We start from the raw sequence: 72,089 nt of genomic DNA, 5'->3' as shown, positions 1-72,089 counted from the left end.
TTTATCCAAAGCAGTTTCGGGAGAACTGTGTCAAATTTATTTCAAGGAATTTAACTTTCTAGACTATTTCTGTTATACTATAGTATGGACTATACCAACCTGTTAGGATCCTAGTAGAGCGACTTTGAATTCTATTGTCATGGCTTCTCCATAAGGAGTCTAAACACTCGAAAAATACTCTATAATTACTAGATTTGTTACCGGTAGGTTCGAGAAACACTCAAGTATCACGGAGATGCTTCGGGGACTCAGGTGGAAATTCCTGAAGCGAACGCTATTGAGGAAACTTAGAGAATCGGAGTTTGAGGTTGACCGCAAAGATATTCTACTGCCACCAACATACAATTCGGTTAAGATCCATTAAGATTAGATACTTGAAATCAGGGCTCATACGGAGAATAGTTTTTCCCTCATTGTCTCTGTGAAAGGAAATGTCTAGTAGCCGCCGTACGGTGGCTTGAAAAGTATTTATGTACATGTAGATGTAGAATTCGTCACACTAGCTGCATGCAGTTTCCTTTGCAGATGCACTGTACTTTTCCCAGATCCCGCCAACAAATCTAAATGTTTCACTCTCCTTCGCTATTGTAGATTTTACGTGATTTTCAAAAAAAATGGTTCAAATGGCTCTGAGCACTATGGGACTTAACTTCTAAGGTCATCAGTCCCCTAGAACTTAGAACTAATTAAACCTAACTAACCTAAGGACATCACACACATCCATGCCCGAGGCAGGATTCGCACCTGCGACCGTAGCGGTCGCGCGGTTCCAGACTGTAGCGCCTAGAACCGCTCGGCCACCCCGTCCGGCACGTGATTTTCCCATTTACTATAGCTTCTTAGTGTTATCACCACATATTTATACAATATGATGTTGACAAGATTTTCACCACTGCTATTGTACTCAGATTTCTCTTACTTATAGGCATTGTCTTGCATTTATTCACAGGAATTTGAGTTTGAGCTTACAATATGCTCTAGGATCCTGCAACGCAGGGACGATAGCGATGGTCTGTAATTGGCTTCACCTGGTTACTACCATTCTCGTAAACAGGAGTGTTTGAAGGCTTTTCCCACACACGTGACAATTCGTAGCACAAGCAATTCTCACTAAACTTCTCGTCGTATTCAATGAAAAATCTAACTGAAATTCCATCAGGGCATGATACGTTGTTCGCTTGAAATAAACTTTGTTATTTTTCAAGATAGGGGTGCTAATATCAGTAAACACAGTTGAACCGGGGCGCTCGATGCGAAGTTAGGTGGTCCGATACTGTGCTTGAAAAAATGTTCATCGCCAGGATTTGGGTAGCAAGGGGAGGTAGTCCGGGTTGAGTTGACGGTATGTGGCACAGCTGTTGGTGACTGGCCGTCCGATGGGGACGATAAGCTCGACGGTTCCTTTCTTGCTATTCGATAGGAGTCGAGTACGTAATGGCACCCTCTCCCTATCATCATCATGGCATCGCCATCATCAACAATAAAATCATACAATGAGGTGATAAAAGTCATGGGATAACGATATTCAAATATACAGGTCACGCTAGTATCGCGTACACAGGTTCCTACTTTTTTATGGCCACACGACGGGAATTAACAGAGTTTGAACGCGGAGTGGCAGTTGGAGCTAGACGTATGGGACATTAGATTAGATTAGATTAGATTAGTTTTTCGTTCCATAGATCCGTGCTGAAGAGATCCTCCTGGATGTGGAACATGTCAATTTTTTTTAAGCTGAAATAACAATACTAATAGTATGAGTAAACACAATACATCATTTGTTTCTATTAAAAAATTCGTCCATGGAGTAGAAGGAGTTGGCCGCTAGAAAGTCTTTCAGGCTCCTTTTAAACTGATCTTTATTTGTAACTAAATTTTTTATGTTTGCTAGCAAATTATTGAAGATGAGTTCCTGAGTAGTGGACCCCTTTTTGAACTAAAATAAGTGCTTTTAAGTCCTTGTACAGATCATTTTTGTTCCTGGTATTGTATCTATGAACTGAGCTGTTTGTTGGAAAAAAGAGATATATTATTTAGGACAGATTTCATTAAGGAGTAAATATACTGAGAGGCAGTAGTTAGTATACCCAGTCCTTTGAAGAGGTTTCTACAGGACGTCCGTGAATTTACTCCACAAATAATACGTATTACACGCTTTTGGACTCTGAAAACTTTTGTTTGACTTGAAGAGCTACCCCAAAATATTATACCATATGACATTATGGAAAGAAAGTAGGCACAGTATGCAAACTTTTTCATTTTTATGTCGCCTACGTCTGCTAACACTCGAATTGCAAATGCAGATTTGTTAAGGCGTTTCTGCAGTTCTGTGGTGTGCTCGTCCCAACTGAATTTATTGTTGTTGTTGTTGTTGTTGTCTTCAGTCCTGAGACTGGTTTGATGCAGCTCTCCATGCTACTCTATCCTGTGCAAGCTTCTTCATCTCCCAGTACTTACTGCGACCTACATCCTTCTGAATCTGCTTAGTGTATTCATGTCTTGGTCTCCCTCTACGATTTTTACCCTCCACGCTGCCCTCCAATGCTAAATTTGTGATCCCTTCATGCCTCAGAACATGTCCTAGCAGCCGGTCCCTTCTTCTTGTCAAGTTGTGCCACAAACTCCTCTTTTCCCCAATTCTATTCAAAACCTCCTCATTAGTTGTGTGATCTACCCATCTAATCTTCAACATTCTTCTGTAGCACCACATATCGAAAGCTTCTATTCTCTTCTTGTCTGAACTATTTATCGTCCACGTTTCACTTCCATACAAGGCTACACTCCGTACAAATACTTTCAGAAACGACTTCCTGACACTTAAATCTATACTCGATGTTAACAAATTTCTCTTCTTCAGAAACGCTTTCCTTGCCATTGCCAGTCTACATTTTATATCCTCTCTACTCCGACCATCATCAGTTATTTTGCTCCAGAAATAGCAAAACTCCTTTACCACTTTAAGTGTCTCATTTCCTAATCTAATTCCCTCAGCATCACCCGACTTAATTCGACTACCTGAATTTATTATCAAGTTGTAATCCCACGAATTTAAGACTGCAACCTCTTCTATCTGCTCTTCTTCATACTTTATGCATATGCTGGGTGGAAACCTCTTACAGGTTCTGAATTGCATATAGTGAGTCTTTTCGAGGTTTAATGTCAGTGAGTTGGCTTTAAACCATTTATTAATATCCATGAAAATCTCATTAGCAGAACTTTCTAGAACTACACTCGACGTACTATTTATTGCAATACTTGTGTCATCTGCAAACAAAACTAACTCTGCTTCTGGCAGTGTAACTGATGAGAGATCATTAATTTCATAAATCTTTAGGGAATTCAGTATTTCGAGATCCACAATGTCAAGAGTGCGCCGAGAATACCACATTTCAAGCATTACTTCTCACCACTGACAACGCTGGAGCTGACGGCTTTCACTTAACTACCGAGAGCGGCTGCGCATGTGTGGAGTTGTCAGTGCTAAAGAACAAGCAACACTGCGTGAAACAACCGCAGGATTTACTGTGGGATGTCCGGCGAACGTATCCTTTAGGACAGCACGGCGAAATTTGGTGTTCATGGGATATGGCGGAAGACGTCTGACGCCAGTGCCTTTGCTAACAGAACGACATCGTCTACCGTATCTTCCTTCGCCGTCGGCGTCGTCGTTGTTACCGTGAGACACCGTTATACCAAAAGGAAAGGCGCGTCGATCTTAGAGCATGAGATATGATGACCTTAAGCCATTGACAACACACAACGGTCACGGTAGCACCTGATTCCAGAATAGCTGCAGTAGTTAAGATCTACGAACTATCCCTTGTTGACCAGGTCCCCAAAACTTAACTCGTAACGAGATCCGTTTGAAAGCAAATTGTCATAACGATCGTCTATAAAGGCTTCGTACAACGAGAAGAAATGTTACGGTTGATGGAATAATAACAGATACGACCAAACTGTCTTGTCTCTTCTGCTTTATTTAATATAACTTCGTTCACAGTTTCATTTCGCATTCACCACTCATTCACCGAAACCCTTTGATGAACAGTTTTGGTTGCTTAACACCAACAGTCAATGATAATGATACAGCTTTTCTCCTTTTTATAAATTGAAGCCCGCTCTCCGTGATATAATAAGAAAAAAAACCGGTCTCAATACCGCGTGCCTCGTGAGATGCGAATAGACTTATCCCGCAATTGACCGCCCTGTAGGTGTACTCAATTTAATGACCACACTTCGCTGTCCGCTATTTCGCGTAACTGAATGTCCATTTGTTGGTCTCATTATACACTGTAGCTATTTAAAATTCGCCCCTATATTTTTCACAACGCACAATTAGCACTTCGTTACTTTTTTTTTTTTCTAAGAGTAAACGGAAAAAAAGACGCCGTATCATGGGCTTAGTCGACATAAAGCAAAACACCTTAATATGCCCCATTTCACCTCTTCTTATAGGATCGGCTACCTTACTCATTAATTTACTACATAATGTTTCCAATAACACTAAACAGGTATCGCCGTTATATTTTAATTGTATTCAAAAGCATGTTACTACTATTATGACCCACCAAATCGTCACAAATCGCGCGGCGTGCGTTTTTAATGATAACTTTACGCTATTCAATTAAATCGCGCGGCGTGCGTTTTTAATGATAACTTTACGCTATTCAATTTCCGTTACAGCTATCTTGACTCGTAATGTTACAATCGCCTGCAGCGTCTGTCCTGGGCTCGTGACCACATCGATTGGATCCTAGACTAGTGGAAAACCTTGGCCTGGTCAGTTGAGTCGCGATTTCGATTGGTAAGATCTGATGGTGGGGTTGCAGTGTGGCGCAGACCCCACGAAGCCATGAGGCTACGTCGTCAACAAGTCATTGTGCGAGCTGGTAGTGTCTTTATAATGATGTGATGTTGTGTGAACCGATCACTGGTCTGGAAATAGTTGTGTTCGGCAACTCGGTGGCCATTTGCAGCCATTCATGGACATCATGCTCCCGAACAATAATCAAATTTTTATAGATGAAAATGCGGCATGTCATTGGACCACAATTGTTCGAGATTAGTTTGAAACATTCTAGTCCAGGGGCGGGCAGGAATTCTGCACGTGTGCGGTGCACATGCACGTGTGCAGTTAACAGGTGTTCTGCGTGCACACAGGGGCAAGCTGGCCACCCGCTTCTCACCCCTCCCCACCATACCGTCTCTCCGCTTCTTCCCCCTGTAATGCGTTTTGTTTCCTGGCCTGCTTTATTAAGTGAAGGAATAAGGTTAGTAGGAGTGTTTGAAAGTAATCATGGTTTGAAAGAGTACCTATTACCTACGATACGTTTTGTTTAATTATCACAGGTGGAGTTTACAATACGTTTAATGTCTGGAACAAAATTTCTACATACACACAAACGCAAACCGTTACGTAAATTTTCATTACTGATGTTTGCTCTTAACCGAGAGTTATTAATTTTCCTAACAGAAAAAAATCTCTCACAAAAGTATATCGAGCCCAACATTGACTATCTTCATGGCTTCACGATGGAGACGAGGAAACTCTAGCTGTGGAAAGTCGTGATAAAGATCTATTACACGTCTTGCCAAAAGGAACTTGTCTCTCATACGAGAATTACACTGTAGATCTATTAAATGCTTTTGCAAACTGAGATGAATATCATCTACAGAAACCAGATTCTCTCGAGAACTATTCAAAACCTTGGGATAAGTAAGATATATCCCCAAATCGCTTGAGATATTCCTCTTTTATTGCACTAAGAACGGCAACATACTGAATTTTATTATAATGGCATTCAATATTAAACTTCCGCTCACCAGCGAGAATACTGTCACATTTCCAATTTTCACGTTTTTCCACAGAGAACAAATGATTCTCCCATTCCTATTTAAAAGATAGCAAATCTCCAATTCTCCGTTTCCTTGGTTCACTCTGCATTTTCTGGTTATTGAAATACAACGTTCACTACGTAGTGGTCGCTTCGCTTCAACGTCCGCAGCTTAGCCTGGTACTACACTGCCGCAACCTGCAGGCTGTCGGCACTGTCCCGTTCGACGATTGCACGCATACAGCACACGTGCAGCGCTGTGTGCTCATGAGCCGCGTGCAACGTTTGCCCGCACCTGTTCTAGTCAGTTCGGGCGAATGATTTGGTCAGCCAGACCACCCGACATGAACCCTATCGACCATTTTGGGACGTAATCCTGAGGTCAGTTCGTACACAAAATCGAGTACCGGCAACACTGTCGCAGTTATGGACGTTTATACAGGTAGCTTGGCTCAATACTTACGCAGGGGATTTCCAACGGCTTCTTGAGTCCATGCCGCGTCGAGTTGCTGCAGAACACTGAGAAAAAGGAGGTCCGATGTGATATTAGGAGGTATTCCACGACTTTCATCACCTCAGTGTAATAATGTTGTTGTTGTTGTTGTCTTCAGTCCTGAGACTGGTTTGATGCAGCTCTCCATGCTACTCTATCCTGTGCAAGCTTCTTCATCTCCCAGTACCTACTGCAACCTACATCCTTCTGAATCTGCTTAGTGTATTCATCTCTTGGTCTCCCCCTACGATTTTTACCCTCCACGCTGTTTTCCAATACTAAATTGGTGATCCCTTGATGCCTCAGAACATGTCCTACCAACCGATCCCTTCTTCTGGTCAAGTTGTGCCACAAACTTCTCTTCTCCCCAATCCTATTCAATACTTCCTCGTTAGTTATGTGATCTACCCATCTAATCTTCAGCATTCTTCTGTAGCACCACATTTCGAAAGCTTCTATTCTCTTCTTGTCCAAACTATTTACCGTCCATGTTTCACTTCCATACATGGCTACACTCCATACAAATACTTTCAGAAATGACTTCCTGACACTTAAATCTATACTCGATGTTAACAAATTTCTATTCTTCAGAAACGCTTTCCTTGCCATTGACAGTCTACATTTTATATCCTCTCTACTTCGACCATCATCAGTTATTTTGCTCCCCAAATAGCAAAACTCCTTTACTACTTTCAGTGTCTCATTTCCTAATCTAATACCCTCAGCATCATCCGACTTAATTCGACTACATTCCATTATCCTCGTTTTGCTTTTGTTGATGTTCATCTTATATCCTCCCTTCAAGATACCATCCATTCCGTTCAACTGCTCTTCCAAGTCCTTTGCTGTCTCTGACAGAATAACAATGTCATCGGCGAACCTCAAAGTTTTTATTTCTTCTCCATGGAATTTAATACCTACTCCCAATTTTTCTTTTGTTTCCTTTACTGCTTGCTCAATATACAGATTGAATAACATTGGGGAGAGGCTACAACCCTGTCTTACTCCCTTCCCAACCGCTGCTTCCCTCTCATGCCCCTCGACTCTTATAACTGCCATCTGGTTTCTGTACAAATTGTAAATAGCCTTTCGCTCCCTGTATTTTACCCCTGCCACCTTTAGAATTTGAAAGAGAGTATTCCAGTCAACATTGTCAAAAGCTTTCTCTAAGTCTACAAATGCTAGAAACGTAGGTTTGCCTTTCCTTAATCTTTCTTGTGTAATAATACACTGTACAAACACTCATTACTATCACCTGCCCAGCAGACTTAACACTCAGGTGGATGCGCCTATGTATACAGTACGCCAATCACAAATAAAATTGTTTTACACCATTCTACTGTTGATTCACAATTGCGAGCTCGTAAATATTTCTTCATTAATGCTTCAGATAACGCAGTAATAAATTGTGTTGTCATACATCCAAGTGAGCAGCACTAATATAAAATAAACAGCTACCTAGGTGAGAAAAAAAATGTAGGTACCATGCAAGAGAATGATCCAGATTACGTGCTAGCAGCTCACTCTCAAAGTGAGGGAGTTGTCTACGACATAATAGTAATGGAATAAGGGGTTGTCTGGGATCTAATGCAACTGCGCTGTTTGATGCTTCGAGTGGTTCATTACTGTTCAAAATGTTCAAATGTGTGTGAAATCTTATGGGACTTAACTACTAAGGGCATCACTCCCTAAGCTTACATACTACTTAACCTAAATTATCGTAAGGACAAACACACACAGCCATGGCCGAGGGAGGACTCGAACCTCCGCCGAGACTAGCCGCACTGTCCGCGACTGCAGCGCCCTAGACCGCTCGGCTAATCCCGCGCGGTTTCATTACTGTGGGGTAACACTTGTCCGTGGCAACAGAATAATATAATGAAAGTTTATTTTATTATTGTTTAATTGAACAGTGCTTTAACTTATATGATATAAGTTTAGTTTATCATTGTTTCACTAAACTGAGATTAAAGTGTGATTTTGCTCACACATATTTACCTTGGTACCATAAAGACAGCTAGCTATTCTTTACATGTATACTAAGTACGCCGCGCAACCCCTACTGCTCTGAAAGAGGGTTTGCCTTCTCTAGAGTTAACACACCTGACATGAAAGCCCCCCCCCCCCCCCCCCCCAAGTAACGCCAAATAGAAATTCTCTGACATTTAGTTCGCACCGTTTCAGTATGGGCTATGGATGACTGTGTTTTGTATTCACCTGGTAGAACACGTTCGCGAATTACCAGAAGTCGATCTGCGTTTCTTCTGTTGACTTATTCAGGCAGAAAATACTCCTTTGAAGTTGAAGCATTTGCCTGACCTCGTATTCAAAAAAATGGCTCTGAGCACTATGCGACTTAACTTCTGAGGTCATCAGTCGCCTATAACTTAGAACTAATTAAACCTAACTAACCTAAGGACATCACACACATCCATGCCTGAAGCAGGATTCGAACCTGCGACCATAGCGGTCACGCGGTTCCAGACTGAAGCGCCTTTAACCGCACGGCCACACCAGCCGGCCCTCGTATTCCTAGTCTGAAGTTACAGTAAACATTTTCATACAAATTTGGTCACACAGTCTGGTTTAGCACGTAGCTTGGCTCCAGTAGTTAATTAATTTTTAGGTACAAAAATGTCTCGGAGGTGAATGACACACGAAGCTGCAGAAAAAAGATTACGAACAAGATACGATTTTGACAACAATGACACAGTGTTTACGACGGGACAACATGATGTATCAGCTAACTTGGTCGGACGAACAAACTCAACTGCGACGTTCAAAATGTGTCAATCTCATGTGAGAAAAGCACGACCTAAAACTTTAGCACGGTTCGCTGAAGTCAGTAGCGGGTGACAGTGCTCTGTCGCTTTAAAGATGAAATCCTAACATAGTAAAGACATAATTATCGATATAAAATGTATAATAAATAAATCATTTGAGTAATAAGAAATATTTAATTAAAATTCGTTATGGCATTATTCTAAACCAGACTGTTTAATGCTCAATGCAAATGTTTATTTCAAATATGTCTATGAATATATGAAAGGTTTCACTACAAAGAGAAAATTTATAAATCAGTTGAAAACATTTAAATCAGTGGTGCAAGTGAAATTCCTCAGTGGAGGCAGAGCATTTGGAGATATCAGTATGCGGGAAACAAGTACAAGGGGCAGTCAAATGAAAACAAGATACATGGAAGGAAAGCAAGCAAACTGTTTATTGTTTCTAAAGTAATAGTCATAACTGTTAATACAATTATGCCAGTGTGAGACAAGATGGTTAATGCCTTCGTGGAAAATTGTTTGCGGTTGCCTATGGAACTATGATTATACCAAGGCTTGCACCACTTCGTCCGAAGCAAATCGACGGCCATGAATATTGTTTCTAGGGGTTCCGTATATACGGAAATCCCATGGAGAGAGGTTGGGACTGTGTGGAGGTTGTGCGAAACTTCTGCAGTGTAGTGAAAACAACCCTGGCAAGATGTGGGCGGGTGTATATGTTGCTAAAGTTGTTACGACTACGTCGCAGAATTCATACCTGCATTATTCCTGTGACTGGTAGAGAGTTTAAGAAGACGAGTCTTGCTCACGAAGCTTCAACGTAGCTTACAGTTTTCAGGATTGTCCTCAGAGCGGCTCGTGGCCTCTGGTTCTGGCCGAGGGGAAGGACTGAAACAGAGACTCCGAAGGTTCTGTGGCAAGCTAGCCTGAGACCTGTTGGACCTGTGCTTCACACACATCACAGGCTGCTACACAGGTAGGTGACGGTGTGTGTGAACCACACACTTTCTTTTTCTTTTCTTTTAGTTTAGGCAACTCTCCATCCTGAACATGTATTGCGAATACATAGAAAGAAGGATCCTTTATTGTATGATTATATGATAGCAGTACAAACACTGGTAGCAGTTACTTCTGTAAAATGTCTGGGAGTATGCGTGCGGAACGATTTGAAGTGGAATGATCATATAAAATTAATTGTTGGTAAGGCGGGTACCAGGTTGAGATTCATTGGGAGAGTCCTTAGAAAATGTAGTCCATCAACAAAGGAGGTGGCTTACAAAACACTCGTTCGACCTATACTTGAGTATTGCGCATCAGTGTGGGATCCGTACCAGATCGGGTTGACGGAGGAGATAGAGAAGATCCAAAGAAGAGCGGCGCGTTTCGTCACAGGGTTATTTGGTAACCGTGATAGCGTTACGGAGATGTTTAACAAACTCAAGTGGCAGACTCTGCAAGAGAGGCGTTCGGCATCGCGGTGTAGCTTGCTCGCCAGGTTTCGAGAGGGTGCGTTTCTGGATGAGGTATCGAATATATTGCTTCCCCCTACTTATACCTCCCGAGAAGATCACGAATGTAAAATTAGAGAGATTCGAGCGCGCACGGAGGCTTTCCGACAGTCGTTCTTCCCGCGAACCATACGCGACTGGAACAGGAAAGGGAGGTAATGACAGTGGCACGTAAAGTGCCCTCCGCCACACACCGCTGGATGGCTTGCGGAGTATAAATGTAGATGTAGATGTAGAACATATAACGATAGCTGTAGAAGGCCTGGAAGCTCCAGTGTAGAAATAACTCCTTCAGTTGGGAGTATTAAAATCCTAGTAATTAACTGCCGGACCATTCGAAGCAAAGTGCCAGAGTTTGAAGCGCTCCTAAAAACAAAAACAGTTAAGTCCACGTAATACTAGCAGCAAACAGCTGGTTAAAACCCGAAATCAATTGCAGTGGCATTTTTTGGGGGAAAATCTAAATGTACATCGGTAGGATAAGCTAACAGTAAATGGAGGTTGTGTATTTGTAGCAGCTGACTAGGAACTCAAATTCACCGAAACAAAAATTGAAACTGCATACATAAATTAGTTTGGCAAGGCTCAGTATCAGAGCTGCGTATAAACTTATAATCGTTTCCTTCTGTCGGCCACTACACTCACCTCCTAATGTAACCGAAAATATTAGAGAAAACGTCAGGGCAAAACTACGAAAGAGCCTCAATAATACAATCTCCATCGGAGGAGACTTCAATCACCCGACAATCTGTTGGAAAAATTAAAGTTTTGTAAGTGGTGAGCGTGACAAAATGTCCTGCGCAATGTTGCTAAATGGCTTCTGTGAGAAGTGATTGGTCGAAAAGACACTCATGCCAGAAATATATTGGATGGAATAGCAACAAACAGATCTGACGTTTTTCAGGATTTCCACATTGACACAGGTATCGGTGACCAAGAGTAACAGTGAAACTTCCTGGCAGATTAAAACTGTGTGCCCGACCGAGACTCGAACTCGGGACCTTTGCCTTTCGCGGGCAAGTGCTCTACCAGCTGAGCTACCGAAGCACGACTCACGCCCGGTACTCACAGCTTTACTTCTGCCAGTATCTCGTCTCCTACCTTCCAAACTTTACAGAAGCTCTCCTGCGAACCAGGAGAGCTTCTGTAAAGTTTGGAAGGTAGGAGACGAGATACTGGCAGAAAAAAAGCTGTGAGTACCGGGCGTGAGTCGTGCTTCGGTAGCTCAGCGGCAGTCAGCCTTCGGCGGCGCAGCGGTTCGGACGGTGTTTACGTCCCTGCCGCACGTCTGCGCGAGAGGTGTTTACGTTACGTGTGTAGCGGTGTGTGGTGGTATACATAGAACGAATCATGGCCTTGTCGTTCCGCAAATCGACACTGAAATTTAGTTTTGCTAACGAATATGCTCGACCGAAGGCTTATGAGATCGAACGTTATTTACGGGACGAGGTGAAAATCGAACCTGACGTTCTAGTTGGAATACATTTATCTATAGTCAGCAGCGTGGTCTATGTCAAGCTCATAAATGAAGCGGCATGTGACGAACTACTACTTCGACACCGACAAGGACTTCGTTTCTGTCATTCGGACGGGAATGTGGGAGCGGTAACAGTTGAACACGCCGGCATGGGCCTCCGCACGATCCGCGTCTTTGAGCTTCCATTCGAAGTGCCAGAAGAATTGGTGACAGACGCCCTGCGTCCTTACGGAACGGTCCTCTCCCACGTGGCTGCAAAATGGGCGAGTTTCAAGACGTATCCTGTCCTCAATGGCGTCAGACAAATACGGATCGAACTCCGAAAACACGTCCCGTCATACTTGTACATCGCCGGTTGTCGAGCGATTGTCATTTATGACGGGCAACCAAGGACGTGCTCTGGATGTGGGAAGGAGGGACACATACGTTCTGAGTGTGCTCAACGACGGTTATTACAGCTGCCACGGGATGATCCACCCCTCACGCCGCATCCGACTGTGCTCCCCATGACTTACGTCGCCGCATTACGCGATGACGTGGGCCGCGAGACAGACGCCTACCTGAACACACAGACAACGGCGGATCGTGGCGAGCCACAGAAAGACGACGTTGCGGTGGACCACCTGCAGCAGTCACAGGACGCCCTCTCTTCGGTTCCGCTTGCGGCCCCTTCAGATAACGCACTTGGAGAAGTCGATCATACGACGGCGCATGATTCCGACGTCCCCCACGAACAACTGGAGACCATGCTGACCTCTGATTCCGAGGCCCGGCAACGTAAACAGCGATCACCAAAACGCCGGAAGAAGCGCCGCCTCACGGTGGAGAACGACCACTCTGATCTAGCAGACAATTCTGAGAAGTTTACGGGTACAGAACAGACGACCATGGATACTGAAGAACTGCCTAGCGTGGATGCAACGGTGGCCAGCGGGACGGCGGCACGACCTACCGCTGACGATGCTCCAGACACAGCGAAGGCGCTCGATCGACGGCAACAGGCTACTGAGGAGGCTACGGCACCTGCACCGCACGACAACGATGGGACACTAGGGGACTGGTCCGAAGACCCACCCACGTGGGGAACAGATGATGCCGGAGGAACTGCTTCCACGCACCCTCCCGGTGTACGACCGGCAGAGTGCACGGAATAACGGCAGACCATATGAGAGGACGGCGGGGGACGTTAGTACGACAGCAGCCTATGTACGGAAGAATTAGCGACCGTACGGTGCCCTATCTACGTTGACAGCCATGCAACAAGCTTATCGGATAGGGTCTGTTAACATCAATAGCATTGGGACGCCGGTAAAAATCAAGATGCTCAGTGACATGATAAAGGCTGCGGATTTAGACATAGCACTATTACAAGAAGTTCGAATACTTCCCCCCTCGGACTTTTACGGTTACGACATTTACTGTTCCCCGTGTGACGAGAGGGGCGTTGGCACAGCTATACTATTAAAGGAAGGGATACGTGCAGACGAAGTAGAATATTTGCCTTCTGCCCGTGGTACGGCCGTGACCATAGGTGGAATACGTTTGATCAACATATACGCACCGTCAGGCTCGGATAAGAGAAGGGACAGGGCAGATTTTTACGCCCATGAGGTTATGCCGTTGTTCCAGGGACGATACGATGGTTGCATACTCGGCGGAGATTTTAATTGTGTGCTCGATAGAAAAGACCAACAACCTAACTATACTACTAGCCAAGAACTTAGGGAGCTGGTCAACGGGATGGAATTAGTCGATACATGGGACCTGAAGTATCGCAACCAACCAGGATATACATTTTTTACTAGCCACTCCGCGGGCCGTTTGGACCGGATCTACGTTTCAAGGGCGTTAGCAATGTCGACGGTGGACGCAGAAATATGGCCGACGGCGTTTACAGACCACGAGGCATATATTTGTACGGTTAACCTTAATAGACAGCAGGTGTGGAGACGGAGGAGTAATTGGAAGATGAACGTCTCCCACCTGCGAGATGCAGAATGCCGACGCATGGTGGAGGACGCGTGGCGTGGCTGCCTCCGTCGACGAAATTCTTTCGGTTCTGTCCTGCAGTGGTGGATCGAGTGCGCGAAGCCAGCTTTACGGAGGACGTTAATAGGTTACGGGAAGGAGGTTTCTCAATGGCAGCGCACGACCACTGAGTTTTACTTTACGGCTCTCCGGGAACTGTTAGCTCAACCACCTACACCAGAACGCCAGACGGCCGTCCACCGAGTTAAGGCGAAGCTGGTACAACTTGCGACGCAGAGGATGGCAGGTACGATGATACGCGCGAGGTCGCAGGATTTCCTGCCCAACGAGGTTCCCTCGATGCATTATGTGATAAAGGAAAGACGAAGAAGACGCAGGAATTTAATACATGAGATCGATCTCGGCGATGGCCGTCGTTTTACAACACAGAGGGGCATAGCACAGGCGTTCACGGATCATTTTAGCAGATTCTATGCGAGCAACGGGGAGGGTCAGAGGGAGCTGGGGAACGTCCTGGAAGAGATCCCCGACGCGACGAGTGTGAACGGGGAAGCGGACGGGTTATCTGAAATTACGTGTGAAGAGCTGGAGGAAGCGATTACACGAGGTGCTTGCAACAAGTCCCCAGGTCCAGACGGATTCCCGTTGGAATTTTACCGTGCCTTTGTGACCATTATGACACCGATGTGGCTATGTATGTTTAATGAGCTTCTGCGGCAAGAAGTACAGGTTCACATTCAGTTCACGGAAGGGCTCATGATACCAATACCGAAGCCCCGTGGTGGGAAACGGCCTTGTGATTATCGCCCCTTGACCCTCCTTAATAGTGACTACAAGATCTTCATGCGCATCCTGGGAAGTCGTATCAAGAAGTCGCTGGAGAATCGAATACATGCCGATCAGACTTGTCTTGGCGGCATCAGTAATATCCACACAGCCTTGGGAGACTATCGTGACGTCGTCGCCCTCGCGGCTGCATGCCGCCTCCGGGGGGCGATGGTTGCAGTAGATTTCGATCACGCTTTTGATCGCGTGGATCATGTGTACCTCGCGGCGGTGATGAACAGGATGGGTGTCTCGCCATTATTGACCAATGCTGTGATGCGGTTGTTGCACGGCGCCAGATCAGCGATGGTGGTCAACGGAGGGAGAACTGAGTATTTTAAGATCTTAAGATCAGTGAGACAGGGTTGCCCCGCGTCGATCCTCCTTTATGCGATCGCCTTAGAACCGTGCCTCGCAGGCCTTCGCCGCCGTCTTACCGGGATCTCCCTACGGCAATTATCATTCAAATGCAGAGCATACGCGGATGATATTGTGTTCCTCGTACGGAATGAGAGGGAGACTCAAACAGCACTGGATTGGCTACAGACGTATGGGATGGCAGCTGGAAGTGTGGTCAACTACCGAAAATCACAATTCATGCATGTGGGGCGTGGACTAAAACCAGGAACGGAAGGACCCTTACCTGCGGTGGAAACCCTCCGCTGTTTAGGTATCACCTTTCATAAAGAGACAGCGAGAACGGCTGCGGACAACTACCGAAAGCTGTTACTCAGAGTCCGCACGGCAGTGCGACTAAACGCCCTACGGTCGATGGATATGCTGCAGCGAGTGTTACTCGTCAACCTTTATCTCGCGCCTATGATGTGCCACCTGACACACCTTCTTCCCTTGACGCGCACGATGGCTATGAGGATTCAGGCGGCTTTTGGGTACTATGTGTGCCTGGGACAACTCTTTAAGGTACAGTACAACACGCTTACCCTCCCAGCGCGAGAGGGGGGCGTTGGTTTAGTGAACGTGCACGAGAAGGCGCGTGCCATGTATATTAATACTATGCTCAAACGATGGCGCAACAGGAATCGCTCGCTTACGGGGACGATCATCGAAGAACTCGTACCCACATCGCATCTTCCTCCGGTCAGTGTCGGCCATATATCACCCCCTTTAACGTATGTGCGCACGTTCCTCGTGGAACACAGTTATGTTCGAGAGCGTTTACCGACGACCCGACAGTCGACATCGAAGGACGTGTACCATCTGCTTCTTCGACAGATCGCCCGGAATACGGTGGAACGCAAACGTCCAGCTGTTAATTGGCACGTGGTGTGGCGCACGGTCCACCACCCCCACCTACCTACATCAGTCAGGTCAACATGGTACATTGTCGTCAACCGAAAATACCCTACAAATGAGAAAAAGTACGCAATACATTTGGCGGATTCGCCCTTGTGTCAACGATGCGGCGTGCTGGATACGGACGACCATCGGCTGGTCTGCGGCGAGGCATTGGCTGTCTGGACTCTCGCAAGAAAAATAATAGCGTTCATGCGGCGAACTATCTATACAGCAGTCTGTTCTGACATAGTATTTTTTCCAGAAGAAACGTATTTCCCGCGTCATAAGACGAACGCAGTGGCGTGGATCACAGGTATGACGGTCCATTACATCTATAGAGACACACGTACGAACTTACTGAACGTCCTGGATTACTGGCAATACTTGCAAGATGGACACACAAAACTATTACGGCTACAAAAGTACAAGGATTGGTATGCCAATTTCCTGGTAACGGTTTTTGCGGACCCGCCATATCCTTGGGGAGTGCCGGGTGCGCAAAGATGAGCGGCGGTGCTTTCGTTGTGAAACCGACCAAATAATGTGATCGACTAAGAACACTAAGCGAGTATGCGACCTACGAAAAACTCACGCTTGAACAGTTAGCAAATGGATGTACTTCAAATTTTGTTTTCATATCCATAAATACTTTTCTTTAGGGTGCCGGAGGTGGTCCCATTTTGATTTTGTTGTTATTTCATGCTGCATGGTAGGACGGCAGCGAGGTTCCTTCCAGAACAGTTATCATGTGTCAGGACGTACTATGTTTATTTTGTGAATAAAAAAAAAAAAAAAAAAAAAAAAAAGGTGGTAGAGCACGTGCCCGCGAAAGGCAAAGGTCCCGAGTTCGAGTCTCGGTCGGGCACACAGTTTTAATCTGCCAGGAAGTTTCATATCAGCGCACACTCCGCTGCAGAGTGAAAATCTCATTCAAGAGTAACAGTGATTACCGAAGTACAAAGTGTAACTAAAACAAGAAGATGAATTTATTTTTTCAACAAACTAGATAAAGAGTCATTGGTATCGCTTATTTCTGGAGAAGAGCATGCAGAACGTGTAGAACTGTGGCGTGGTTTTTAGAAAAACAGCTGACTAATATATATAGTTGAACAGTTCGTAGTGGGAGGGACACTCCACCGTGTGCGGTCACTGTAAATAGACTTCTAAAGAAACATACACTACTGCATAATAGGTGTAAAACAAAGCGTAGGAGTTTTAGATAGGTAGATGCTGAATGAAACACAATTGGCTGTCAAAGGAGCAATGCTTAAAGCCTTCTATGTGTACTATCGAAGAACCTCCCACAAAACCAAAGAAATTCTGGTCGTATATGAAGACTGTTATTGGTACCACAGTTAGTGTTTAGACACTCGCGAACGAGATAGGAACCGAAATTGATGGTAGCAAAGCAAAAGTAGAAATGCTGGACTTCGTTTCCAAATATTCCTTTGCAAAGGAAAATCCAAGAGTAATCTCTCAATTTAATTTTAGCAGCAGTGATATCGAGCTTAGTGTAAGAGCCGGAAAAAAATGCTACGTACTCAAGGACTGTCTTCAGTGGCACTAGAGTGTAATATGTGCATACTGAGGGGTTGTAGTGTCGGGTATTCATTTGTCACGGTCGTCGGCGATCAGATGGCGCTTTGGAGGTCTGTCCGTGCACCCTCTGTTTTCACTTTGCAGTCAATAACTGTGCTGAGTTTAGAGGTAAACAGCGTTTGTTATATTAATTCTAGAGTACAACCATGCCGCACCTAGGAGTTTTCACTCTTACTGAAAAGCTTCAGCCATTTGAACTGTGTCACATTGTGGGCCTGTGGGAAGCTGAATGGAGGTATCGGCGCATTGCTGCATATGTTGGACATGATGTATCGGTGGTATGTCGCTGATTTCAACAGTGATCTGTGGAACATCCCCACACATGCAGATCGGGTTCTGGACGTCCGCATAGTATTGCACGAGTGGCATTGGTCGACCAAATACACTCCTGGAAATAGAAAAAAGAACACATTGACACCGGTGTGTCAGACCCACCATACTTGCTCCGGACACTGCGAGAGGGCTGTACAAGCAATGATCACACGCACGGCACAGCGGACACATCAGGAACCGCGGTGTTGGCCGTCGAATGGCGCTAGCTGCGCAGCATTTGTGCACCGCCGCCGTCAGTGTCAGCCAGTTTGCCGTGGCATACGGAGCTCCATCGCAGTCTTTAACACTGGTAGCATGCCGCGACAGCGTGGACGTGAACCGTATGCGCAGTTGACGGACATTGAGCGAGGGCGTATAGTGGGCATGCGGGAGGCCGGGTGGACGTACCGCCGAATTGCTCAACACGTGGGGCGTGAGGTCTCCACAGTACATCGATGTTGTCGCCAGTGGTCGGCGGAAGGTGCACGTGCCCGTCGACCTGGGACCGGACCGCAGCGACGCACGGATGCACGCCAAGACCGTAGGATCCTACGCAGTGCCGTAGGGGACCGCACCGCCACTTCCCAGCAAATTAGGGACACTGTTGCTCTGGGGTATCGGCGAGGACCATTCGCAACCGTCTCCATGAAGCTGGCCTACGGTCCCGCACACCGTTAGGCCGTCTTCCGCTCACGCCCCAACATCGTGCAGCCCGCCTCCAGTGGTGTCGCGACAGGCGTGAATGGAGGGACGAATGGAGACGTGTCGTCTTCAGCGATGAGAGTCGCTTCTGCCTTGGTGCCAATGATGGTCGTATGCGTGTTTGGCGCCGTGCAGGTGAGCGCCACAATCAGGACTGCATACGACCGCGGCACACAGGGCCAACACCCGGCATCATGGTGTGGGGAGCGATCTCCTACACTGGCCGTACACCACTGGAGATCGTCGAGGGGACACTGAATAGTGCACGGTACATCCAAACCGTCATCGAACCCATCGTTCTACCATTCCTAGACCGGCAAGGGAACTTGCTGTTCCAACAGGACAATGCACGTCCGCATGTATCCCGTGCCACCCAACGTGCTCTAGAAGGTGTAAGTCAACTACCCTGGCCAGCAAGATCTCCGGATCTGTCCCCCATTGAGCATGTTTGGGACTGGATGAAGCGTCGTCTCACGCGGTCTGCACGTCCAGCACGAACGCTGGTCCAACTAAGGCGCCAGGTGGAAATGGCATGGCAAGCCGTTCCACAGGACTACATCCAGCATCTCTACGATCGTCTCCATGGGGGAATAGCAGCCTGCATTGCTGCGAAAGGTGGATATACACTGTGCTTGTGCCGACATTGTGCATGCTCTGTTGCCTGTGTCTATGTGCCTGTGGTTCTGTCAGTGTGATCATGTGATGTATCTGACCCCAGGAATGTGTCAATAAAGTTTCCCCTTCCTGGGACAATGAATTCACGGTGTTATTATTTCAATTTCCAGGAGTGTATAATCCAGCTACGAAATCCGCTCACATGGTGCGTTAACGGGGACCATTGGGAACCGTCTGCTTGTAGTAGTATTAAAATCACATGTATCTCTGGGCAGGCTACCACTGACACAACGACACCGCCATGCATGGCTACTCAGGTGTTGTGAAAGAGCTGACTGCAGGGTAGAAGTGATAAGAGTAGGTTCTGTCTGTGTGCGAGTGATGGACACGTGGATGACATCGACCTGGTGAATGGCCTATTCCCGAATGTTTTCGCCCGACACATAGGTCTCATTTCAGGTTTCGTGGTTTAGGAAGCCACCAGCTACAACTCGCGGTCACATTTGGTGCAAAGACTTGTTATCCCCTTATTCCTGCCATTTCTGCGACAGGGACCTGATCCACTTCTCAGCAGAACAACACAGTCCACATACGAGGGCTGCAACACAGCGTGTAAAACAACTGCACTGGGCAGCATGGTCACCTGATCTGTCGCAAACTGAGCACGTGTGGCACATGATGAAACGGGAACGTAGTGGTTCTCTAGAGCCTGAAAGAACTATTGCCGAACTGCAACAAAAGGCGCAATATGGTTGGGAAAATATATCGTAGGAATCCATTCACCACGTTTATTATCGTCTGCATGCTGGAATACACTTCTGCGCTGCCGCCAGAGGGCGCCTACACTGTACTGATGAAAGTGTTTGGGTATCATCTGCTGTGACATGTGTGTCCACTTTGGTCTTAATTTCTTATCATATTCTCCTACACTGCACCAATCTTTAAACATGGAAACAGAAAAGATTGTAACAACTACAGAGGTATCTCTTTAATCGGCGTTGTTGGTAAAATCTTCTCAGCTATTGTTGAAAGGAAAGTGCGAGTATTAGTTGAGGACCAACTGGATGAAAATCAGTGTGGGTTTAGGCCTCTTAGAGATTGTCAGGACCAGATCTTTAGCTTACGGCAAATAATGGAGAAATGTTATGAGTGGAACAGGGAATTTTATCTATGCTTTATAGATCTAGAAAAGGCATATGACCGGGTTCCTAGGAGGAAGTTATTGTCTGTTCTACGAGATTATGGAATAGGAGGCAAACTTTTGCAAGCAATTAAAGGTTTTACATGGATAGTCAGGCAGCAGTTAGAGTTGACGGTAAATTGAGTTGATGGTTCAGAGTAGTTTCAGGGGTAAGACCAGGCTGCAACCTGTCTCCACTGTTGTTCATATTATTTATGGATCATATGTTGAAAACAATAGACTGGCTGGGTGGGATTAAGATATGTGAACACAAATTAAGCAGTCTTGCATATGCGGATAACTTAGTTGTGATGGCAGATTCGATTGAAAGCTTGCAAAGTAATATTTCATAGATAGATCACAAATGTAAGGACTATGGTATGAAGATTAGCATCTCCAAAACGAAAGTAATGTCAGTGGGAAAGAAATATAAACGGATTGAGTGCCAAATAGGAGGAACAAAGTTAGAACAGGTGGACGGTTTCAAGTACTTAGGATGCATATTCTCACAGGATGGTAACATAGTGAAAGAACTGGAAGCGAGGTGTAGCAAATCTAATGCAGTGAGCGCTCAGCTACGATCTACTCTCTTCTGCAAGAAGGAAGTCAGTACCAAGACTAAGTTATCTGTGCACCGTTCAATCTTTCGACCAACTTTGTTGTATGGGAGCGAAAGCTGGGTGGATTCCGGTTACCTTATCAACAAGGTTGAGGTTACGGTTATGAAAGTAGCCAGGATGATTGCAGGTACTAGTAGATGGGAACAATGGCAGGAGGGTGTCCACATTGAGGAAATCAAAGAAAAACTGGGAATGAACTCTATAGATGTAGCAGTCAGGGCGAACAGGCTTAGATGGTGGGGTCATGTTACACGCATGGGAGAAGCAAAGTTACCCAAGAGACTCATGGGTTCAGCAGTAGAGGGTAGGAGGAGTCGGGGCAGACCAAGGAGAAGGTACCTTGGTTCGGTTAAGAATGATTTTGAAGTAATAGGTTTCACATCAGAAGAGGTACCAATGTTAGCACTGAATAGGGGACCATGGAGGAATTTTATAAGGGGGCTATGCTCCAGGCTGAACGCTGAAAGGCATAATCAGTCTTAAATGATGATGATGATGATGATGATGTTGATGATTCTCCTACAGTGATGAACTAACTGTCACCTTACGTCATTGTTGTTGAGGTTGTTAAGTTTTTGTTTCTGGCAGTGTAGCAGTCTATGACTCTTTGAAGATGATGCAGTTATTGTGCACTCGGATAATGAATAATTGTCAACCGGATCTCGAAAAGATTTCAAAACGGTGCGAAGATTCGCAACTTGCTTTAAATGTTCAGAACTGTAAAACTGTGCACTTCACAAAATATGACTATGACTCCGACATCAACGAGTCACTGTTGAATCCGTCAACTCGTAGGAATTTCTGGGTTATAACAGTCTATAGGGATAGAAATGGAACAATCACATCGGCTCCGTCTTAGGTAAAGCAGCTGGCAGACCTCGGTTCATTGGTAGAATACTACGGAAATGCAATCAGTCTACAAAAGAGATTTCGTACAAAACAGTGGAGAGCCCCTCATAGAATATTGCTCAAGTGTATGGTACCTGTTCTAAATAGGAGGTTGTTAAGTCTTCACTTGAATATAAACATTCTGGTCTTACAGTTATGGTATGATTATTATTATTATTATTCTTTCTTTCTTTCTTTTCTCAGACGTTATGTCTGGTCAAAAATGGAAAGTGACGCGGACCTTGATCAAGCGTGATTTCCTTTTAACTGTACAGTATATGTTATATTGCAATTAGGAACTTTCGGGTGATTGAACATGTATCAATAATTACGGATTTCTGTAGTTGTACACTCCTGGAAATGGAAAAAAGAACACATTGACACCGGTGTGTCAGACCCACCATACTTGCTCCGGACACTGCGAGAGGGCTGTACAAGCAATGATCACACGCACGGCACAGCGGACACACCAGGAACCGCGGTGTTGGCCGTCGAATGGCGCTAGCTGCGCAGCATTTGTGCACCGCCGCCGTCAGTGTCAGCCAGTTTGCCGTGGCATACGGAGCTCCATCGCAGTCTTTAACACTGGTAGCATGCCGCGACAGCGTGGACGTGAACCGTATGTGCAGTTGACGGACTTTGAGCGAGGGCGTATAGTGGGCATGCGGGAGGCCGGGTGGACGTACCGCCGAATTGCTCAACACGTGGGGCGTGAGGTCTCCACAGTACATCGATGTTGTCGCCAGTGGTCGGCGGAAGGTGCACGTGCCCGTCGACCTGGGACCGGACCGCAGCGACGCACGGATGCACGCCAAGACCGTAGGATCCTACGCAGTGCCGTAGGGGACCGCACCGCCACTTCCCAGCAAATTAGGGACACTGTTGCTCCTGGGGTATCGGCGAGGACCAATCGCAACCGTCTCCATGAAGCTGGCCTACGGTCCCGCACACCGTTAGGCCGTCTTCCGCTCACGCCCCAACATCGTGCAGCCCGCCTCCAGTGGTGTCGCGACAGGCGTGAATGGAGGGACGAATGGAGACGTGTCGTCTTCAGCGATGAGAGTCGCTTCTGCCTTGGTGCCAATGATGGTCGTATGCGTGTTTGGCGCCGTGCAGGTGAGCACCACAATCAGGACTGCATACGACCGAGGCACACAGGGCCAACACCCGGCATCATGGAGTGGGGAGCGATCTCCTACACTGGCCGTACACCACTGGTGATCGTCAAGGGGACACTGAATAGTGCACGGTACATCCAAACCGTCATCGAACCCATCGTTCTACCATTCCGAGACCGGCAAGGGAACTTGCTGTTCCAACAGGACAATGCACGTCCGCATGTATCCCGTGCCACCCAACGTGCTCTAGAAGGTGTAAGTCAACTACCCTGGCCAGCAAGATCTCCGGATCTGTCCCCCATTGAGCATGTTTGAGACTGGATGAAGCGTCGTCTCACGCGGTCTGCACGTCCAGCACGAACGCTGGTCCAACTGAGGCGCCAGGTGGAAATGGCATGGCAAGCCGTTCCACAGGACTACATCCAGCATCTCTACGATCGTCTCCATGGGACAATAGCAGCCTGCATTGCTGCGAAAGGTGGATATACACTGTACTAGTGCCGACATTGTGCATGCTCTGTTGCCTGTGTCTATGTGCCTGTGGTTCTGTCAGTGTGATCATGTGATGTATCTGACCCCAGGAATGTGTCAATAAAGTTTCCCCTTCCTGGGACAATGAATTCACGGTGTTATTATTTCAATTTCCAGGAGTGTATACACTCCTGGAAATTGAAATAAGAACACCGTGATTTCATTGTCCCAGAAAGGGGAAACTTTATTGACACATTCCTAGGGTCAGATACATCACATGATCACACTGACAGAACCACAGGCACATAGACACAGGCAACAGAGCATGCACAATGTCAGCACTAGTACAGTGTATATCCACCTTTCGCAGCAATGCAGGCTGCTATTCTCCCATGGAGACGATCGTAGAGATGCTGGATGTAGTCCTGTGGAACGGCTTGCCATGCCATTTCCACCTGGCGCCTCAGTTGGACCAGCGTTCGTGCTGGACGTGCAGACCGCGTGAGACGACGCTTCATCCAGTCCCAAACATGCTCAATGGGGGACAGATCCGGAGATCTTGCTGGCCAGGGTAGTTGACTTACACCTTCTAGAGCACGTTGGGTGGCACGGGATACATGCGGACGTGCATTGTCCTGTTGGAACAGCAAGTTCCCTTGCCGGTCTAGGAATGGTAGAACGATGGGTTCGATGACGGTTTGGAGGTACTGTGCACTATTCAGTGTTCCCTCGACGATCACCAGTGGTGTACAGCCAGTGTAGGAGATCGCTCCCCACACCATGATGCCGGGTGTTGGCCCTGTGTGCCTCGGTCGTATGCAGTCCTGATTGTGGCGCTCACCTGCACGGCGCCAAACACGCATACGACCATCATTGGCACCAAGGCAGAAGCGACTCTCATCGCTGAAGACGACACGTCTCCATTCGTCCCTCCATTCACGCCTGTCGTGACACCACTGGAGGCGGGCTGCACGATGTTGGGGCGTGAGCGGAAGACGGCCTAACGGTGTGCGGAACTGTAGCCCAGCTTCATGGAGACGGTTGCGAATGGTCCTCGCCGATACCCCAGGAGCAACAGTGTCCCTAATTTGCTGGGAAGTGGCGGTGCGGTCCCCTACGGCACTGCGTAGGATCCTACGGTCTTGGCGTGCATCCGTGCGTCGCTGCGGTCCGGTCCCAGGTCGACGGGCACGTGCACCTTCCGCCGACCACTGGCGACAACATCGATGTACTGTGGAGACCTCACGCCCCACGTGTTGAGCAATTCGGCGGTACGTCCACCCGGCCTCCCGCATGCCCACTATACGCCCTCGCTCAAAGTCCGTCAACTGCACATACGGTTCACGTCCACGCTGTCGCGGCATGCTACCAGTGTTAAAGACTGCGATGGAGCTCCGTATGCCACGGCAAACTCGCTGACACTGACGGCGGCGGTGCACAAATGCTGCGCAGCTAGCGCCATTTGACGGCCAACACCGCGGTTCCTGGTGTGTCCGCTGTGCCGTGCGTGTGATCATTGCTTGTACAGCCCTCTCGCAGTGTCCGGAGCAAGTATGGTGGGTCTGACGCACCGGTGTCAATGTGTTCTTTTTTCCATTTCCAGGAGTGTATATAAGTTTGGATGTAGCTGTATTGCATTGATGTACTGGTGGATATTGTGTGGTATGACTCCTGTAGTTGATAGTATAATTGGTATAATGTCAACTTTATCCTGATGCCACATGTCCTTGACTTCCTCAGCCAGTTGGATGTATTTTTCAATTTTTTCTCCTGTTTTCTTTTGTATATTTATTGTATTGGGTATGGATATTTTGATTAGTTGTGTTAATTTCTTCTTTTTATTAGTGAGTATGATGTCAGGTTTGTTATGTGGTGTTGTATTATCTGTTATAATGGTTCTGTTCCAGTATAATTTGTATTCATCATCCTCCAGTACATTTTGTGGTGCATAATAGTATGTGGGAACGTGTTGTTTTATAAGTTTATGTTGTAAGGCAAGCTGTTGATGTATTATTTTTGTTACATTGTCATGTCTTCTGGGGTATTCTGTATTTGCTAGTATTGTACATCCGCTTGTGATGTGAACTACTGTTTCTATTTGTTGTTTGCAAAGTCTGCATTTATCTGTTGTGGTATTGGGATCTTTAATAATATGCTTGCTGTAATATCTGGTGTTTATTGTTTGATCCTGTATTTCAATCATGAATCCTTTCGTCTCACTGTATATATTGCCTTTTCTTAGCCATGTGTTGGATGCGTCTTGATCGATGTGTGGCTGTGTTAGATGATACGGGTGCTTGCCATGTAGTGTTTTCTTTTTCCAATTTACTTTCTTCGTATCTGTTGATGTTATGTGATCTAGAGGGTTGTAGAAGTGGTTATGAAATTGCAGTGGTGTAGCCGATGTATTTATATGAGTGATTGCTTTGTGTATTTTGCTAGTTTCTGCTCGTTCTAGAAAGAATTTTCTTAAATTGTCTACCTGTCCATAATGTAGGTTTTTTTATGTCGATAAATCCCCTTCCTCCTTCCTTTCTGCTTAATGTGAATCTTTCTGTTGCTGAATGTATATGATGTATTCTATATTTGTGGCATTGTGATCGTGTAAGTGTATTGAGTGCTTCTAGGTCTGTGTTACTCCATTTCACTACTCCAAATGAGTAGGTCAATATTGGTATAGCATAAGTATTTATAGCTTTTGTCTTGTTTCTTGCTGTCAATTCTGTTTTCAGTATTTTTGTTAGTCTTTGTCTATATTTTTCTCTTAGTTCTTCTTTAATATTTGTATTATCTATTCCTATTTTTTGTCTGTATCCTAGATATTTATAGGCACCTGTTTTTTCCATCGCTTCTATGCAGTCGCTGTGGTTATCCAATATGTAATCTTCTTGTTTAGTGTGTTTTCCCTTGACAATGCTATTTTTCTTACATTTATCTGTTCAAAAAGCCATATTTATATAATTGCTGAATACTTCTGTTATCTTTAGTAATTGGTTGAGTTGTTGATTTGTTGCTGCCAGTAGTTTTAGATCATCCATGTATAGCAAATGTGTGATTTTGTGTTGGTATGTTCTAGTAATATTGTATCCATAATTTGTATTATTTAGCATGTTGGATAGTGGGTTCAGAGCAAGGCAGAACCAAAAAGGACTTAATGAGTCTCCTTGGTATATTCCACGCTTAATCTGTATTGGCTGTGATGTGATATTATTTGAATTTGTTTGTATATTAAGTGTGGTTTTCCAATTTTTCATTACTATGTTTAGGAAATGTATCAATTTAGGATCTACTTTGTATATTTCCAATATTTGTAGTAACCATGAGTGGGGTACACTATCAAAAGCTTTTTGGTAATCAATGTATGCGTAGTGTAGCGACCTTTGTTTAGTTTTAGCTTGATATGTCACCTCTGCATCTATTATCAGTTGCTCTTTACATCCTCGTGCTCCTTTGCAACAGCCTTTTTGTTCTTCATTTATAATTTTGTTCTGTGTTGTATGTGTTACTAATTTCTGTGTAATGACTGAAGTTAATATTTTGTATATTGTTGGTAGGCATGTTATGGGGCGATATTTAGCTGGGTTTGCTGTGTCTGCTTGATCTTTAGGTTTCAGATAAGTTATTCCATGTGTAAGTGTATCAGGGAATGTGTATGGGTCTGCAATGTAACTGTTAAATAATTTAGTTAGATGTGAATGTGTTAAGGTGAACTTCTTTAGCCAGAAATTTGGTATTTTATCTTTTCCAGGGACTTTCCAATTGTGAGTAGAATTAATTGCTTGGGTGACTTCATGTTGCATAATTATCACTTCAAGCATCCGCGGTATCATCTTGTATGTGTCTGTTTCTGCTTGTATCCACCGTGCATGCCTGTTATGTTGTACCGGGTTTGACCATATATTGCTATTGTTATTATTATTATTATTATTATTAGTATAGGGCTTGGTAGAGCAATTGAACGGAATGGACAGTGTCTTTCATTAGAGATTTAAGATGATCATCAACAAAAGCAAAACAAGGATAATGGAATGTAGTCGAATTAAATCAGATAATCCTAAGGGAATTAGATTAGGGAATGAGACACTTAAACTGGTAGATGAGTTTTACTATTTGGGCAGCAAAATAAAAAAATGATGGCTGAAGTAGGGAGGACATAAAATGTAGACTGGCAATGGCACGAAAATTATTGCTAAAGAGAGAAATTTATTAACACTGAATATAAATTTAAGGGTTAGGAAGTCTTTTCTGAAAGTATTTGTCTGGAGTGTTGACACGAATGGAAGTGAAACATGGACGATGAACAGCTTAGATAAAAATAAAACAGAAACTTTCGAAATACGGTGTTAGAGAAGAATGCCGAAAATTAGATGGATCGATCACGTAACTAATGAGGAGGTACGGAATAGAACAGGGGAGACAAGGAATTTGTGGCACAACTTGAGCAAAGAAGGGATCGGTTGATAAGACACATTCTGAGACATCAAGGGGTCACCAATTTAGAAGTGGAGGGAAGTAAATTCATAGAGGGAGTCCAAGAGATGAATAGATTAAGCAGACTCAGAAGGATATAGGTTGCAGTAGTTATTCGGAGATTAAGAGGCTCACGCAAGATAGAGTAGCGTCGAGAGCAGCATCAAACCAATCTTTGGACTGAAACCACAACAACAACATCTCGTTATATGTGAGAGACGAAATGTAAGCTCTAATTTGGCCACGTAAATAAACGCATGAATAAATAAGTTCATTTTAATGACTGTATCGCGGTTGGTTAGTCGGGATAACTGGTAAGTTAAATAAAGATAGCGGGTAAATAAAGAATAAAGTCGATTATTCGAGGGTTAATGTTTTGGTTTTCGAAAACGTGAAGCGCTACTGGAGTGGAGAGAAGACAACGTGGGAATACCTGCCGCAGTCAACTGACGTCATTAAGACATATTTCGGGAACTAATTATCTCACTAGCGGGAGAGCGAACTAGCGCTGTGAATACCCGAAGATTCGAGTTTCAGGCCGCGAACCTGAAAACACTATCGGGCGGAGAATTTTCGGCCGCCGCTTGTAAGTCACAACTTGCGTATAATTGCTCGAGAACGCGCTGGAAACTTCATAAAGTTTTCATTTAGGCGTCCCTAATGAAAGAGGCGCTGCTCTCATATTGGGCGGCGAGGCGCCAGTTTTCGCAAGGCAATCAAATATCCGAGTCGTCGCGCCCCTTGATTAATCGTAAAAGCTACGCCGCCGACTTCGCTAAACAGTAATCTTCAGCCAATTACTGACAGATAATTACAGGTAATTTCTCATATTTTGCGCAAACTGTGCGTCGCTCGTGCCGAAACGTGATATCACAGGTAACTCTGCTTTGCTTGGTCACTTACAGCGGCGCGAGGACTGTCTAAATGTGGTATCAGCTCAACGGGTCATCGATTTTGTGATGAAGGGAGCACTAAAGCCCTCTGAACAAAGAGTATTGCCTGTACGTTGAAAATGTCTAAGATACTATCTAAACACTTGGGCAGACCTAACGATTTAGACAAAATTTGTGTTGGTGCAATGAACGGTAGCGAGTTTTAAAGGTGGATTCATCTAAGTTAATGCGAACTGTTAGGATAAATAATCCCATAATGTTTGTTAATGGTATGCTGCTTGACATAGTCACGTAACTTCGAAACAAGAAATGGAACGAACATGTAGGTTCAGTTGTAGAGAAAGCCAATGGAAGTCTGCGGATTATTGGAAGAATTATGGATACCGCATCTATAAGGAGACCGCGTACAGGACCCTTGCACAAGCCATTCTTGAGTATCGCTCGAGTGGTTGGGGTCCACACCAGGTCGGTTTAAGAGAAGACATCGAATTATTTACAGATGTGTTGCTAGGTTTGTTGGCAATCGGTTCGATCAGAACGAGAATTGAAGAAGTTTAAAGAACCAGCATCTGCGACAGACTGCGGAATGATTCTAGTGTCTCAAACGTCCAGCTCGCGTAAGTACCGCACAGACAAAACAGAGCAGAATGGGGCTTGCACAGAGGCATACGGGAAGATATTTTTCCTACGTTGCATCCGCATGTGGACCAGGAAAGGGAATGTAGATGTAGATGTAACTGTACATAGTTCTAAAAATATGTCAACTAAATGTGCGTCACTGATTTTCTTCTTTTCTTTGCACTGAATGTCAGTGACGTGTCACAAAGAGGACTGATATGAGGAGAAAAGGTCTAAATTCCATACATCTGCGATATTCTATAAGAAGGTTGTTCAGAAATCAGAAATAGTTACCTTAAATTAATTAATAGTAATAATATTGCCAAACTCATAAAGGAGTGTAATATGCGTTTACAAAGTTGTTTAGGGTATTGTAAAATGTGTGACATGCACCAGCGTGAGTTTAGCGTGTGGGGTGCCGTCCCGAACTTCAGAAAGCCGGCGTTCTATCCCATTCCCACCATCACAGTGACGGATAACGGTCGAATCATTGTCATCATATCGGCAGATCACACAGACAGTTGGCTGTAGTGATGTAACTGTAAAACGAGTGGTGACGGTGTAGACTCAGGACAAAAGTGTCTCAAGAAGCGTAAGTGCGTGACATTCCACAACAAATACAAGAGTGTATTCGTGCTCGTGTGGACCATACTTCATACTGATGTTGATGAAGGACATCAGTTTCGAATGGAATAAGAGTTTAATCATTTAGTAACCTGTATGTTATGTATATCTCTACAAATTTTGATACATATCAGGTTTGTGCTTCGTGGTGCAACTCTTTCCAATTCCATCAGCTTAATTTTAGAAATTTAATGTTTTCCCAAACTCTATTAATTAATTCCGGGATTCTTCCCATGTTTTCCATCCTTCCTCAGTTCTAAATTGTTCTGTGAATAGAATGTCCTCCAATTCGACGGCACGTTAAACTCTAATCTCCTTTTCTTAATTTTTAAAGAACTTAATTTTAAATCTATGCTGGTATTGTATTTTCTGGACAACTCCTTCGGTTCCATAGACGAATTTTAATTAATCCGTTGTAACATGCGTGTTATAACAGATAAATGTGTCCACTTTTGGTGTGAGATTTAATTTTATTCCTGTAGTTAAATGTTTAACATAGAAGACTATGTTTTTAATATTTTAATGGCTAATTTTAATTGGTCTAGTAACAGCATGTGTAAAGCTAATGAGTAATAAGTTCTCTTTTTCTGTTACGGTACAGATCTTCCGAAATTTAGGGAATTCTGCGGGATTATATAGATGTAGCAGTAATATTATTATTATTCATCCATGTTTCACTTTCACGATGATACTGGACATTTAATGCGACCATCCTGACTGCCGAGCGCTATTGGCCAGTAGGGTGCATTCAGCTCTTGTGGGGAAAACTGAGGAGCTACTTGTTTGAGAAGTAGCGGCCCTGGTCTCGGAAACTGACATACGGTCGGGAGAGCGGTGTGCTGACCACATGACCCTCCATATCCGCATCCGGTGACTCCTATGGACTGAGGAAGATGCGGCGGCCGGTCGGTACCGTTGGGCCTGTTTGGGCGGAGTTAGTTAGTCACTGGACATATTATAATGATACGAGAGTTTAAAATTTAAAAAAAAAATCGTCTAAGCAATTATTCACAAGCTTTCCGTCTAGTTTGAAAAGAATGAAACAGGCAGTCGCCAGTGGTTTTACACAGTCTAAAAGAAAAAAAAGCATCACAGAATAATAACCCGAATGGGACGGAAATCGGTACATGTGACGTACATGTATAGGAAAACAAATGATAACAGTTTCACAAAAAATGGATGATTTATTCAAGAGAAAGAGCTAATTAAATTGAGCAAGGCAATAATGCATTGGGCCACATAAGGCGTTATTCAAGCAGTTATTCAGCTTAGCATTGATTGACAGAGTTGTTTTATCTTCTCCTGAGGGCTATCATGTCACATTCTATCCAATTCGAATATTAGATCGTCAAAATCCGGTGCTGGTTGGAGGTTGTAATGGTTCTTTATTTACGTGACCATTACGACACTCCAACCCAAGTTCTCGATACCAGTAATATCATACTACTTTTCTGCGAAGTAACAGACATATTTTTGTGACAATATTCACATTTGGTTTTATTAATGTATAGGTACTCCGATGTATCGATATATTACAGTGATATGGTTCTTGTGTGTACTCATTTCTGTGAGATTGTCATAATCTTTGATTTACTTGTAACCGTTTTGGCACGAATGCGCACAGAGCAGTCTTTGTTTCACTTTGCAGAAGTTAAGTTGTTATTTCGCTTTGTAAAAGAACAGGCAAGTCTTGTGTTTGGTTGAAGTGGAAATTAAATATATGAAGATTAATACAAAACTGTTTTCTTGATGGTTTGACAATTAAGAAGTATATGTGAATTTACAAGAAGTTTAATAAAAATGTGGATCGTGAACACCAAGTCAAAAATTATTTCTACCATACCATTGTTCTGATCTGGGATTGTTTGATCATTAAGAATTTCCCGAAAAACGCATTTGTTAGGTCTTCAAATATTGCTAAAATACAGATCTGGACCTTCTAGCAGTCAAAGTGGAATCACCCCAGAATCAACAAGATGAGCCATAACAACGTCGACGAAATCTACGTGGGAATCCATTCAAGATAACTGCCAAAATTGATGACTTTTTTAGAGTAACTTCATTATTTACATTCTGACGATACCATCCACAGTCAATAAATTTGTTTTTGCCCGATAAAGCGAACATATGCTGCGTGAGCGACATTATTAATCTGATTTCTAACCGACTTTGCTAGTGGTGGTATTGTTAGAAGGTCCCTCCCCGTAATGCTCCAAACGTTCTCAGTTGGGGAGACATCCGGCTGCCTTGCTGCCAAGGTAACGTCTAACAAGCACGACGGCAAGGAGTAGCAAAACTACCGTGTGCGGGCAGGTATTATCTTGCTGAAATGTAAGCCAAGGAAACATTGGCATGAAGGGCAACAAAATGGGTCGTAGAATGTCGTCAACGTACCGCTGTGCTGCAGGCAGCCCAGACCATCGCTTCTGGCAGTTGGGCTATATGGCGGCTGACAGTCAGCTTGGTTTCCCACCACTGTCTCCAGACACTTCTTCGCTGGTTATCGGGCCTCATTTCGAAGCGAGTCTCGTCACTAAAAACAGTTTTACTCCAGTCAATGAGATTCCATGTCCCTCCCCTATGACCAGTAAAGATATGTCGGAGACGCCCCTGACCAACACCGACTGAAAGGAAGGCGTCGACGCTTGTTCGTGACGTCACGTCAGCTAGGCACGGCGAACGCCAGGTCTGTTGCAGGCATACTCATAATGGTGGTGTCTCCCTCTCTGACACAGGAAAATGTGAAACTATTGGCGGTAGTTGACCAACACACATCGTTCTGAGAGATTTCTGCGATCAATTAATTGTGCAATTAATTGCACTTCTTAACAAATAGTGTACTGCTGAACTTATATTTCCACCTGTTTTCAGGATTGACATACAAAAACAACTTCATGGTCCAGCAGCAACAGAATTCGTGCTTCTTTACCTTATTTGTAAATCTGAGGAAGTTACGTTTGTACTGGATTGCTTTTACAAGAAACTGTGAACATATTGGTGCTTTTCTTTAGGTATCTTGGTTGACTATGGGGTGAGGAGCACTGAATGTTAATGAAATATCTTACGATTGTACACGTTAGGGGAGGGGGTGGGGGACAGAAGAAGAGGCAAAAGAGAGATACTCATTTTATCAAATAAATTTTTTTTTTATCTTATAAAGTTTCTCCTTTCAGTTGCAAGAGGGGACTATTTATCTTTCCTAATGTGCGTGTTTAAAAAAGTTTAAGCTCAGCAGTATTTTCGCTGTATGAAGCTATTTTGTTTCCTGTTTAGAATTCCTTTCGTTGAAAACGACTGTAATCTAATGACTGGCAACAGTTGGACATTTACACATGTAAATTAGTTCACATTTCCAGTGACGATGTCAAACGAAAACGAATAAATAAATAAAAGAAACGAGTTAATTGTAAGGGGTTGGGGTAAGTTTCGATAACAAAATGGATCAAGTAAATGTAGTTACTTGAATGTAAAATTTCCGAAGCTTGCAATGGGGCAAAGCATCTTCTCATATTGATCTACGTTTGTTTCGACAGGATTCAGTAATACAGGACTATGATCTTCATTTGTGGTTTTACGATAGTAAGAAAATCTTTCATCTAAATAAAACTGCAGAATCCAAACCAATACCAAACATTTTGTCCAAAAATAAGACATTTATAGTGATAAGCACGCCCAGGCGTTTCTGCCTGCCGTGCCTAGCTGACGTGACGTCACCAACAAGCACCGAGGCCTTCCTTTGAGTCGGTGTTGCCTGGACAGCGGTGGGGTACTAACCAGTGTGTCAGTTGCCACCCGGCCCGACAACCACGAGTGATGGTGCCAGTTCATTTGACAGCAGGACGCCTTCGGTTGTCACCCGCGGTACCCCTTACAGCACAGAGGTATTGCACCCGCTTCATGGTCAGCCATCCCGGGCTTACATTCCAGCCAGATAATGCCCGCCCGCACACGGAGAGAGTTTCCACTGCTCGTTTTCGTGCTTGCCAAACCATAATTTCCCCAGAAAGTTTGCCGGATCTCTTCCCAATTGAGAACATTTGGAGTATCGTGGGCAGAGTCCTCCAACCAGTTCGGGATTTTGACGGTCTTACGCGCTAATTGGGCAGAATTTCGCACAATATCACTCAGGATGATATCCAACAACACTGTTTTTCAATGCGGAGGCAAATAACTGGTTGCATACACACCAGATGTGGACCAATGCGTTATTGACTTGCTCAGTTTGTGAAGCTCTTTCTCCTGAATAAGTCATCTGAATCATCAAATTTTTCAGGAAATGTAATCATTTGTTTCTCTGTACATTGCATCACATTTATCGATTTCCGTCCCATACAGATATTTTATTCCTTTTAGTGCAGTAGGGAGTGACTGTTTCGACAATTCGTGAAGAAATTGAGAAAAGCTAACGTCAATTTAAATAATTAATTTTTCTTTCTAGATGTCGAAGGAAAAACTTGTAGCTAATGTGAAGACTAGTCTTCGAGAGACTTACGGGTTTAAACTTTCGCTTAATTATTTCTTCTGATGCCGAAGATGATATACTGTGAAATGCGGAGTGCATCCGCCATTCAAAATGGAAATGCTGTGTGGCTAGGGCCTCCCGTCGTATAGACCGTTCCTCTGGTGCAAGTCTTTCGAGTTGACGACACTTCGGCGACTTGCGTGAGGATGGGGATGAAATGATGATGATAAGGACAAAACACAACACCCAGACCCTGAGCGGAGAAAATCTCCGACCCAGCCGGGAATCGAACCCGGGCCGTTAGGCATGACATTTCGTCGCGCTGACCACTCAGCTACCAGGGGCGGACATTCGCCATTGGTGTCACGTTTAAAATAGAAGCTATGGAATTAACTATAATTTACGCACCTTAACAAGAATTACATCAAAAATAAAATGGCTCAAGTGCTAAAATCAAAGAACCGCTCGGTAGAAGCTTCAGGTCTCCAACGGCTATGAGTCAAACCATCGTTCAAGCTCGTGGCCTTGGAAGCCCCGTTACCAGCCACTTGGGTTTCCTGGCAGTTGTACACTATCTCATCAAAAGTATCCGGATACATATTAGTGGACATTAATACGGAGTGTATCCACCTTCGCCTTTAAGGTGTTTCGTGGGGTTAAGGTCGCAACTCCAAGCTTGCAAGTCGGTTTCAGGTATTATATTGTCCACAAACCATTGCCTAACAGCCGCTGCTGTATGACGCGATGCATTGCCATGTTGATACAAACAATCAATGTCTCCGAACTTTTCCTCACAGTACACAATGTTGCAAAATGCATTCATATTCGTCCACAGTTGCCGTTTTCTTAAGCACAATAAGGGGATCATAAGGTAACCGCGAAAAATACTCCGATACTGTAACACTTCCTCGTCCATGCATCAATGTTGGCACTACACATGATGGCAGGAAAAGTTCTCTAGCAATTCACCAATCGCTAACGCTTCCATCCCGTCCCACATGGTATAGCGTCATTCATAGCTCCATATCAGTCGTTTCCAGTCATCCACTGCCCAGCGGCGTCGCTCTTACTCAACCTCAAGCGTCGCTTAGGACTAACTATAGAAAGACGTGCCATATGAGTCGCTGCTTGACTCTTGCACCCCATTCTTTCTTAACTTCCTGCGGACAGTCATTGTGTTAGCTGGACTGCCGGTAACACTTACAACTCACGAGTTATCCCTTCCGCTGTCTCTCCACGCACTTTTTACAACCACCTTGACGGACACTACATGCCGCCTGACTGATCATTGTTTTGATGTGGATGTTCCTTCGCGTTTTCCCTTCACATCGCCAACAATCGACACTGGCAGCTTCAGAAGGGTTGAAATATCCCTGCTGTATTCGTTACTCGGCTGACATCAAAAACGGTTCAAATGGGTCAGAGCACTATGGGACTTAACATCTGAGGTCATCAGTCCCCTATAACTTAGAACTACTTAAACCTAACTAACCTAAGGACATCACGCACATCCATGCCCGAGGCAGGATTCGAACCTGTGACCGTAGCGGTCGCGCGGTTCCAGACTCTAGGGCCTAGAACCGCTCGGCCACTCCGGCCGGCGGCTGACATCTAGTGAGTAGTTCAGCTCTCCTGATTGACCCATTCTGCTACTGCTGCTTCTCCGCTCACGACGCAACACTCTCCGCCTGCTTATGTACTGGCGGGTCACATCTCGTGACATCTAGTGGTCAATTCCACATTACATACATGTGTCCGGATGCTTTTGATCGGACAGGTGGATGTCAACCGTTCAAGCCCATATTCGACCACCGGTTCCCAGAAAAATAAACCAGTGCTCAAGATATGAGTGACGTCACAATTCATTGAATGGCCTGTGGAAATGCAATGTTCAGCCTCTTTGGATTTGTTCTCCCGAAGATAGATTTACCACTGATTCTCTATGAACAGATCTTCTGACATCTTTTATAACTTCCACGACACTGGAACGGAATTTGGTAGAATCCTACCGTCTATCATACCGGATCAGCCTTCACAATCCCAGAGGGACCACAGTGCTGTCCAGTGGGCAGAACATGACATTAACATGATTTTCCGCTTAATTCCACTTATTTTTTATAGTGTTCGCCACGAACCACTTTTGAAAACAAACTTTTTCTGTATCGTAATCACGTGACAATATCATCCGTAGTTAATTATCAATATTCTATCCGCAGTACTAGAGTCATGCGTAGAAAGCGCTAGTCCTCAGCCTGGAAACATTAAGAAGAACAGTTGATAGAGGATTTAAATAGAGAAGATCCAAATAAGAGCAGCGCGTTTCGTTGTGCGTTGGTTCACTAACGGCTGAAGTGTCACCGAAATGCATATACAACCCTACAGAAGCTACAAGAGAGGCGTTGTGTTTACTGTTAAAATTCCTAGAGTGTACATTCCTACAAGAGTCAGTAATACGTTGTTTCTTCCTATGTATTTCTCGTGAAAGGTCATAAAGGTAAAATTAGAGAAATTCGAGCGCTCAATAGTTCTTAAAAACAATCTTTCTTCCCCTGCATCATTCGCGACTGTAAAACATGTAAAGATTTCCTCTTCGAATGGAGTGTGAAATGAACGACCCGTTGTACGGCTCTGTGGGAGTCGTTATTTGCCTGATTTCATCTGCACGATCTCTACGGGATATACAGGGTGTTACAAAAAGGTACGGCCAAACTTTCAGGAAACATTCCTCACACACAAATAAAGAAAATATGTTATGTGGACATGTGTCCGGAAACGCGTACTTTCCATGTTAGAGCTCATTTTATTACTTCTCTTCAAATCACATTAATCATGGAATGGAAACACACAGCAACAGAACGTACCAGCGTGACTTCAAACACTTTGTTACAGGAAATGTTCAAAATGTCCTCAGTTAGCGAGGATACATGCATCCACACTCCGTCGCATGGAATCCCTGATGCGCTGATGCAGCCCTGGAGAATGGTGTATTGTATCACAGTCGTCCACAATAAGAGCACGAAGAGTCTCTACATTTGGTGCCGGGGTTGCGTAGACAAGAGCTTTCAAATGCCCCCTAAATGAAAGTCAAGAGGGTTGAGGTCAGGAGAGCGTGGAGGCCATAGAATTGGTCAGCCTCTACCAATCCATCAGTCACCGAATTTGTTGTTAAGAAGCGTACGAACACTTCGACAGAAATGTGCAGGAGCTCCATGGTGGATGAACCACATGCTGTGTCGTACTTGTAAAGGCACATGTTATAGCAGCACAGGTAGAGTATCCCGTATGAAATCATGATAACGTGCTCCATTGAGCGTAGGTGGAAGAACATGGGGCCCAATCAAGATATCCAACAATGCCTGCCCAAACGTTCACAGAAAATCTGTGTTGATGACGTGATTGCACAATTGCGTGCGGATTCTCGTCAGCCCACACAAGTTGATTGTGATAATTTACAATTTGATCGCGTTGGAATGAAGCCTCATCCGTAAAGAGAACATTTGCACTGAAATGAGGATTGACACATTGTTGGATGAACCATTCGCAGAAGTGTACCCGTGGAGGCCAATCAGCTGCTGATAGTGCCTGCACACGCTGTACATGGTACGGAAACAAATGGTTCTCCCGTAGCACTCTCCGTACAGTGACGTGGTCAACGTTACCTTGTACAGAAGCAACTTCTCTGACGCTGACATTAGGGTTAGCGTCAACTGCACGAAGAATTGCCTCGTCAATTGCAGGTGTCCTCGTCGTTCTAGGTCTTCCCCAGTCGCGAGTCATAGGCTGGAATGTTCCGTGCTCCCTAAGACGCCGATCAATTGCTTCGAACGTCTTCCTGTCGGGACACCTTCGTTCTGGAAATCTGTCTCAATACAAACGTACCGCGCCACGGCTATTGCCCCGTGCTAATCCATACCTCAAATGGGCATCTGCCAACTCCGCATTTGTAAACATTGAACTGACTGCAAAACCACGTTCGTGATGAACACTAACCTGTTGATGCTACGTACTGATGTGTTTGATGCTAGTACTGTAGAGCAATGAGTCGCATGTCAACACAAGCACCGAAGTCAACATTACCTTCCTTCAATTGGGCCAACTGGCGGTGAATCGAGGAAGTATAGTACATACTGACGAAACTAAAATGAGCTCTAACATGGAAATTAAGCGTTTCCGGACACATGTCCACATAACATCTTTTCTTTATTTGTGTGTGAGGAATGTTTACTGAAAGTTTGGCCGTACCTTTTTGTAACACTCTGTATATGTATTGGTTTGACATGTATTATTATTTTTGCACCCCAAAAACTTTTCCCAAGTAGGATCTAGTGAGATACACACAGCTTCTTTCTTCGAGAGTCTGACAGACAAGGGTTTCAAAATTTCTGTTACACTATCAGGCGAGTCACAAAAACAACTATAATGCACACTGCTCTTCTTTGATTACAATCGTTATATCCCGTTAGTCCGAAATGATATGAGTGCCATACGGATGTAACGGGCTGTTGTTATGGTAAGGTACGGACGAGCGCTTCTCTGCTGTAGGTTAGTGGAGTAACAGACGATGTAGGTGGTCAGTCTGTTGCCGAACTCTGTATTAGCAATCATACAGGAACGTAGAACAGTGCATCTGCAGCAGGCGACAGTTGGAGGCGAGCGGAAACCCGACAGAGTTGGGCTGGCGACCCTAGTAGGACTACTCGGGCTATGAATAAGTCGGACGGCGAATGTAGCTGCGTCGTACGTACGGCGAAGACAAGCACGACCTGTACGTCACAGTAGAGCCCAGCTGTGCCGATGATGACGTGTTGAACATGGGGTTTAAATACCGCGACCCAGTGCTGAGTTTGCGGAAAACTCATGTTTCCGACGAAATGATCTTGTTCGTAGCATTTGGAATGACGACGGCAAGTTTTCGTACTGACAATAGCCAGTGTGATCCTATCTTTGGAAGAATTCGGTTCAAATGGTTCAAATGGCTCTCAGCACTATGGGACTTGACATCTGAGGTCATCAGTCCCCTAGAACTTAGAACTACTTAAACCTAACTAACCTAAAGATATCACACACAACCATGTCCGAGGCAGGATTCGAACCTGCGGCTGTAGGAAGAATTCGGTTTGGGTTGTAATGATCTACCTTGCGCACTCCTTTGCAGGCTTCTCAGAGTGAAACTGGGTGTACTCGCGTAAGGCAGGGACTACGTGTATTCACTCTGTGTTGCAGACCCGGCTCCACTTCAGTAATTCTACTGTGGAGAGTGGTACTCCTCCAAATACCTTAGCATCTTCAATGACCAAACTGAACCACAAAACGTTCATTATAAAGAATATTTAAGCTCTAAGTTAACCGCCGAAGTGTGTCACACGTATATGCACTCACTCTCACTTACTGCCAACATACTTCCTGTTACAAATCTGCACAACGGCCTCCACACGAACCACATATTTAATAAAACAAGAAACGTACTGTACTACATAACATCGCTGTTTTCCTTCTAAACAAATTAGACACGCTAAGATTCTATTAACATCGCAAGTAATATTCACGCGAATTTTTTTTAACCTACTATGTGAACACAAATGTTATCTGTGAGCCTCTCTCATAAAAGAAATACAAACATAGACATAAACATAAAATACAGCATGTCTCACGAGGAATGATCAACAATCAGGGATATGACAGTAACGATCATTCGAAACTGTAAAGTGTAGTAAAAATGGGATCTAAAATGCATCCCTTAAGGGTTTTGAGGACTTCATATTCGATACTGTGAGACAAATCTCCTCTACTTGAAGCTCTTTGCTTTCCGCATTTTGGGAGAAAGTAGTATGGACCAAAGTTGGAAAAAACTGGCTAGTAAAATGGTCTGTAAAACGCACGTCTTAACCCTCGAGCAGGCGCGCCGATTTTCGTAACACGAGCGGGCGCGCCGGACATTTTGTACACATGTAGCCAAAAGTTGTCATTATGCTACCAAGGGAAATATGTATGAGCTAATTCACAGTTTAATTTTAGTTTATTTAAACAACAATACAAGAAACTTATATTACATCGCTAATTTACTACTTCATTATAAACAGATAAGAAACTTTCATATCATTCTATTGTCGCAGCTCATGTATGAGCCTATTCCAACACATTTTTTAACTACGTACTGAACAAAAACACTCTTTTATTGCAATATAAAAGGCAAAGGCTTTATATGTTGAAGAAGTATCAGTGATCACGAAGTTCCTTCCATCTACATAGTTAATTGTCAAGCGTATTTACGGGAAATGCTTTTTACGTCTCACATGTACGCACTGTTTTTACATGTCCTTTGCAAACAAAGCTATGGCTTGAGTTACACTTTATGGTAACAGATGTGTTTCTTGCTCGCTCACATGTCACACACTGAGCTCTTTTCTTGTTGGTAGGCTCCTCAGTTCTTTCAACACGTCGATCTTTGCATTTCACGACGAAAGTTGCAATGTCGACAGGGAGTGAAGTAATATTAGCTCTTTCCACTAGTTGAGGCTTCATAAGAGACAGTGCTAAATCTTTTAAGAAATTTCTTCTCTTCTTTTTGGATCTGCCTCATTTGCATGAAAAATTATTTGAGCTTTGATTCCTGCTATATCAATTAGAACATAGAATGCAACCAATGACCATCTTCTTGTCATCCGTGCGACGGAATACGCACCTCCCGGTTGATCGAATGTGTCGACTCATCTCTTTGTTATATTGTAATTCAGAGCTATATGATTTATCTGTAGCTTCATCAATGGTTCCAAAATCGTGCATAGTTGTACGTAATATAACTGCCGTGTTTTGTTTCGGTGCATACAAAACTAGCGTCATATCAGTCCGAAAACCAAATAGAGAAGTGGATAGCCCTACATTTCAAAGGCAAAAATTCTTGTGGGGTCTCGCGTTTGTTTTTTCTCAACATGCCGATGCATGTTAGTCGCTTTTACAAAAGGGAGTTGGCTAGGGAATAGTTAGTGAACCAATTATCCACTGTAACGTTTCTTCCTGAGCCTTCAGTGTGAGTAATTAGCCTTCCTACAATATCACAGGGAGAATTAGAAACGTAGTATGGTCCTTTAGGCCGTTTTCCCCAATATACTTCAATATTACTAGTGAAGAATATTTTAGCATCTGCTAAAACAAAAATCTTTATCCTGTACTTCGCTGGTTTCTTCAGGATATACTGAACAAAAGAACAACGACCTCAGAAAGCTTGCAACTTTTCGTCTACTGCCGCAAATTGTCCTACACTATAAACATTCTTGCAGTTCACCACAAAGGCATCCAGTATTTGCCTTATTGCAGCAAGTTTATCAGTTACTGTTCCTTCTTCCCTTGTATTCTTGTCGTCAAAACTGATACATCGTAAAAGTAAGAGAAATCTTCCGTAGCTCATCACAGCTCACATAATCTCCATACCATCTGTTGTCCATAGTTCAATGACATTTGTGTGGTTTGCTTTCTTAGTCTCAATGAGATACAGCAATCCCAAAAATGCCATTATTTCACTCCTTGTAGATTCCTTAGCATCCCTTTTTCTGGAATATTGTACACATTCTTTCTTAGATTGAATGTATATATTCGTGTATTTTACAATGTAATTTACAGGCTAAGTATTACCCATAAAGCCTCTGTTTCACTTTTGACCCCTCTGGCAAAACGTGTAGGCTCAGGGAATATTTTCACAATATTGTCTTTCTTTTTGTTTTCGAAGTGACATTAGGACATATTTTATTCCATTTACACGTTTTGTCGCTCCCAGTAAAAATACCACCAGTGGAGTGTGGCTCTTCAGTCATCATCTGAATCGTGGACGTGATCAGAATCTGTATAGTGGTCACTTAGTGTGATAAATTCCTCTTCTTCTTCAGAGTCGTCATCGTTTTCGTTGCCTGGTACAACGTTGAACTCAGGATCCTCGTTGAGTAACCAATCAAGCTCGTTGCCTGTCAGCTTTGATCTCGCCCTGCACAGTGATATACCCGCTTGTTATGAGTTATCTTTTGATTCGATTAAAAAGGAACGAAATAAAAGTGAAGGAAAAATTACTTACACGACCGGGCGCGTGGTGTACTTTGTGCAATAAGACGACACACTAGCAGTTTATTTTAAATTACTGTAGCTCATGTGAACCTATGACAACACAACTTGCCACTGTACTAGCTGAAACAATAATGCAGGAATAGGTAGGGGCTTGCTATTGTAAAACAACAATGGAACTGTGCACGACAATGTTATTTACGGTTGGCGCACTTTATACACAGGCGCGAGGTTTTTTCACAGTATCGATCGAAGATGAAGAAGTGCTCATAGCTCTTAAAGTATGCATTATAGAGTCCAAGTTCACTGAACTTCGGAGCTTCGAATGATCGTTCGTGTCGTATCTCTGAATATTGACCATCCGTCCTGGACACCCTGTATGCTGACAAAATACGAAGATTAGCACAGAAGGTCACCCTGTGGTCTTAAGGCGCATGGACGTGTCGGATGAGCTGCAGGTACATCCTGCTTCACTTGCCTAGTTCTGTATTTCTTTCTGTCATTTCCTCCAACTACTTCCCTTTCTCCTTCAGAAGGAGCTGCCGTAAATTTAGGCAGTGCTTCAGGTTCACCATGAAATGACTAACATTTTTCGGGTCGGAAGTTGTATTTGTCATTAACCTGATAAGGTCCTTGGTAACGCTAAAAGAACTTTTTAGTCTTTTCTTTCGGAGCGTAAGGATTAGGTAACATTACCCACTGCTCGACGGAACACTTCGGCAGTTTCACCTTTGTATTAGGAGCGTCTTCCTGGCTTTTTACAGCCATTGTATATATGTTTTTAAACTGACGCAAGATACATTTTATCCTTTGAGCAAACTCTCGAACAGAGGATATACAGGGTGTTACAAAAAGGTACGGCCAAACTTTCAGGAAACATTCCTCACACACAAAGAAAGAAAATATGTTATGTGGACATGTGTCCGGAAACGCTTACTTTCCATGTTAGAGCTCATTTTATTACTTCTCTTCAAATCACATTAATCATTGAATGGAAACACACAGCAACAGAACGTACCAGCGTGACTTCAAACACTTTGTTGCAGGAAATGTTCAAAATGTCCTCAGTTAGCGAGGATACATGCATCCACCCTCCGTCGCATGGAATCCCTGATGCGCTGATGCAGCCCTGGAGAATGGCGTATTGTATCACAGCCGTCCACAATACGAGCACGAAGAGTCTCTACATTTGGTGCTGGGGTTGCGTAGACAAGAGCTTCCAAATGCCCCCATAAATGAAAGTCAAGAGCGTTGAGGTCAGGAGAGCGTGGAGGCCATGGAATTGGTCAGCCTCTACCAATCCATCGGTCACCGAATTTGTTGTTAAGAAGCGTACGAACACTTCGACTGAAATGTGCAGGAGCTCCATCGTGCATGAACCACATGTTGTGTCATACTTGTAAAGGCACATGTTCTAGCAGAACAGGTAGATTATCCCGTATGAAATCATGGCGGTGAATCAAGGAAGTACAGTACATACTGACGAAACTAAAATGAGCTCTAACAGGGAAATTAAGCGTTTCCAGACACATGTCCACATAACATCTTTTCTTTATTTGTGTGTGAGGAATGTTTCCTGAAAGTTTGGCCGTACATTTTTGTAACACCCTGCATTCTCTCTCGGGGTAAGCTGGCACAATTCGAAAGGGAAGGGCATCTTCTGGCCTAAAACAACCTTTTAGGGGGATAGTCCTATGTTTTAGTGAATTTCCGATTTGTACGCGGCCACGAAGAATAGCAGAAGGGCGTTAAAATTGTCGTGACTACTATTTACGTAATAATTTTATATTTTACCCACTGTCCTGCGAACTTCTTTTATTCTGCCGTTCGCTTGCAGGTGCAGTGCATTAGTTCGTAACATATTTATAAGTAATAGTCGACCTAATCGCTTCATTACTTCAAACGTTAAGCTAGTGCTCTGCTCAGTTGTTAGAGTTCTCTGGTGGTTCTGGCAGTTGATTTGGTATGGCGCTCATGGCCAAGTAACTTGAGAAATTATGCATTAAGATTAACACATGTTGATTCCTTGCTGTCGTGCAAAGCGGTTGCAGTAATGCAGCCAAGTCATTTAGAATGGTCTATCTGCCTTAGACAAACTTTGGTTGGTTGGTTGGTTGGTTTGGGGGAAGAGACCAAACAGCGAGGTCATCGGTCTCATCGGGTTAGGGAAGGACGGAGAAGGAAGTCGGCCGTGCCCTTTCAAAGGAACCATCCCGGAATCTGCCAGGAGCGATTTAGGGAAATCACGGAAAACCTAAATCAGGATGGCCGGACGCGGGATTGAACCGCCTTCCTCCCGAATGCGAGTCCAGTGTGCTAGCCACTGCGCCACCTCACTCGGTAGACAAACTTTGCAATGCGCTTTACTAATGGGTCGTCTCGGCTATTTGAGCACGAGGACCGCAGAGCTTTACATAATGCTCTGTGTCTTGTTTCCTTTTCGTCCACCAGAAATTTTCCGCGGTACAGCGGTCTGTGGCGTGTCGGTCAACATGTTTTCTTCTACAAGACTCCGTAACCAGTGCTGTGTTGTGTTCGCTTCGCGAGCTGCTGACAAACTGGGTTAGCGGCTTGCACCCTGTGCCATTTTAAAACACTGACTCCAATACTTTCTACGGCGACTACTTTTTCACTCAGTGCCTCTGCGTTCCTGTGACATTTTCCTGAACTGTGAACAATATCAAAATCAAATTATCTTATCCATGAAGCCCAGCGGGCCAAATGACTGATTGGATCTTTTAGTCACAGAAGAGATTTTAGCGCGGCATGATCCTTTATCACCTTAAAATGTCGCCCGCGCAAATAACGACAGAAATAAGAAATGCCAAAAATTAGCACAGGTATTTCTTTTTCTGTAGATGGATAACTTTTCTCCGCCCTATTGAGCTGTCTAGAAGCATATTATGCTGTGGGGTTTTGATTTCCATCTATCTCTTGACTTGAAACACAACCTCGAGCGTGGTTGCTCGAGTCACATGACAATATGAATTGTTTCTGATAGTCAGGAAAAGCAAGGACGGAACGAGTGGTTAATGGTTCAAATGGCTCTGAGCACTATGGGACTTAACAGCTATGGTCATCAGTCTCCTAGAACTTAGAACTACTTAAACCTAACTAACCTAAGGACATCACACAACACGCAGCCATCACGAGGCAGAGAAAATCCCTGACCCCGCCGGGAATCGAACCCGGGAACCCTGGCGTGGGAAGCGAGAACGCTACCGCACGACCACGAGCTGCGGGCTGAGTGGTTAATAATTATTTCAATCACTGAAATGCTGTTTCGCATACTGTAGTCCAGTGAAACTTTACTTCTTTCTTTAACAAATGTGTCAAGGACCTTCATACCCACTCAAATGATGAATGTATCTTCTATAGAAATTGGCAACGCCACGATACGACTGTAACTCCTTTACTGTGGCTTGGCTTTGGGAAATCCGTTAAGGCTTGAACCAGTGATGAGTCAGTTCGTACATCATCTTTCCCGGCAATATGGCCTATCAAACAGACCTCTTGTAATTCGAAGTGCCACTTTCCTAAACTAAGGATCATTTATGCTACATGTAACCATTCAAATACATTTCATAAATGTACCACGTGCTCCTGGATGCCCTTGGAGAAAACAATGATATCGTCCAGGTAGACTATGCATTGTTTCAGTTTCAGACCGCATAGCACACTGTCTAACTAAAGCTGGAATGTCACTGGTGCATTTTTCAAAAAAAAAGGCATCCCGCAATACTACTAGTGACCAAATGGAACCGAAAAATGCTGCTTTAAATCGATCTTCCAGTGCTCCTTCTAATTTCTGGTACCTTTTCCATAAGTCCATGCTGGTCAAATTAACGGCATTGTCTCATGTACTCTAAGGGCTCTGTAATGTTTGGCATGGGGTATGCATCAGTTGTTCTCTGGTTTAAATACATATCATCACTCCAGAATATATAATCCTTCGTACCATCTAAGGATCTCATTGGCACAATGACTTTTAGTGCTGACAAGGGACTGGCACTTCGTTCTATGGTTCTGTCCTCGAGCTGTCGAACAATAAACTACTTGTTTTAGATGATGGGGTACCTGACACGGTTTCCTGTATACAGAACGCTCTTGGGAATTCGGTGCTGCACTAATGGTGTAGCTGGCAGTGCTCCAGTGGGTTAAATAATTGCCGCTATTTCTCCCATAATTAATCTCTCCATGTCCGTTCTGTCATATCATTTTAGATGTGGCACCTTCCCCCTTAGTGCAGTTCAATCGACGGACTGATGCGGCTTCTTGTATACTACAAAGAAGTCCCTATTAAACTCATCTTCATCTAACACTTCGAGGTTAGCCATCTATGCGCCTTTTGACAGCCTCACCTCTTCCGAACGAAAATTTTCTACACTTACGGGCACTACCTGGTTTCCATCAATTTCCTGCACGGAAGATAAAATACGCCATAGGCCATAGGGAACATGGAGCGTGCTACCATTCTTCGTTCTCTGGCAAGCGCTCAACTAGACGCAAAGTATTAATTGGCAGATCAGCTCCTACCTCATCAAAAGCAGCCCCCTTGCACCTTTCAGGACTGTATCCCACGAATTAAGTCAAAGAGAACTATATGCAGCTTAAATGGCTTACCTGATGTCTCGGGAGTTCGCCGTGGGAGTTCGGGGCTTTCAGCAGTAAAACCGAATGGAACGATGTCCCATCTAACTCCGCTATGCGCTGTTGTAAATCGACTTTGGTGTGGTGCGTAACTAGGAATTCCAGCCAAAGAAATGACGTCATATTTTATCCCAAAGCTAGGGAGAACTCGCAGACACACTCGGAAGTCTCTCCTCTTCACTCGGAAACACAACAATGCCGATCCAAGCGAGTGTACATTATTACCACCCACACCAATCAGTTACAAGTTGGTGGGTTTAAATCGACGGCATAAACTACACTCTGGTTAGCCACATTTACCTGTGATCATGTATCCAACAAAAACCAGCACAATCTTCCGCTTACAAATCCGGATAAATAAATGTACCACAGATTTCGCATAGGTGTGTTCCGTGGTCACACTCACTGGGAACTTGGTGCAGTGGCCATACTGTGTCCCATTTAATGGATGTGCCCGAGTATCACTATGATTCCATCTTCCACGCGCCTGCTTACATTTTTTAAAGTTCAGTCCCACCTATTTGCACTTTTAACACTGTGGAGTCCTACAAAAAAGCTGCGTGTGATCCAGAGAGCTACATCTACGACATATCACCCCCGAAGAACTACTCACTTCTCCCTGTGCTTAGTTACTAAGTCAATTTGAGAGTTGCTATAGGTCCATTCAAGTTTTTAGGGAATTCTCTGCGCACTTTTCGCGACATTTCAGACGATAGATCCCGTAAAAACGAATCAAAGGGCCATGATTATGCTTCCTGCAGAATGTTCTTTTTAGCCGTCGGTTCACGTGTATTAATTTTCATTTTTCTGAAACAATCTCTAAAAATTTCTACCGACTCTTCTTGTTTTTGCACTATACCATTAAGTAGTTCACGATAGTACCTACCAGTATTCTTTCTTCTGTAACGATCTACTAACGCTTCCTGAAAGTTCATTAACGACTGAGCATCGCGAAACTTCTCATTGCACATTATATATGTTTTTGCTTCCCCTATTTATATGCAATATTTGCAAATTATTTGTGGTTCGTGTGGACAGCGTACTGGTGACGTGCTGAGGCTTAGTAGTCGAGTGTGCAAACTGCGTACCACACTTACATACTCATCACAAAAAAGTTACACAAGCGAGTTAAGCCAACAAATTGCACTAGTTACAGAAATCGAAACTCTATATAATCTTGAAACTAAGGCAAATGCAGAGGAGAGCAGTTCTCATTAATCATTACTTACACATACGAATTAAATTTCTTATAGCACACGTCAAGGGTTCCAGGCAGGGGCACCTGTTTTAAAGTGGGACGCCGCCGCAGTTAGAGCACGATTTACCTACGCAAGAAAAGCCGGTCACACACTGGCGGAATAAAAAATCGCAACACCAAGAAAGAGTTGTGCGACATAAACGATAGTTGGTAGGTGTGTTTCTACATCTGAAATATGATGTCTTAAAATTTCGCTCTAGTCGGATAACTATTTTTACAAATCGGTTACTTCAAGGATAGCTCCGATACAGAAGCCCTGTAGCAAGCCTATGCATTTCACTTGTGGGGCAGTGAGTTGGTTGTCTTAATAATAATCATTATTATGGGAGGAAATAGGAATTGTTGTAAATATTGTTCGCCGTCTTTTACGAGAGCCTGACAACTATTTCTGTCGCCAGCCAGAAAGCGATGGAGAACATACTGACCACAGTTTCCAGTCTGCAAGTCCACATTCTTGTCCAGCCCACTGTAAGAAATATTTCTGTTCTCTGTTTGCTCAGTGGGATCAGGATTATGATTATAAATGAAGATTTTGAGTTCTAATTTATAGAAATACTTGGTGACGTTTCACACACACAACATTGTAATATTCACTATGTTCATACTGACAGTAAATCTCTGTGTGTGTGTGAAATCTTATGGGACTTAAGTGCTAAGGTCATCAGTCCCTAAGCTTACACACTACACAACCTAAATTATCCTAAGGGCAAACACACACACCCATGCCCGAGGGAGGACTCGAACCTCCGCCGGGAGCAGCCGCACAGTCCATGACTGCAGCGCCTAAGACCGCTCGGCTAATCCCGCGCGGCGTAAATCTCTCTATTCTAAACAGCACTATGGTCTGTTTAGAGGCGACCTCTACGGTAAGTTCCTACTAAATGATCTTTCACCCTGACTACTGATAATCAAAATAAATGCTCGCAACAAAAGTGGAAAATAATTGTCACCAATTGCTACGCAGATTTGTTATCATTACGGGCGTCACATTAACAGTTACTTTTGCGAAATCTAAGTCATCCAGGACGGTATACATTTCGCGCCAGAACACTTTCTATTATTACTGAGCGTTTTGTAACAGTCTGTCTCTGACGACATCCGAGGCAGCGGGCACTCCGGCGTTTGACTGACGCGAATCTTACGGCGGCTGGGTCCGAAGTGAAGCCTCGTCTTGCCTCTAGGGCTGTGTTCATGTATGTGTGGACGACCAGGAACACCTGCTGTCATCCTCTCCATGCCCATGGTAGCAGTCTCTTAAACGGCCGCTTTCTCGGACACACAATAATTAATAACATTGTTATAAATCAATTTAAAATCTTCGTAATTTTTGTATGCATGTAGGCAAATAGGTTAAAATCACAGAAAAAGTTCTAGCTTGCCTGCAGTTAAACTTTGCCGTCCAGAATTTTCAGAACGGACCTCTGAACTACAACTTCAAGTGACATTGTATTTGTTATTATTTACACCCAGGCCTTGAAACTTGTTATAGTTATATTATTTAATAAGTTCTATCGTCCACCCCGATAGCTGAATGATAGCCAGCACGGTAGCTCAGCGTGTTCGGTCAGACGGTTAGCTGCTCTCTGTAGTAAAAAACTGAGTTAATGGATCAACGACGAACTGAAACGGGTGTCTTGCGTCGCCTGCCGCGAGCAGATGCAACGAACGAATACGAACAAAATGAGATTACACAAAAAAAAGTGGTAATAGTTGTGCATTCTGCCGGAACGGTAGCTCAGCGTGTTCTGTCAGAAAGCTGGTTGGCCTCTGTAATAAGAAAACTGAGTGGAAGGATCAACAAACGAACTTGACCGGATGTCATGTGACGCCAAAAAAAAAAATGGTCAGCGTGACGGATTGCCGTCCTAAGAGGCCTTGGTTCGATTCTCGGCTGGGTCGGGGATTTTCTCCGCTCAGGGAATGGGTGTTGTGTTGTCTTCATCATCATTTCATCCCCATCCGGCACGCAGGTCGCCCAATGTGGCGTCGAATGTAACAAGACCTGCACCAAGGCGGCCTGACCTGCCCAGTAAGGGGCCTCCCGGCCAATAACGCCAAACGCTCATTTCCATTTCCATAGGTTTTATCATATGCTGTAACCAAAACTATCTAGCATTAATATAACAGATACTTTATCTACAGCAAATAAGGACGTTTTAGTTCCAAATTTAGTTTTCTGCAAATTACTCGAATACTGTTAGAGGTAACTCAGTGGGGTTACATAATTAATGTTTTTATACTAAACTGAAGCGTCATACAAACCTCCATATTTTTGAGTCTAATACTTAGCGCCTTCAATTTTTCTTAAAAACGCGGATTCTGACCAAAATTTTTGTTTAATCACTTTCAGACTTGCACCAGTTAATTTTGACATCATCTGCACATTATGGCCAATTCTTGGGTTTCTAGCTTTATTATTCAGAGCCACTTATTTTTCTCTTAAAACAATGTATCTAGGGAAAGATTTTCATTTAATCAATCTAAGATTTGACAGTTTAAACATTATTACACTGAAGCATATGTTGACAAAGTTTAAAAAAGCAACTTTAACTTTTAATTTCATTCTTAATTATGGTGCAATACTTGTGTGCTGCGTTCAGTCGCGATGTGGTGACGTGGCGCTACTAGCAGTGAACTGAGGCAAGCCCCGGCACACTCTCTCGCCTCTGTAACTCTCAAATGATACAGCGCTTGTTTCGCCTCACACTGACCCCAAACCCCGTTTGTGACTTCAGTGGTGTCAAGCGAGAGCTTACTGGAGGGCAGGGTGGAGGTCTGTTGTTTTTTTTTTTTTTTTTTTTTTTAAGTAAAGCTGGTTCTGCCTCGGGGCCATTGATTGCCGGTGTTGATTAGGAGGCAAATTGAGGGCCTGTAACGTACCTGTCTGCTTGTTAGACACACGGTAGACCTACACCTGGAGTTAAGGTCTGGCGTGCGATTTCATATGATGGCAGGAGCACCCTCGTGGTTATCCCACGCACTCTGACTTCAAAATTGTACGTCACTCTGTTGTTTCGACCTGTTCTGCAGCCATTCATGAATAACATTCCAGGGGGTGTTTTCCCACAGGATAACGCTCGCCCACATGCCACTGTCGTAAGCCAACATGCTCTACGGTGTCGATATGTTGCCTTGGCCTGCTCAATGACGAGATGCGTCTCCGATCGAACACATGTGCGACATCTTCGGACGACAGCTCCAGCGTCATGCACAAACAGTATTATCCGCCCTGTACTGACCGAACAAGTAAAACAGACATGGAAGTCCATTCCACAAACTGATATCCGGCACCGATAAAATACAATGAATTTGGGTGTTGCGTTCAATATTCTGGCGGTTACACCGGTTATTAATGCACCAGGATTCCACATTTGCAATGAATTATCTCGCGCTTACATTCACCTATGATCGTGCAATGTCAATCGCTTAAATATGTTGCTTAGCAAATATATTCCAAAAATTTCTACATTAATTATTTTTTGGTGTTGCGACTATTTTGTTTTTAATTAGGGTCGCCTGACGAGGACAGTTTTAGGACAAATTATGAAAGAAAATCGCACCTAATGTTTAACGTATGCGTTTATTTTTCTCTTGTGTTTACCACAATAGTGGAGGGAGTTATTGCCTGCATATCAGATCTCCACGTGCGTGGTTGTAGCTACATCTTTTTTATCCGGCTCTCTTCTTTCTTCTGTGGGTCGTGCTAGCCGCTTTTTACTTGTCACTTGTAATCCATTTCGACGCTTTCTTACATTCTTCACTTCTTTTCGGTACGGTAGAGCCTAGGTCTTAGCTAACTGAATCGGCGTTATTCTATTAAGGGACGGCGTTTTCTCCTCCCTCTCTATGTATTCCACCAACCACTGTGGAATATAGTCCTCACACGTTCACCAGAACGACAATATATACGTTATTTTGTTTACTGACTATCTGTATGGCCTGTAGTGCATAACTCATCGACTACAGTTAGTGTCTCATTTCCTAATCTAATTCCCTCTAAATCGTCTGATTTAATTCGGCTACATTTTATCACCCTAACATTACTTTTGTTAATGATCTTACATCCTCTTTGCCGGCCGTAGTGGCCGAGCGGTTCTAGGCGCTACAGTCTAGAACCGCGCGACCGCTACGGTCGCAGGTTCGAATCCTGCCTCGGGCATGGATATGTGTGATGTCCTTAGGTTAGTTAGAGGACTGATGACCTCAGCAGTTAAGTCCCATAGTGCTCAGAGCCATTTGAACCATTTACATCCTCTTTTCAGGACACTATCCATTCCCTTCAGCTCTGATTACTAGTCCACTGCTATCTCTGGCAGAATTTGTGTGTTATCGGAAAATCTTAACGTTTTTATTTATTGTCTCGTACTTCAAATCTCACACCTGTAGTCTGTTTGAGCAGTATTTTACCTCCGCTATCTTCAGAATTTGGCTCTGAGCACTATGGGACTTAACATCTATGGTCATCAGTCCCCTAGAACTTAGCACTACGGAAACCTAACTAACCTAAGGACAGCACACAACACCCAGCCATCACGAGGCAGAGAAAATCCCTGACCCCGCCGGGAATCGAACCCGGGAACCCGTGCGTGGGAAGCGAGAACGCAACCGCACGACCACGAGATGCGGGCTCTTCAGAATTTCAAACAGTGTATTCCAGTCGACGTTGTGGTGAGCTTTCTATAATTTTAAAATTTGTCGTTTATTTTGCCGTCTCACTTTATAATAAGACTGGTTTCTATCAAACTTGATCATTTTCAGATCTGTTTGTTTGCCTAAGTAATGCGTCGTATCCTTTGGGACTACGCGTTTTAATATTACAGCTGTTTTTCCTTCGCCAGTCTCAGTTTCCGTCTTCTCATTTTTTAGACATCTTTCTTCCCTTTTGCCCACTTCATTTGCCGTATTCGTTTCAATTCAATACCTCGCGTGTTATTCAAGAATGTCCTTTGCAGTACAACGCTTTTCTCGTAGCGTTACTTTGCTTAGCGGCTGTTTACTTATCACTTCCCCTCTGGAATCTCCCAGCAAGCCTTCCGTCCCTTATTGCGTCACAGGCGACTGTAAAAGTACAGAGGGAGACGTTAATTCCAGCTCCTGAGAGATATGGGCTGCCGGGCGGCGGAGCGCCGGCGGACAAACGGCGAGATGCGCCGCCAGTGTCCACACGACGCTGCAACTCCCGCTGTCAGTGCGCAAAGAGGCTTCTGCTTCTGTACCTGTCTTTCAGCCGCGCGCGACACAAGAGACACGGCCAGGAGTTCTTGTCGTCTGGGGTCCCCACTGATAACTGATGCCGCTAAGCCGTAGGACAGCCGTCCTGGCAAGTTCTACAGCCGAGTCTCAGGGTTTGCTCTCCCGCCCGCAGAGCACTTCCACCTCTATCCCGTTTGCACCTAGTAGATACGGTCCGAGTGTATCCTAGCAACCTGGTCGTTTGTAAGATGGGAAAGTGATACCGGTTACGTACGGAACACACAGGAAAAAGTGACGAAAGTGTTATGGTCGAGGCAAAGCTCCAAGGAGGATGTCGTTTCGTTCGTAATAGGAACGTGGCACTAGGATTAGGTTGCAGGTACAACAGAGCGTCGGCTATATGAGTTCTTTCCGCTTATGAGGGAAAAATATCAAATGAAGTCAGTTCTATCATTTACAGTTATGATCCTTTTTCTTGCTAGACACTGGCCTTGTCTCACGTATGTGAGCAAAAGGAGACTAGCTCTGACCGTGGAGAAATTGGACCACTGAACCACATTTATCGGCACGGTAATTCACTTCAGAGACATCGCGGAATATGTAAGACGTGTACATTTCTATTTTCTTTTGTCAAATCACAATTTATGAAAGATGTTTATATTTTATTAATACGATTAAGTAGGAATAATTAATATTTGTCATTCTTTGTCTTTCAGAAGTCACAATATTTGTCATGTTGGAAATAACTGTGGTAGCAGGGAATGTCTGCACCAAAGTATTGTCGACAAGAGAGACCGCAAATTGATATAATTTTTAAAAAGGACGAGAGAGACCGCGTATGGATACATTTGAAGAAAAGAGCGGGAAAGACCGCGCGTTGATACATTTTCTAATGGTGGCAGGGATTGTCTGGACCAGAAAGCATTGTTGGCAGGAGAGACCGCACTTTAGCATTCGTAGGAAGCCAGTAGTAAGCGAGATGTGAAGCGAGTTGGTAGCAGATCTGAAGCGAGAGGTTGAGAGAAGCGGTGTTCCTGCCAGCCACGAGATATGATTTACAAGAGATTATAAACGGATGTACAGAGACATCAGCTAACAATTATCATAAGAGGAACTAATATTATTGAATTATTTTTTTGAGAAACTCAAGACTACTGAAGGTATGTTTGCGCAATGCTAGTCGTAAGATTATTGTAAAAAGTAAGTCCCATTTCAACGTTTGTAAAATCATTTCATTACCAGCAGTAAATATTTGAAGAAACGTTTTCAGAATATAATTAATTTTTGCCAGCAATGTTGCATTACTGATTATAATCCATCCCAAAAACCATCAACGTAAAACTTTGCAAAAATTTTATTGTTGTCAAGAAAAAGTGTAACTATGAATTACGTAACTTCAGTCAAATTACTTAAAGAATAACGTCATCTTTGCTATTAAAGAATAACGTCTGCTTTGGTAATAAATACAGCCACTTATTATGACAGCCCACCAGCAGTTAATAGGGTATAGTAAACCAGAGTAAGTATATTCATGTCGCAGTTCGATGTAGCAGTCAGATGGCGACCCAGTAACAGTAAAAAAGGTAAGGAACAGTTTTGGGTTATTGCAGATAACGACTGAGGGCCACGACGACGACACATTCTATGTTTCGTCGAAATAATCAGAAAATCACTTTTAATAAGCAGCAATTAAATTTGTAAGCGAAGATTGAGAAATAGAATAAATTTCAAAGGGAAGATTTCATTTGTTATTATTAAGCAAGAGATAGAAATCCTAAGGGAAGGTTACATAGGTTATTGTAAAAGGGAAGGTTACCATTAACAAAAGAGGTATAGAGGAGACGGGAAGGTTTCAAATACAAAAAACATGAAATAGTGGATGAAGCAGCATACTCCCTATGGGACAAATCTTTAGGCATTAGTTAAACAGAACAGGCGATAAAGTTTCCAGGAGGGACATAGATATTTACCTCAAGGTTAAAGAGAATAAAAACAGCCTTAAATAAAATCAGAGTTTCCCCTAAATTTCAGTATCGCCGAAATACATTCGGCAGACACCGTTCACCAACGATCGGCAGGGTCGAGGTGCCACATCGTGTATCTTAACTCTTTACAACTTAAAACTATCTTCAGCTACTTCACAGACCAAATGCAGCTTCGCTGTAGCATTCTTACTAGCGTCGCCATAATAGTGCTCATCTTCATTCAGCACGCCTGAGGTACTGGCAGTGTTTGTCACTTAATCTCTTAGACGCGCCCGGTCACAGTGTTTTGTGGCCCCAGAAGCTAACAGTCGACTTGAGCACACACACTCGTGGGGAGAACACCTGCCTAGTATCACCCACCACACTGTCTGTCACTGGTGACAGCCCAGCGCCATTTGGCATAATGGACTCCGAATGTAGTGAGAATCCATCTTGATCAACAACGGCCAAACCGACCCCCACAAATCACGGAGACTGGTTTGAGCACATCTGAAAGCACCAACGTCTCTCCCAGAAGTTCTCAATAGTGAAAGGTGGCTGCATCTCCCGAAACATCCACTATCAGGATGCTAACGTATGATTCCTTGCCGCTGACTATCGCCACACATTACAGGTTCGTGAAGGAACAGGTCCAACCGAACGATTCACTAAACTGAAAGGAACGACAGAGGATCGATTTCTAACGAAAAGTCGTTTACCGTTTCCTCCAGGTCGATCTTGTTCAGCTGGCCTCGTTCTTTTTCGGAAAGACACTCGCTCCCCGTTCCATTTTCTCCATTCCTCGGGCCCGCCTTGGTCTCGATGTTTCTTGAGTGATCACTCGTTCCTCGTTCCAGTTTCATCTTTCTTCGTTCAGTACAGATTCGAAGCTTCTTTCGGACCCTGCGTTCGTTACTCTTCTCGAAAACTCAACTTCCACTTCTTTAACTATGGCGTTGAATGTCCATGAACGGTAGTTCATAATTTTATTATAAATATATATTAATATTCAAACAATTAATCCATGTTCGCTAGAACTTCCTTTCCGCCATACTAATCCGAGTTTTTGGAAACAAAGAGCCCATAATTCCAATTGAGTTTTCGCAAATAATATTTATCATTGGCAAAGTTTGCGATTGTAAATATATGTTCTACAATCAGTGTAGAAACAATATTTTAAAATTAAATTAAATAAATTCATCATTCCCATTTCCTACAGCTTTTTCACTTTTCCGCTTCTGAGGCACAGCTGGTAATCATATGAAGAGATTAAAGTGTAGTTGGGCTTTATGGAGTTCATCTAACCTCAGATTCGTTTACTCAATTCATCAGCTTTTTTAGTTCGAATTTAGAAAAGTCTGTCCCTCTGTAGTCTGACATATATACGATGATTATCCAAATATTTCAATTTTTAAAATTACAGCTTTTTACTACTTGTGTATCCTTTGATATACGCTGAAGAGCCAAAGAAGCTGGTACACTTGCCTAATATCGTGTAGGGCCCCGCGAGCACACAGAAGTGCCGCAACACGTCGTGGTGTAGACGCAACTACCATCTGAAGTAGTGCTGGAGGGGACTGACACCATGAATCCTGCAGGGTTGGCCATAAATCCGTACGAGTACGACGGGGTGGAGATCTCTTCTGAACAGCACGTTGCAAGGCATAACAGATATGCTCAATGATGTTCATGTCTGGAGAGGTTGGTGGCCAGCGGAAGTATTTAAACTCAGAGAGTGTTCCTGGAGCCGTGGAGTGTCTCATCTACATCTACGTGATTACTCTGCTATTCACAATAAAGTGCCTGGCAGAGGGTTCAATGAACCACTTTCATGCTGTCTCTCTACCGTTCCACTCTCGAACGGCACGCGGGAAAAACGAACACTTAAATTTTTCCGTGCGAGCCCTGAATTCTCTTATTTTATCGTGATGATCATTTCTCCCTATGTAGGTGGGTACCAACAGAATGAGAAAACTGGTGATTGAAATTTCATAAGAAGATCCCGTCGCAACGAAAAACGCCTTTGTTTTAATGATTGTCACCCCAATACACGTATCATGTCTGTGGCACTATCTCCTCTGTTTCGCGATAATACAAAACGAGCTGCCCTTCTTTGTACTTTTTAGATGTCATCCGTCATTCCCATCTGATGCGGATCCCACACCGCACAGCAGTACTCCAAAATAGGGCGGACAAGCATAGTGTAAGCAGTCTCTTTGGTAGACCTGTTGCAACTTCTAAGTGTTCTGCCAATGAATCGCAGTCTTTGGTTTGCTCTACCCACAATATTATCTATGTGATCGTTCCAATTTAGGTTATTTGTAATTGAAATCCCTAAGTATTTTGTTGAATTTACAGCCCTCAGATTTGTGTGACTTATCGCGTAATCGAAATTTAGCTTATTGCTTTTAGTACTCATGTGAATAACTTCACACTTTTCTTTGTTGTTGTGGTCTTCAGTCCTGAGACTGGTTTGATGCAGCTCTCCATGCTACTCTATCCTGTGCAAGCCTCTTCATCTCCCAGTACCTACCGCAACCTACATCCTTCTCAATCTGCTTAGTGTATTGATCTCTTGGTCTCCCTCTACGATTTTTACCCTCCACGCTGCCCTCCAATGCTAAATTTGTGATCCCTTGATGCCTCAAAACATGTCCTACCAACCGATCCCTTCTTCTAGTCAAGTTGTGCCACAAACTTCTCTTCTCCCCAATCCTATTCAATACCTCCTCATTAGTTACGTGATCTACCCACCTTATCTTCAGCATTCTTCTGTAGCACCACATTTCGAAAGCTTCTATTCTCTTCTTGTCCAAACTGGTTATCGTCCATGTTTCACTTCCATACATGGCTACACTCCATACAAATACTTTCAGAAACGACTTCCTGACACTTAAATCTATACTCGATGTTTACAAATTTCTCTTCTTCAGAAACGCTTTCCTTGCCATTGCCAGTCTACATTTTATATCCTCTCTACTTCGACCATCATCAGTTATTTTACTCCCTAAATAGCAAAACTCCTTTTCTTTATTCAGGGTCAATTGCCACTTTTCAGATATCTTATCTAAATCATACAGATATCTTATCTAAATCATTTTGCAAGTCGTTTTGATCATCTGATGACTTTACAAGACGGTAAATGACAGCATCATCAGCAAACAATCTAAGACGGCTACTCAGATTGTCTCCTATGTCGTTAATATAGATCAGGAACAATAGAGGGCCTATAACACTTCCTTGTGGAACGCCGGATATTACTTCTGTTTTCCACGATGACTTCCCATCTATTACTACGAACTGTGACCTTTCTGACAGGAAATCACGAATCCAGTCGCACAACTGAGGCGATATTCCGTAGGCACGCAGTTTGATTAGAAGACGCTTGTGAGTAACTGTGTCTAAAGCCTTCTGTAAATCTAAAAATATGGAATCAATTTGACATCCCCTGTCGATTGCTCTTATTACTTCATGAGTATAAAGAGCTAGTTGTGTTACAACAAGAACGATATTTTCTGAATCGGTGCTGACTATATGTCAATAAATCGTTTTCTTCGAGTTACTTCATAACGTTCGAATATAGTATATGTTCTAAAACCCTACTGCAAATCGACGTTAGTGATATAGGCCTGTAATTCAGCGGATTACTCCTTCTTCCCTTTTTGGGTATTGATGTGACTTGAGCCATTTTCCACTCTTTAGGTACGTATCTTTCTGTGAGCGAGTGGTTGTATATAATTGCTAAATATGGAGCTATTTTATCAGCATACTCTGAGAGGAACCTGACTGGCATACAATCTGGACTGGAGGCCTTGCCTTTATTAAGTGATTTAAGCTGCTTTGTTCCACCGAAGATATCTACTTCTATATTTCTCATCTTGGCAGTTGTTCTTGATTGAAATTCAGAAATATTTTCTTCGTCTTCTTTGGTGAAGGAGTTTCGGAAAGCCGTGTTTAATAACTCTGTTTTATTGGCACTGTCATCAGTGACTTCACCATTGTTATCGCGCAGTGAAGGTATTGATTGTGTCTTGCCACTGGTGTGCTTTATGTATGACCAGAATCTCTTTGGGTTTTCTGCCAGATTTCAGGACAGAATTTCGTTGTGGAAATTATTAAAAGCATCTCGCATTGAAGTACGCGCCATATTTCGAACTTCTGTTAAATTTTGCCAATCTTGGGGATTTTGCGTTCTTTTAAATCTGGCATGCTTTTTTCGTTGCTTCTGCAACAACGATCTGACCCGTTTTGTGTACGATGGGGTATCAGTACCATCACTTATTAATTTATGTGGTATATATCTCTCAATTGCTGTTGATACTATCTCTAAGAAAACATTCCACAACTTTTCTACACTTACATGATCAGATCGGAAGGAGTGAAGACTGTCTCTTAAAAAGGCGTTAAGAGAATTTTTATCAGCTTTCTTAATTAGATATACTTCGGGTTTCTTTTTGATGGTTGTAGGTGGTACGGTATTCAGCCTAGCAGCAACTGCCTTGTGGTCGCTAATCCCTGTATTCGTCACAACACTCACTATTTGTCCAGGATTATTTGTTGCTAAAAGGTCAAGTATGCTTTCGCAACCATTTACGCTTCGAGTGGGCTCATGAAGTAATTGTTCAAAATAATTTTCTGACAAAGCATTCAGTACAGTTTCTGATGATGTTTTATGCCTGCCGCCGACTTTAAACGTATAATTTTTCCAGCGTATCGAGGGCAGATTGAAGTCACTACCGACTATAATTGTCCTGCTTGAATTACCGAAGTCCGTCGGAATACACACTGGACATGTATGGACTCAGGTTTGATCAGACAGAATACTTACGTACGTGTCACCTGTCACAGTCGTATCTAGACGTATCAGGGGTCCCATGTCATTCCAATTACACACGCCCCACACCATTACAGAGCCTCCACCAGCTTGAACAGTCCCCTGCTGACATGTTGGGTTCATGGATTCTTGAGGTTGTCTCCATGCCCGTACACGTCCATCTACTCGATCAATTTAAAACGAGACGGCCGGAGTGGCCGAGCGGTTAAAGGCGCTACAGTCTGGAACCGCACGACCGCTACGGTCGCAGGTTCGAATCCTGCCTCGGGCATGGATGTGTGTGATGTCCTTAGGTTAGTTTGGTTTAAGTGGTTCTAAGTTCTAGGGGACTTATGACCACAGCAGTTGAGTCCCATAGTGCTCAGAACCATTTTTGAACCAATTTAAAACGAGACTCGTCCGACCAGACTACATGTTTCCAATCATCAACAGTCCAATGTCGGTGTTGACAGGCCCAGGCGAGGCGTAAAACTTCGTGTCGTGCAGCGTACATAAGTGGGCCTTCGGCTTCGAAAGCCCATATCGATGATGTTTCGTTGAATGGTTCTCATGCTGACACTTGTTGATTGCCCAGCATTGAAATCTGCAGCAATTTGTGGAAGGGTTGCACTTCTGTCTCTTCAGTCGTCGTTGATCCTGTCCTTGGGGATCTTTTTCCAACCACAGCGATATAGGAGATTTGATGTTTTACTGGATCCCTGATGCTCACAGTACACTCGTGAAATGGTCGTACGGGAAAATCCCCATTTCATCGCCGGCCGTGGTGGCCAAGCGGTTAAAGGCGCTACAGTCTGGAATCGCGCGGCCGCTACGGTCGCAGGTTCGAATCCTGCCTCGGGCATGGATGTGTGTGATGTCCTTAGGTTAGTTAGGTTTAAGTAGTTCTAAGTTCTAGGGGACTGATGACCTTAGAAGTTAAGTCCCATAGTGCTCAGAGCCATTTGAACCCATTTCATCGCTACCTCGCACGTGCGTCGACTATAGCAGCACTTTCAAACTCACTTACGTCTCGTTAACCTGCCATTGTAGCAGCAGTAACCGATCTAACAACTGCGCTGGACATTTGTCTTGTATAGGCTTAGCGACCGCAGCGCCGTGTTCTGCCTGTTTACATCCCTCTGTATTTGAATACGTGTGCCTATACCAGTTTCTTTGGCACTTCAGTGTATCTGTTGGACGAACTTTCTTAGAGTTCTATTGACTGTGAGCACAACGAATATGTCAGTAGTACGGCAAATAAAACCTGACTGTTCCTTGTGAAGTCTAATACAGAAACAAAAACTGACCTACTTTTAGCACATCATGAGGAGGCATGATTTGCTGGAAAAGATCTTAATGGTGGGCAGTATCGAAAACAGAAGGAGAAGAGGACGGCAGAGTATGAGATGGATCGATAGGATCGCAGAAGTAATGGATCACAGCCTGGTAAGTCTGCCGGGGATAATGCAAGACAGAAGATATTAGCGTTCAAGGGGTAACGGTGTTTCGGAATCGACTAAACGGGTAAAGATAGAGAGAAATGGATACTTTTTTGAAGGAGAACAAATTAAAACAAAAATTTATTAGCAAAATTTTATAGATTTTCAATTGAAAAACATTTCCCAAAGTAATAGTTGACCTTCTCGAGCTGAACTCTTTTCGTGCCCCTCCACGCAGACGGATGTATTAGTCTGAGGTTGGTGGAACATGCAATGGAAACTGACATGTAGCAAGGGTTCCTAGAACAATTTGTGTGAAATCTCAGAGTCCGCAGCTCGTGGTCGTGCGGTAGCGTTCTTGCTTCCCGCGCCCGGGTTCCCGGGTTCGATTCCCGGCGGGGTCAGGGATTTTCTCTGCCTCGTGGTGACTGGGTGTTGTGTGATGTCCTTAGGTTATTTAGGTTTAAGTATTTCTAAGTTCTAGGGGACTGATGACCATAGATGTTAAGTCCCATAGTGCTCAGAACCATTTGAACCTTTTTTTTTTTTTTTTGAAATCTCAGAACTACTTGTACATTCACCACGAAACGAATTAAACTCAGCCCCCCCCCCCCCCCCTTCCCCTAGGATTCCAAATTCCGACGCAGTGGACGCTATAGCTATTGCGTACATATTTTTTTATTTAGACACAGCATTTCACAATTATAAGGAAAGAACAGTAAACGAGAAAAAACGAGTGGGCCCCAAAAAGTACCATTCGGCAGTGAACGAGTTTGCCAATCTCTACTGCACATATAGGGTGATCAGGAACTGTTTGAAAAACTTGTAAGGATGTTGCAGGAGAGGCTGTGCTGAGAAAGAACTGTTAGGAAAACATTTCACCTCGTTGAACAGTTTCAGAGTTATTTAGCATTGAAGCTAACCAGTCAGGTCGTCGCGATCGCAAATTCAAGCAGCCTGACAGAGACAGTGGCACCAAACTTGTTCTTCGTTTGGTTTCCTCAAACCGAACAAATGTACCTTTTTCTCACCTACCTTAAATTTTTCGTTTCCGGGAAATTGTACAATTTCCTGTTGATAGCAACAAAAAAAAGCTGATACATCGAATTTCACCTCACAACTTTATTGAGGAATGTCGTCTCACGCACAGAAAACTAACATAACCCTGCCCGTCACTTCTTAAATTTCTCTGAAGTAACCATTTATTCGTATCTTACACTACCAATGTACGAAAGGTCCGGAAAGCTAATGCTTTAGATCTGTTGCTGCCATATCGCGTCGCATACAGCCGTCGTATTTATGTGGCTGTTTGATATTTCGAGATTTGTACGTATATACGTGACATTTCGCATACACTCCAGCGCCATGCAACGTGTCCGGCATTGTGTGGGAAGTAATAGTGAGAAAGCGTGCACCGATCGCCGCATAAGATTCTTCCTGTGACTCTGGTTCGTGGTGTTTGTTTTTAGCTTAACTATAACAGGTAGGAACGGGCGTGAAAATGGCTATGTCACTTAACACTTCAGAGAGGTTGAGACAGATTCATCAGACCCTAAACTAAACTTTTCCCGAACAGGCCATGAAGGCCCAACGGTACCGACCGACCACCGTGTCATACTCAGAACATAGGCGTCACTGGATGCGGGTATGGAGGGGTATGTGGTCAGCACACCGGTCTCCCGGCCGTATATCAGTTCCCGAGACCGGAGCCGCTAGTTCTCAGTCAAGTAGCTCCTCAGTTTGTGTCACAAGGGCTGAGTGCACCACGCTTGCCAACAACATTCGGCAGGCCGGATGTTCACCGATCCAAGAACTAGCCCAGCCCGACAGCGCTTAACTTCGGTGGTCCGACGGGAATCGGTGTTACCACTGCGGCGAAGCCGTTGGCTTCATCACATGCATCTTTTATATTTACCTGCTCTTGTAGGTCCTTCTGTTTTCATAACCACTCGCTACCAGTTTTCAAAAGTAGTAAGCCTTTCTGAAGGAAATGAGTCGTTGACTCTCAACATTCACCTTGAGATTTGTGCACTGGTGACTTCCATGTATACCTTTCTTAATGCTTAATCCGCTGTAGGTGACTGAGACGAGTTAGTGTTTGTTTTCGTTATGTAGGCCATATTTGTTGTATGCTAGATCAGTTGCACCAATAGTGACCGTTTCAGTCGAAAGGCAGAGCTATTTAGCATTGTCGTAGGTCACGTACCTGAGCAGAAACGCAGTTTAGTTGGCAGGAGGGACAATGGTCATCTTTGGCCACCCCCTCCCCGCTAAAAACGGAAGGCGATCTGTGTTCGTTCGGTACGTCATTCAGACGCTGGGAGTAGGTAAGAGCAGGTGTCCTCTGGACACACAGTAGGTAAAGATATTAGAATGTACTTAGTATGTAACATTCAACCATTTCTATTTTAGCTTTTTTGGAGTTTGGGCAAAAATTGTGTTCCTTATGGTAGTAGACTTTTCGGAGGTGGATTTATTATTTGTTGCTCTTTTAAAAGCGAGTACTTTATGTGTGGATGAGCTGCCCACAACGTATGATGCAGTACAAAGAAATTCATTCTCTAGTACAGAAAATAAGGTGCAATAGCTTTCGATTTGATGTCCAGGTGTTATGGTGTGGGGAGGCATAATGTTTCACGCACGTGCTGACCTCCAAATCCTCGAACACAGCACACTCACCAGAAACCATATTGTGACACGGACTCTTTCCCGTTGTGCGACTGTTCCTGGGTGCATTCAGCCCTCACTTCATTTTTGTGAATGGCGACACACGACCGCATCGAATAGCGCAGGTAGAGCAGCTCTTGGAACGAGAGGATATTCGACGAATGGACTCCTCCATCCCTCCCCTCCCCTCCCGACTTAAATCCCATCGAGTACGTGTGGCATGCATTGTCGAGATGTATGGCACCAGCGACCATCCAGTAGCAATGGACAGCGCTGCTTGAGGCATGGAACGCCCTACTACTACAACTACTTACCGACCTTGTGGCCAGCATGCAGCACGTTGCAAAGCATGCACTTCTGTCCGTTGTCATCACACACCCTGCCAAGAGCCATGCCATGCCTTGTGATGTCTAGGAAACCACGATAAATCGCAGTGACTGAACTGTAATTATTCTCTTTGAATAAAAGTGTCATCGTGTTCGTATCGTTGCGTATTCCTTTCAGTTATCTTTTATACTATACTATACTATACTGTACTGTAGCAGTTCATTCTATGTACGATCTAAGTTTCATCGAGTTATGTTTCTTGGCAGTGACACATCATGCGAAAGTTACTTTCGTGATTCCACACCATTGTAATTACTTCCATTTGATGTCCCCCGTACTGATTTCCTCAATCAGAAGAAAATCTGACGCTTCTTTTTTGCCCTGTTTTTATGCAATTCACTCTGTAAACTGTAATTTAGAACTCGTGTATACTTACTTTGTCATCATCCTGAATAAAATGTGCAACTTATTAAAAAAACAACAATCATAATTGTGTGTCAGCGACTATGTTACAGTAGCAATTAGACCCGATGAGTTTTTATTTTAATATTCCCTTCGTACTAAAACTGGGGCACTCACTCAGTGAACACTATACAGAAAAACGATTTGCACTCGGATACCATTTCCTTGAGTGTTGCACAGAAAGATGTGCACTATTCAGAGGATTTCATTTTCAACAGGCTTCGAGCATAAATGAAAAAAAAAAATTGAGTGATTGATAAACTCCACGTCTTCGAGTATAAGTTGAAAGATTTCCGTGTGATACACTCCTTCGATTCCGTACAGGAATTTCTCGCAGTAATTCACAACTTTGTTGTGTAATTTGTAAATGAATCGTGTACTATTTCACAAAAAATTTTCGTGTTTTATTAATTCTTTTGCTTACAAATTGGTAACTTGTTCGTATCCTCTCTCTTTATTGCTTCTTTAGCTTTTTTTATATTTATAAATTTTCTTATTAACATTATGTAATTTAAGTAGTGACTTGTTTCATGACCAAGCAGCTTTGGCCCGCATGGGAGACTACGTCGCCGTTCCAAACAGACAGTTTATAAGACCATCGAAAACATAGAGTTAGCTACAACACCTTGTGATAAGAAGAACCGCATACCTGTGAAGAGTGTTGCTGCTACCGCACTTGTCGATGGACCTTGTGTTTTCTGTAGTTGTAGACTTAATTTTAGTATTGACATTAATGATACATTTACACGGTAATGGTTGGCTGACTGTAGCCGTTGTACGTGGAGGTACAGGTATACCTAGTGTACCTGGACTTGAAAGTTTTGTCAATAGAGACATTATTGCCTATCGTACCTACCATGTGGCCGAACTTGACCACTATTTACATCCCAGTTCATCCACTTCGACTCCTATACTTTTCCGCCATTCTACAATACGTGTAAGCCAGTACCTATCATGACGTATTTGATAGTTAACACGAGTGGTAAGCGCACGATTCGACATTTTTCTCTCTCATGACCAAAGCTTGTGCGCAGTTGTTAAGTTCACCAGATAACAAGGTTTGATTGTTTGTACGTTATTGTCTTTGAGGACGGTAATTATTTGTTGCTTGATTAATAAGCCACTAACCGGTTAGTAATAAACAAATTTTATTAAAACGAAACGCAGTTTGTTTGATTTACAGCCTCATATATGAAATTATTCTGACTACCTAAACTTTCTAGGCGCATTAATCGATTATATTCTTGTCGGGTCTGCAGACTGATCGTCAAGTAGTCTTGATACGATATTCAGGTGAGAACTTGTATACTGTGGACAGATGGACCGCTCAAATATCGTGCCAAGACGACTGTATAATCAGGCCGCCGACCCGAAAATAATATAATGAAATCGTTCTGCAAATAATCCACGGAAGAATCCACTAGAAAGGAAAAAGTTTACGCGTGTTAGAAACTGAAATAAAATAAATGAAAGGTCTACTTGTAATCTGTATAGGCAGTAAACGATTTTTTTCATGTTTTATGTATTTACACAGTGTTGTTGTTGTGGTCTTCAGTCCAGAGACTGATTTGATGCAGCTCTCCATGCTACTCTATCCTGTGCAAGCTTCTTCATCTCCCAGTACCTACTGCAACCTACATCCTTCTGAATCTGCTTAATGTATTCGTCTCTTTGTCTCCCTCTACGATTTTTACCCTCCACGCTTCCCTCAAATACTAAATTGGTGATCCCTTGATGCCTCAGAACATATCCTACCACCCGATCCCTTCTTTTAGTCAAGTTGTGTCACTAATTTCTCTTCTCCCCAATTCTATTCAACACCTCCTCATTAGTTATGTGGTCTACCCAACTAATCTTCAACATTCTTCTGTAGCATCACATTTCGAAAGCTTCTATTCTCTTCTTGTCCAAACTTACACACTACACATTGCTAAAATGCAAGACAAGGACTACCACAATCTCACGTGTTGCGCAGTCCGTTGGTAGTTCCTCAAGTCTCTAGCACCAGCACATCTCGTCGTCCCTAGTGTCCAAATCCATCAGGATCGTGCTGGGACTCTTCCGTTGCTCCTCCGCTGTGTCTATATCTTACTTCAACTTCCACTGGGATTTGGCTCTATTTGTTCCAATTGATTCTAGCCCATTTGTGACATCTTCACATTTACTGTTAATGGATCTGCCTTCTGGCAAAGTGTAGTTATATGTTTGGGTTTGGCCAAACACGTTTCACTACAGTTGTGACATCCGCAGTTGGTGGTCATATATTTTATCTGAAAATATGAATCACAGGAATTTCGTGCGACTGGAACCTGTAAACACCGCTGGCTTATTGCTTCTGTTCCTTACACTTCTTCTGTTCCCTAGCGTTTATATCTTCTAGTGCAGGGTCCGCTTTGAAAGTATTTGGAAAATTTTATTTTATTATTTTTCTTTGTACTGTATGCTCTTCCTGACGTCACAGTCGCCAAGGTAGCCTCAGGGAGAGAAGTCGTTTGCGCCATCTGTCTGCGAATCGTGTACACTTTTATCGGTGTGTTACCGTATTTAACGTTTTGTGTATCGTATTTTCTGAGGCGGAGTTTGGGGGCCAACTCAGCATTTGCCTAAACGGGTGTGGAAAACGGCCTAAAAACCACACGCAGGCTGGCCAGTGCATTAGCCCACGGTCGTTAATCCGCAGAGTAGACTCGATCTGTGTATTGTGCACCGCCGGGATCACAAGCTGGCCCACTGCACGTAACACTACATATTTTTTTAATAAAATAAACACAATATACCGAGCATTACTTCCGTTCACTTACAGTGCAAGCAACACAAAGCTGAAAATAAATAATGTCTCCGCATAGAGACTCGAACCCACGAGCCTTCGATTACCGTTTCTTCGGGTACTCGAGCTCGGTATCAGCGTTTCACAGGAACTTCTCTTATTTTTTTGAATGAAAGAAAAACAGTTAAAAAATCATTGCGATAAATACTTTACGAACAAAAAAATTAAAGTACTTGACGAGAACGGAACCCACGACCTTCTGCACGTATGGGCCCCATCCTAATAAATTTTTCATATATACGAGTGGGTGGCTTCCGTTTCCATTAGCAGTACTTTTAATAATATCTTTCAGACAATATTTCTTTTTTCTGACGTCCATCCACCTTCTGCCACAGATGTGTGGTGACTGCTGGTTCAGATAATTCCTCTCTCGGAGAATTGAGCCTTAAATAGCGACATCGGAAAAACATATCTCGGCACAAGTAAAGTTAGCATATGTCAAATTTGATACTGTTGCTGTAATGCGTCTGCCGGCTGAAGTGGCCGTGCGGTTAAAGGCGCTGCAGTCTGGAACCGCAAGACCGCTACGGTCGCAGGTTCGAATCCTGCCTCGGGCATGGATGTGTGTGATGTCCTTAGGTTAGTTAGGTTTAACTAGTTCTAAGTTCTAGGGGACTAACGACCTCAGCAGTTGAGTCCCATAGTGCTCAGAGCCATTTTTTTTTGTAATGCGTCTGTTCTTAATGTCGTGAGATGGGAGCTTTTCACTTCTTGAGTAGGTTTATTGCACCATTTTGATCTTGGTGATCTGCAGGTGTTAGCCGATTTTTATATCTTAGTTCGTTGCGAGAAACAGTTCAGTGTAATGTGTCAGGTATTTCTTATATTAAGTAGTTGTAGCGTCATTCGATGTGATCGATCACAATTTTCTGCTGTTATTGTATTGACAACAAGGCTTCTAGGCCATTTCGCTGCGCTTTATGTCAATACTGATCCCGTGTCAGTCATTTGTGCAGAGCTTTTGACTGCGACCGCAAGCAGTGATGTTTGATTTTGTGTGCGTGTGTGTGTGTGTGTGTGTGTGTGTGTGTGTGTGTGTGTGTCTGTGTGTGTGTGTGTGTGTGTGTGTGTGTATGTGCGTGTGTGTGTATGTGTTTGTGTTAGTGCCTGTTAGTGCCTGTTGTGTATGTTTGACAATTTACTTAGTTTGTCGATTAGCGTTCTGTTGCAAAGTGTTGTCTCATCACTGATGAGTATTGCGTTTTGTAAAAGTGCTTTCTGAGTGTGGTGGTTGCCTTCTGTTGCTACCAGATATTAGTGAGTCCTATGTTTCAGTATATGCACGTCTGTTTATAAGCCATAAGCGGAATGATCGTGTGCTTTGAGGCGTTATGCGAATGTTGAGTGCCTGCTCTCACTCTTGAGTACTCTTAGGTGTTATGAATATCTTACTCTACCGTCTCTACACTTGTACCTCTGTTATAATGATTTACCGTCATTGCAGGTCAGCGAATATGTTCCTGATTTGGTTCAAATGGTTCAAATGGCTCTGAGCACTATGGGACTTAACATCTACCGTCATCAGTCCCGTAGAACGTAGAACTACTTAAACCTAACTAACGTAAGGACATCACACAACACCCAGTCATCACGAGGCAGAGAAAATCCCTGACCCCGCCGGGAATCGAACCCGGGAACCCGGGCGTGGGAAGCGAGAACGCTACCGCACGACCACGAGCTGCGGACTCCTGATTTGGTAAATTACCTTCATCTGCAACAGGTGTTCTTAGTCTATTTTATTGTGTGCTATCTATACCGTATGCGACTTGGATTCCTTATCTTTTTCGTGGTATTACTCGCTCTATGGCCTACTTTTTGGCATAGTGTCAATAACAGCCATGCTTTACTGTTGTTATTTGTTTCGTCATCTTGTATGTTTTGCGTGGTGATACATTCTGTTACATAACTATTAATACGGAGTGGGGTTTCAGTGCTGGCCGTAGTGGCCGTGCGGTTCTAGGCGCTACAGTCTGGAGCCGCGTGACCGCTACGGTCGCAGGTTCGAATCCTGCCTCGGGCATGGATCTGTGTGATGTCCTTAGGTTAGTTAGGTTTAAGTAGTTCTAAGTTCTAGGGGACTGATGACCTCAGATGTTAAGTCCCATAGTGCTCAGAGCCATTTCAGTCGCATAGCCAGTTTATTGCATATGTTTTGCTTTTATGTTATGGTTCAGATACTCTAAACTGTCTTGTTTCTAGTCGAATTACATTTCTCTTTGTTGTAACTTACCTGAATTCCACAGGACGAAAACTATCTGATTGTTTCTCTTGTATTCTCTGCCATCATTCAATTTTTTTTTTTTCCCAGACAGTGGCTGTGTAGTGAGAACTCGATGCTGAAAGGCCTCGGTGGAAAACGCTTAGAAGTCTACTTTCCAACGGGATCGGTGACTCGGCTGAGATTCAACCATCGACATAATTTCTGATCTCCGGTAGTACACTATGTGATCAAAAGTATCCGGACACTCCCAAAAACATACGATTTTCATATTAGGTGCATTGTGCTGCCACCTACTACCAGGTGTATGGATCAGCGACCTCAGTAGTCATTAGAAATTGTGAGAGAGCAGAATGGAGCGCTCCGCGAAACTCACGGGCTTCGAATATGGTCAGGTGACTGGGTGTCACTTGTGTCATATGTCTGTACGCGAGATTCCACACTCCTAAACATCCCTAGGTTCACTGTTACCTATATGACAGTGAAGTGGGAACTTGAAGGGACACGTACAGCCGAACTCGTATGTTGACTGACAGAGACCGCCGTCTGTTGAAGAGGGGTCGTAATGTGTAATAGGCAGACATCTATCCAGACCATCACACAGGAGTTCCAAACTGCATAGGGATCCACTGCAAGTACTATGACAGTTAGGCGGGAGGTGAGAAAACGGATGTCATGGTCGAGCGGCTGCTCATACGCCACACATCACGCCGGTAAACGCCAAACGACGCCTCGCTTGGTTGAAGGACCGTAAACATTGGACGATTGAACAGTGGAAAAACGTTGTGTGGAGTGACGAATCACGGTACACATTGTGGTGATCCGATGGCAGGGTGTGGGTATGGCGAATGCCCGATGAACGTCATCTGCCAGCGTATGTAACGTCAACAGTGAAATTCGGTGGCTGTGGTTTTATGGTGTGGTCATGTTGTTCATGGAGTGGGCTTGCACCCCTTGTTGTTTTGCGTGACACTATCACAGCACAGGCCTACACTGATGTTTTAAGCACCTTCTTGCTTCCCGCTGTTGAAGAGCAATTCGGGGATGGCGACTGCATCTTTCAACACGATCGAGCACCTGTTCATAGTGCACGGCCTAGGTGGCAGAGTGGTTACACGACAATAACATCCCTGTAGTGGACTAGCTTGCACAGAGTCCTAACCTGAATATTATGAACACCTTTGGGATGTTTTGGAACACCAACTTCATGCCAGGCCTCACCGACCGACGCCGATACCTCTCCTCAGTGCAGCACTCCGTGGAGAACGGGCTGCCATTCCCCAAGAAACCTTCCAGCACCATATTGAACGTATGCCTGCGAGAGTGGAAGCTGTTATCAAGGCTAAGGGTGGGCCAACACCATATTGAATCCCAGCATTACCGATGGAGGGCGCCACGAACTTGTAAGTCATTTTCAGTCAGGTGTCCGTTCAAATGGCTCT

This window comes from Schistocerca cancellata, chromosome 4 (assembly GCF_023864275.1).
Source record: "Schistocerca cancellata isolate TAMUIC-IGC-003103 chromosome 4, iqSchCanc2.1, whole genome shotgun sequence".
NCBI classification, from domain to species: Eukaryota; Metazoa; Arthropoda; class Insecta; order Orthoptera; family Acrididae; genus Schistocerca; species Schistocerca cancellata.
Note: the sequence above shows the minus strand (reverse complement) of the source record.